The sequence below is a fragment of the Theropithecus gelada genome, chromosome 11, assembly GCF_003255815.1.
Source record: "Theropithecus gelada isolate Dixy chromosome 11, Tgel_1.0, whole genome shotgun sequence".
In the NCBI taxonomy this organism is placed as follows: Eukaryota; Metazoa; Chordata; class Mammalia; order Primates; family Cercopithecidae; genus Theropithecus; species Theropithecus gelada.
Genome location: NC_037679.1, coordinates 80,295,270 through 80,360,780, shown reverse-complemented (window position 1 = coordinate 80,360,780; position 65,511 = coordinate 80,295,270). Strand labels below are relative to the sequence as shown.

At 46.6% G+C, this 65,511-nt stretch overlaps 1 protein-coding gene across 2 annotated transcripts; it reads right to left on the bottom strand.

The window, feature by feature from the left end:
• Window positions 1–7,191: 7,191 nt before the first annotated feature.
• P2RX7 (purinergic receptor P2X 7) lies at window positions 7,192–57,202 on the bottom strand. 2 transcript variants are annotated; one of them, XM_025403443.1, is made up of 14 exons: window positions 56,941–57,094; window positions 37,823–37,991; window positions 37,402–37,540; window positions 36,636–36,704; window positions 31,794–31,866; window positions 30,266–30,362; window positions 27,450–27,530; window positions 26,678–26,807; window positions 25,232–25,368; window positions 16,867–16,957; window positions 14,791–14,856; window positions 14,557–14,706; window positions 11,414–11,515; window positions 7,192–8,955 (listed from the first exon to the last, which is right to left on the bottom strand). In XM_025403443.1, exons 4-14 carry the CDS (start codon window positions 36,684–36,686, stop codon window positions 8,458–8,460), a joined length of 1,476 nt encoding a protein of 491 aa, XP_025259228.1. In that variant the 5' UTR covers window positions 36,687–36,704; window positions 37,402–37,540; window positions 37,823–37,991; window positions 56,941–57,094; the 3' UTR covers window positions 7,192–8,457. The 2 variants fall into 2 exon arrangements, with proteins under 2 accessions (XP_025259228.1, XP_025259227.1); XM_025403442.1 differs by lacking the exon at window positions 37,402–37,540 and having other exon boundaries at window positions 8,182–8,955; window positions 56,941–57,202.
• Window positions 57,203–65,511: the final 8,309 nt, after the last annotated feature.

Genomic DNA, 65,511 nt, shown 5'->3' with positions numbered 1-65,511 from the left:
AACAGATGAGATTGGACAGAATGGGGAAGGAGAAGGGAGACATCAAGGTGTCTGTTGCAGGAAGTCAGGGACCCCGAATGCAGGGACCAGCTGAAGCTGTGGCAGAAGAACATAAATTGTGAAGATTTCATGGACATTTATCAGTTCCCCAAATTAATACTTTTATAATTTCTTACGCCTGTCTTTACTGCAGTCTCTGAATATAAATTGTGAAGACTTCCTGGACATTTGTCACTTCCCCAATCAATACTCTTATAATTTCCTATGCCTGTCTTTAATCTCTTAATCCCGTCATCTTTGTAAGCTGAGGGTGTGTGTCACCTCAGGACCCTGTGATGATTGCATTAACTGTACAAATTGTTTGTAAAATGTGTGTTTGAATGATATGAAATCAGGGCACCCTGAAAAAGAACAGAACAACAGCAATCTTCAGGGAACAAGGGAAGATAACCTTAAGGTCTCACTGCCTGTGGGGTTGGGCAGGATAGAGTCATATTTTCCTTCTTGCAGAAAGCAAATAGGAGAAATATTGCTGAATTCTTTTCCCAGCAAGGAATAACCCTGGGGAAGGAACGCATTCCCAGGGGTAGGCCTATAGACGACTGCTCTGGGAGTGCCTGTCTTATGCGGTTGAAGATAAGGGATGAAATACGCCCTGGTCTCCTGCAGTGCCCTCAGGCTTACCAGGATTGGGAAATTCCAGCCTGGTGAATTCTAGTCAGACCAGGTTATCTGCTCTCGAACCCTGTTTCCTGTTAAGATGTTTATCAAGACAATGCATGCCCAGTGGGACATGGAACCTCATCAGTAATTCTAATTTCGCTCTCTGCCTCTGCCTTGTGATCTTTTATTGCCCTCTGAAGCATGTGATCCCTGTGACCTACTCCCTATTCGTATACCCCTCCCCTTTTGAAATCCCTAATAAAAACTTGCTGGTTTTGCAGCTCAGGTAGGCATCCCAGAACCTGCCAATATGTGATGTCACCCCCGGAGGCCCAGCTGTAAAATTTCTCTCTTTGTACTCTTTCTCTATTTCTCAGACTGGCTGACACTTAGGGAAAATAGAAAAGAACGTACATTGAAATATTGGGGGCTCATTCCCCCAGTAGGTATCCTTTGAATTTCTGGTTTGGGAAGTTGAACTGATGGCAGGTGGTGCTACTGGCTGATCTTGGGAGCTCTGGGACTCATATGTGGGTGGGGTGAACTGAGATCATGATTTGTCTTTTGTACCTGTTTGAGTTCCCTCTAAACCATTTAAGTATATAATTTCTGGAGGTGATTTAATATATGGGCCTGGAGCTCAAGAGTGATGCTTGGGTACCATCCAAATAATAAGAATAGCTACCATGGCTAGACATGAGAAGCTGCCTGAAGCCGTGTATTAGTCTGTTCTCACGCTGCTAAGAAAGACACACCCAAGACCGGGTAATTTATAAAGGAAAGGTTTAATTGACTCACAGTTCCACAGGGCTGGGGAAGCCTCACAATCATGGCAAAGGCAAGGAGGAGCAAAGCCACGTCTTACACGGTGGCAGGCAAAACGAGAATGAGAGCCAAGCGAAAGGGGGAACCCCTTATAAAACCCTCAGATCTCGTGAGATGTATTCACCACCATGAGAACAGTATGGGGGAAACTGGCCCCATAATTCAATTATCGCCCACCGGGTCCCTCCCACAACACATGGGAATTATGAGAGCTACAATTCAAGATGAGATTTGGGTGGGGACACAGCCAAACCATATCAGGCCACTTGGCCAGTAAGTGACCAAGCCAGGATTTGAACCCAGGTGGTCTGTTTCCAGTGCCCACCATACCACTGGGCTGAGATAGGTGTGTAAGGGACAAAAACCAAGATGAGTTCCTTGCCTCTGAGGGTCTTATTGTTTTTGGGGGGAGATAAAACATAAATACTCATAACTTACCAGACTCGAAGGGCTTGCATAAGAGCCCTGTTACTTTCAGTTAACCCTTATCCAAGCTTAAGTGCGGTGATTATTTGGTTAAAATGGTAAGTCAGTGTCAGCCACTTCCTCTGATTCCTGAAGCCTTAGGATCATGTGACCATGATAATTCATTAAAGTTAGCTAAGGATGTTGGAAATGCAAAATCCTCTCCATAGATCATCATTTATTTTGGAAATATGATTCATAGCCCTCAGGAATGGAAAACAGGAAGCTGAAAAGTCACAATAAAAGTGAAAGAAGATAGGAATTTCTAATCTATTCAAAAAGGAAAAGTTGAGTCAGGGGATCCCTGAATGATGACTGCATGGGATTAGAACATGGGTTGAGAAACATACAAGCAGCAGAGGGCAAAACCTCACTCGGTGCATTCCAGTGGGTAATCCGAATAAATGGGAGTGGTGGTCATGGTTCTTTATTGCCTCTAGTAGGCAGGGCTTTGTGTAGACCATGACTTTGGGCAGAAGCCAAACCAAGATTAATTTTTTAGGGCTGCTGGTTGGCCTGGAATTAGGGATTTTTTTTTTTTTTTTTTTTTTTTTTGAGACGGAGTTTCGCTCTTGTTGTCCAGGCTGGAGAGCAGTGGTGCAATTGTGGGTCACCGCAACCTCAGCCTCTCGGGTTCAAGCAATTCTCCTGCCTCAGCCTCCCAAGCAGCTGAGATTACAGGTGCCTGCCACCGTACCTGACTAATTTTTTGTATTTTTAATAGAAACAGGGTTTCCCCATGTTGGCCAGGCTGGTCTCTAACTCCTGACCTCAGGTGATCCACCCGCCTCAGCCTCCCAAAGTGCTGGGATTATAGGCGTGAGCCACCGCACCCGGCTGAATTAGGGATGTTTTAATAATCTCCTCTTTACCTCAGTGGTGAGGGAGGGATTCCCAGTTCCCACCCCAGGGTAATGGGGGTGGCTGAACACATGACACCCAACACTGGGCAGATGAGATTGGCAGCAGTTTTTGGTCACACAGCTCAGGGAGGAAGACCCCACATGCCGTGCAGGGCCACACAGAAACAGAGTGAACAGCCAGGGCCAGTGGGGGGCAAGCGTTGTAGCACCAAGAGGGTGAGGAGGCCCTGGTTCCCTGGAGGATGTGACTGGCTCATTTGGACAATTCCAGGGGTTGGACAGAGACTCACACCTGCCGCTTAGGGATTAGCAGGAACTGCATCTGATCTGTTTGATAAGGAAGGCTGTTTCACTGGGCACCCTTTGCCAAGGGAGGACTGGGAGAGAAACTTGGGGTGAGGCTATTCCAGGCACTCCTGATTTCACTGATGTCAAGGCAGCACTTCATATTAGAGCTTGATTTTAGGCCTTACACCACAGGGTGGGTAGCCAGTGGGTCCTGCTGACTGCCCTTCGTCTCCTGATTTGGTGCACTCCTTCCTGTGATCTGTAGCTCAACATGCAGACTCATCCCTGCCAGCCTGGGACAGGAGCCATTCCAAAATTCAAGGCACACCACAGCTTTTCCTCCTTTTCTCTTGCTGCTGATTTTTTTTTCCTTTCTTTTTTTTTTTTGGTGACTTCCCAAGAGGAAGAGGAGGGGAGAAAAGAAAAACATTCGATGTGGCTGCATATGTGGGGCAAATGTTTCATGGAGTAGCGAAAGACTGAAACAAAAACTATATCCACCACCACTCCCAGCTCATTTTCCACACAGCGATCACAGTGATCTTTTAAACATTAATATGGTGGCTGGGCACGGTGGCTCACGCCTGTAATCCCAGCACTTTGGGAGGCCAAGGCCAGTGGATCACTTAAGGTCAGGCATTCAGGACCAGCCTGGCCAACATGGAGAAACTCCGTCTCTACTAAAAATATAAAAATTAGCCGGGCATGATGGCAGGTGCCTATAATCCTGGCTACTCAGGAGGCTGAGGCAGGAGAATTGATTGAACCCAGGAAGTAGAGGTTGCAGTGAGCTGAGATAGTGCCATTGCACTCCAGCCTGGGAAACAAGAGTGAAACTCCATCTCAAAATAGAATAGAATACAACAGAATAGAATAGAATAAAAAATAAGGCTGGGTATGGTGGCTCATGCTTGTAATCCCAGCATTGTGGGAGGCTGAGGCCAGCAGATCACTCGAGGTCAGGCATTCGAGACCAGCCTGGCCAACATGGTGAAACCCCATCTCTATTAAAAATACAAAAATTAGCTGGGCGTGGTGGCAGGCGCCTGTAATCCCAGACACTCAAGAGGCTGAGGCAGGAGAATCACTTGAACCCAGGAGGCAGAGGTTGCAGTGAGCTAAGGTTGAGCCACTGCACTCCAGCCTGGGCAACAGAGCAAGACTCCATCTCAAAAAAAATAAAATAAAATAAAATTAAAATAAATAAATAAAAATAAAAATTAAATGTGATCTTAACAGGCTCCTGATTAGAACCCTTACCTGGCTTAAGTCTTAGGATAAAGACAAACTCTACCATGGCCCACAGGCTCCTAGCCCCTGCCTGCTTGTCCAACTGTGACTCATGCTTTACTTCCCTGTACTGTTTATGGCACAGTCATATAGGTCTCCTTTAAGTTCTAAAAACCTGCTCTGCTTTTCCTGCCTCAGGACCTTTGCACATACTGTTCTCTCTGCTAGAATGCTCTTTCCTCCCCCACTCACTAGTTAAGTAGTACTCATCCTTCAGATTTTAGCTAAAACATTCCTTCCTCAGGTAGGCTGATCTTCCCAAATAGGCCAAATTCCCCTACTATAAGCTCTCATGCCATCATTTGCCTCTTCACCATGATACTCAGCACAAGTTGCAAGATTCCATTTGCTTGAATTATTTGATTAATTTCCGTCTCCTCATATCTCCATGAGACTGGCAACCTTATTTATCCTTAGTCTCTAGAGAGTGCCTCATTGAATAGTTGTTGAATGAATGCGTCCATGAATGAGTTAACTGTGATTTGGGGACCTTCTGAAAAGAAAGGAAAGATTTAAATAAACAAATTATACATTTTTTTTTTTTAATTATCAAAACAGTCACATTAAGGACACTTACATTGCCAGGCTAAAATCAGGAAGGGTTTAAAAAGTTATTCCCCTTTAGAAAGAGAAATGCAAGTCTATTACCAATACTATGTGAAATCAGCCAAGAGAAAGCAGATCCCTTCTCTTCTGACGCAGAGAGGAAGCCATGAATACTGGCAATTACCATAACAGAAGACTGTCTTTAAGTATAAGAAAACAGATCCTACAAAAACTCTCATTACCTTTGGTGATGCCATTATTTTCTACAGTAAACTAAAAATAAGAATACAAATATGACGCCTGTTATTGTAGGACGTGTCTGACATATTACACACAGTTGAAGTGACACATCACTGTCTTACCCAGAGCATCAGTGGGGAAGGTGATGGAAAACAGTAGATGGATCCAGTGATTATTTGTAATTTCACATTCTGACTCCGTCTGCGGCCTCATTAAGGTGATAGAAACATACTAGGAATAAGGCACCAAAGACAAAGGTACAAAGGCCCAGAGGCCATCAGAACGGAAAGATGTAACAGTAACATAGAATTCGTGGAGTAAAGAAATGTCAGCTCCAAAGAAATATTATGCATATTATGTAGGTATAATTATCCACTTTTTAAAATGTCTTTGAAAAGGTAGTAAAAATCAAAGTTCAATCTGGCATAATTAACTTGGTTCCTGAGTTTAAAGCCAGATAAAACCCTGTATCAAAAAACATTTTTATTCATGCTGTCTTACATGAATATAGTAGAAAGCTGCTGGTTTTTAAAAGGTATCAAAATGGTAACTCTTAGAATATGTATAAAAAAATTCACAGATCTTTGATCAGTCACAATATTTAATAGTGGTCTCTAAACTATTCGATAAAATGGCAGTTGTTTAGAAACAGATAAATAGCCAACTCTAGTGACCAAACCAGGAAAAGGAAAATCTGAAGCAGGATCCTAAAACCTGTCACTGCATTTTCATATTCTCGGCAGTTGATGTGTGGAAATGGTAAAGGTGTGGGTTGAAGTAGCTAGCACCCAGACTGCGTCAGTTCTGATTGGCTGCAAAGTGCAGGGTGTTAATGGCATAAAGGCAGCTTTTTAGTCACTTTCAGTCATGGAATTGTTTTGTTTTGTTTTGTTTTTTGTTTTCGAGACAGAGTCTTGCTCTGTCGTCCAGGCTGGAGCGCAGTGGCACTATCTTGGTTCATTGCAACCTCCACCTTCCAGGTTCAAGAGATTCTCCTGACTCAGCCTCCCAAGTAGCTGGGATTACAGGCGCCCACCACCACGCCCATCTAATTTTTGTATTCTTAGTAGAGACAGGGTTTCACCATGTTGGCCAGGCTGGTCTCGAACTCCTGACTTCAGGTGATCCACCCGCCTCGGCCTACCAAAGTGCTGGGATTACAGGCTTGAGCCACTGCATCCAGCCTTCAGTCATAGAATTGTGATGAGGATTGGAATGCATTGTGTAGCTCAGCAGTTAGATTTGATAGATTCCAAGGCTGGTCTGGTGAGTTACCTGATTTGGTCCATAGCCCTTCTAGAACTGTCCAGTGGAAACCTAAGTTCCTGAGAGTTCCAGGGTTAGTCTGGGCTCCCTAAGAACATTAGAACCAGGGAAGGTATGGGCTGAGTCTGTGTGCCCATTCGTCAGGCTTGCTCTCTGTTCCAGTTATCTGTTGCTGTGGAACAGACAAGCCCAAAACTTAGTGACTTAAGATAACAATTTGGTTTTCTGGATTTATGGGGCAGTTCTCATTTGGGATGTATCATGTGGCATCAGTCATATGTTAGTAGAATCACCTGAAGGCTTCTTCTCTCTCATGTTTGGTGACTGGGCTTCGATGGCTTGAAAGCTGGGGCTGGTCAGGCACTGTCCACATGGCTGCTTGGGCTTCCTCACAGCAGGGTGGTCTCAGGATAGGCAGACTTTTTTTTTTTTTTTCTTTTTTTTTTTTTTGAGACGGAGTCTCGCTCTGTAGCCCAGGCTGGAGTGCAGTGGCCGGATCTCAGCTCACTGCAAGCTCCGCCTCCCGGGTTCACGCCATTCTCCGGCCTCAGCCTCCCGAGTAGCTGGGACTACAGGCGCTGCCACCTCGCCCGGCTATTTTTTGTATTTCTTAGTAGAGATGGGGTTTCACCGTGTTAGCCAGGATGGTCTCGATCTCCTGACCTCGTGATCCGCCCATCTCGGCCTCCCAAAGTGCTGGGATTACAAGCTTGAGCCACCGCGCCCGGCCCAGACTTTTTTTTTTTTGAGATGGAGTCTCACTCTGTCACCCAACCTGGAGTGCAGTGGCACGATTTCAGCTCAATACAACTCCACCTCCCAGGTTCAAGTGTTTCTCCTGTCTCAGCCTCCTGATAGCTAGGACTACAGGTGCCCGCCACCATGCCCAGATAATTTTTGTATTTCTATTAGAGATATGGTTTCACCATGTTGGCGAGTCTGGTCTCGGACTCCTGACTTTAAGTGATCTGCCTGCCTTGGTCTCCCGAAGTGCTGGGATTACAGATGTAAGCCACCACGTCTGGCCAGGATAGGCAGACTTTTAAATGGAGTCTGGCTTCCCGGATAGCAAGAGTTCCAAGGGACAGGAAGTAGAAGCTGTCAGCTTCTTAAGACCAGGATCTGAAACTGACACAATGTCACTTCCACTTTTGGATAAAACAATCAGAGCCACCCATACTCAAGGGGAGGAGATAAACCCTTAAGTCTTGGGGGACTTGAGTGTCAAAGAATCTGTGGCCACCTTTAATCCTCTACATTCTCCAACCAGGACGAAAAGGGTTTGTTTTTAGTTGGACATTATCCTAGTCTGACCTCATAATGAAATGTTTTGCATTCACGTAGATCTTTACACATTAACAAGACAGTTAATGTGCAATGTCTGTCTCAATCTGTCCTCACAATATCTCTGAGATAGTAGTTGGGCAACGAGGAGACAGAGGCACAGAGGTGAGAGGCCTAGGGTCACACAACTTCCTAGGGACAGAGTTGAAACTGACATCTCAATCTGTTTGCTCTCAGTCTATGCAGAAGGATTCTGGTTTGTTTAACCAGGTCACTTTGCTGTCAGACACAGAGAGCTATAGAAGATGAAAGCACATTTCCCTTTGGCTAAAACTGGGGCCACAGAGCTTTGCAAGTGAAGTTCAAGTTGCTAGTAAAGGTCATGTTAATATGGCTACTGCAGCCCATGCTATCGGTAAGGACTCTTTTTTTTTTTTTTTTTTTTTTTTGAGACAGTTTGCTGTGCCTCCCAGGCTGGAGTGCAGTGGCACAATCTCGGCTCACTACAACCTCCGCCTCCCAGGTTCAAGTGATTCTCGTGCCTCAGCCTCCCGAGTAGCTGGGATTACAGGTGCACACCACTATGTCTGGCTGATTTTTGTATTTTTAGTACAAACGGGATTTTGCCTTGTTAGCCAGGCTGGTCTCCAACTCCCAACCTCGGGTGATCTGCCTGCCTCGGCCTCCAAAGGGCTGGGATTACAGACGTGAGCCATGGTGCCTGGCTTCAGTAAGGACTCTTGAAGCCACTGTACTGCCCTTCACTCTTGGGAAACTCTTTTCGGATCCTCCAGCGGCAGCAGCTGGGCAGGATGGCAAAGTCAGCCATGTCCTGGGAGCCGAAGCGCCAGGTGGCGTAGCACCTGTAGGCACAGTGCCGTAGCCGGCTGTTGGTGGAATCCACATCCAGCGCCAGCAAGGGCTCCTGGTAGAGCAGGAGGAACTGCAGGACGTGTCTGGACAGGACCAGCTTCCTGAACAGCTCTGAGGTGGTGATGCAGGCCCCTGGCTTTTTCCGGCAGCACAGCTCCTCCAGGCACCTGTGGCTCTTGGGGAGTTGGGACGGAAGGCAGCTTCCACACTGGCACCAGACGGGGCTGTCCCTGGATCTAGGAGTCGCCTCCTCTCTAAGCGGCTGCATCTCCCCTGGTTGTCCAGGAATTGGGGGTGGGTCATGGAGGGCCAGGGGCAGCTTGGACAAATCTGTGAAGTCCATCGCAGGTCTCTGAAAAAGCAAGTTTCCAAACCTATTAGCAATGACAAGCCCTCAGGTTCTAGGTTCTTTAATTTTATTAACTTATAAAGTTACATTTAATATTACATGAGTTATAGTAGCCGTCATTTATTAGGTGTAGAAATCAGGACCATGCATGTGTTCTGTAAGCATTGCCGCATTCAAGCCTTTGAAGATGCTTGTGAGGTAATGTATCCTTGTCTCTATTTTACAGATTTTTTTTTTTTTTTGAAAGAGGGTCTCACTCGCTTAGGCTGGAGCACAGTCATGTGACCTCTCAGCTCACTCTAACCTCCACCTCCCAGGTTCAGGCAATTTTCATGCCTTAGCCTCTTAAGTAGCTTGGATTACAGGTGTACGCCACCATGTCCAGCTAATTCTTTTGTATTTCTAGTAGAAATGGTATTTCAACATATTGGCCAGGCTGGTTTGGAACTCCTGACCTCAGGTGATTTGCCCTCCTCAGCCTCCCAAAGTGCTGGGATTACAGGCATGAGCCACTGCACCCGGCCTATTTTACAGATTTTGGAAAATGAAATTCAGAAAAGCTAGGCCTCTGTTGAGATGTCACCTCCTGTCCTGACTACCCTATCTAGCAGCTTTTCTCCCACGTGATTCCCTTATCACACTGTGGTATTCCACATTCTTCCCAGGACTTAGCACTATCGGAAATTTTTTTTTTTTTTTTTTTTTTTTTTTTTTTTTGAGACAGAGTCTTGCTCTGTCTCCCAGGCTGGAGTGCAGTGGCATGATCTTGGCTCAGTGCAACCTCCACCTCCCGGGTTCAAGCGATTCCTCTGCCTCAGCCTCCTGAGTAGCTGGGACTACAGGTGTGCACCACCACACCCAGCTAATTTTTATAGTTTTAGTAGAGACAGAGTTTCACCACATTGGCCAGGCTGGTGTTGAACTCCTGACCTCGAGTGATCCACCCACCTCAGCCTCCCAAAGTGCTGGGATTACAAGCGTGAGCCACCACACCCAGCCGTGACTTGGTTTTTAACAAAAATGTTTAAAAAGTAAAAATAAAAATAAAAAATGTTAAAAATAGAAAACAGTATATAGAATAAATACTCTTGTTGCCTAGGCTGGAGTGCAATGGTGCGATCTCAGCTCACCACAACATCTGCCTCCCAGGTTCAAGCAATTTTCCTGCCTCAGCCTCCCGAGCAGCTGGGATTACAGGCATGTGCTACCATGCCTGGCTAATTTTGGTATTTTTAGTAGAGATGGGGTTTCTCCATGTTGGTCAGGCTGGTCTCAAACTCCCGACCTCAGGTGATCTGCCCACCTCAGCCTCCCAAAGTGCTGGGATTACAGGCGTGAGCCACCAGCCATTTCTGTTCTTTAAGCCGCTTAGTGTATGGTAATTCAGCCCTAGGAAATTGAAGATGCCCAGCAGCCAGAACTGTTGGGGAGAGTGCGAATAAGAACAACCATTTTGTAGCACTGTTTGTTAGTATCCCCTAAAACTGAATATATGTCTGCCTTATGACTCAGCAATTCCACTCTTAGGTAACTGCCCAGTAGAGTACCGTATGTTGAGCATAGCAGCATTATTTGCATTAGCCCCAAACTGGACACTACCCAAATGTCCATCAACAGTAGGATGGCTGAGTAAGTTGGATGCTTATAAAACGGAATTATACAATGGGAATGAACTATACACAGCGTCATGAACGACTCTCGCAAAAATAATGTTAAGTAAAGGAAGCCAGACACTCAACCGAGTATGTACCACTTACACACTACATGATTCAACTTTTAGAAAATTCTAGCAGAAAGTAAAATTAATCTTTGAATACAGGATAATGACTACTTTTAAGAGAGGGCAGTTGGGTGGACTTGGTAGAGCCGAGGCGGGAGGATTGCTTGAGACCATCCTGGGCAACGTAGTGACACCTCACTTGTAATTTAAAAATATACATTTTTTTCTCTTTTTTTTTTGAGATGGAGTCTTGCTCTGTCACCCAGGCTGGAGTGCAGTGGCACAATCTCGGCTCACTGCAACCTCCACCTCCTGGGTTCAAGCGATTCTCCTGCCTCAGCCTCCTGAGTAGCTGAGATTACATGTACGCCACAACACCACCTGGCTGATTTTTGTATTTTTAGTAGAGACAGGGTTTCACCATGTTGGCCAGGTTGGTCTTGAACTCCTGACCTCAAGTGATCCACCTGCCTTGGCCTCCCAAAGTGCTGGGATTGCAGGTGTGAGCCACCATGCCCAGCCAAATTTTAAAAATTAAAAAAAACAGAAAGGGTAGTGATTGGAGCAGGGCATAAAAGGGACTCCTGCTAGTAATTTTCAGTTGTTTAATCTGAGTGCCGGTTACATGAGTATGTTTACTTTGTTCAAATCCATCAGTTTTGATTTGTACAAGTTTCTAGATGGGTTTATATTTAATAGTAAATTTTCTTTAAAAAATAAAGACAAAATGGTTTAACTTACTGGGACTTCTTGGCCCTTGACATGTTGCAGACTTCTCCCTAGTAGCTTCTGGTTCACCATCCTAATGTGGGATTCATCCACAAAGGACACATACTTTAATGTCTAGGAAAAGACGGTTTAAAAGTTTATCCATTTTTGTACAGAATTATCAAGAATTGCCTATCTAAAGGTGATTGTAATTCCTATTTGCCAAATGATAGACTATTGAACAAACTGGTTCAAAACTCTCATTGACCAAGAATAAATGATTTCTGAGTCTAAAAGTAAATCAGAAATGGAACCCCATGCTTTTTTTTTTCTTTTTTTGAGACAGAGTTTGCTCTTGTTGCCCAGGCTGGAGTGCAGTGGTGCGATCTTGGCTCACTGCAACCTCCGCCTCCCAGGTTCAAGTGATTATGCTGCCTCAGCCTCCTGAGTAGCTGGGATTACAGGCATGCACCTCCACGCCCAGTTAATTTTGTATTTTTAGTAGAGATGGGGTTTCTCCATGTTGGGCAGGCTGGTCTTGAACTCCCGACCTCAGGTGATCCCCCCCACTTTGGCCTCCCAAAGTGCTGGAATTACAGGCATGAGCCACCGCGCTGGGCAGAACCCCATGCATCTTAATTTGTAAATTCAACATAGCCACAGCTTACTGCTTAATGTTTTTACATTGGATTCCCCCAATTGCTGCGTACAATTTCTTTGTGGTATTATCTCAATTTCAGTAACTCTAGATTCAGTATCTCCAGAAAGTTGTACTATTGCAACTTAAATTATTTATATGTTTGTTAAATTTCATCTCATCTTGGGCCATTAAGTAGTGATTAGTTTTAGCTGTAAAGATGAACTTTTATTTCAAATTGTGAATGCATATACAATGGACAGTGAATTGTGCATTCAGCTACTGGAACAGGACAATCATGTTGCTGGCTCTTGTTGCCCAGGCTGGAGTGCAATGGCGCGATCCTAACTCACTGCAACCTCCACCTCCTGGGTTCAAGTGATTCTCCTGCCTCAGCCTCTGGAGAAGCTGGGATTACAGGCATGCACCACCACACCCCACTACTTTTTTGTATTTTTAGTAGAAACGGGGTTTCTCCATGTTGGCCAGGCTGGTTTTGAACTCTTGACCTCAGGTGATCCGCTCACCTCGGCCTCCCAAAGTGCTGGGATTACAGGCGTGAGCCACTGCGTCCAGCGAATCACCTTTGTTTTTAGGTACCAGAGATTTCTCTTTGGGGAAAATCATGGAGTTGAATGCAGAGGACCTGCTTAATAAAGTCCAATGGATTAATCAAATCAAAACAATACAGATGACGCTGAAATCTCTTTGACTACTCCTCCACCTAAGCTCCTTTCCAGAAGCAGCCACTGGTACAATTTTGTGTACATATATACAACCACACATATGTATATGTGTGTGTGTGTACACTTCTGTATATATAGAATATACATGCAGAAAATATATAGATTAGCTTCTGTGTCTAGTGGTTTTTTAATCCTATATATCATATAATATATATTGCTCTACAGTTTGCTTTTTTTTTCTTTTTTTTTAAAATTTATTTATTATTATTATTATACTTTAAGTTCTAGGGTACATGTGCATAACGTGCAGGTTTGTTACATATGTATACTTGTGCCATGTTGCTGTGCTGCACCCATCAACTCGTCAGCACCCATCAACTCGTCATTTACATCAGGTGTAACTCCCAGTGCAATCCCTCCCCCCTCCCCCCTCCCCATGATAGGCCCCGGCATGTGATGTTCCCCTTCCCGAGGCCAAGTGATTTTTTTTTTCTTTTAACAAATGTCTTGGAGATCTGCTCTTGTCAAGCCCTATAATTTTTTTTTTTTTTTTTTTTTTTTTTGAGACAGAGTTTCCCTCTGTCACCCAGGCTGGAGTGCAATGGTATAATCTTGGCTCACTGCAACCTCTGCCAACTAGGTTCAAGCAATTCTCCTGCCTCAGCCTCCCAAGCAGCTGAGACTTCAGGTGTGCACCACCATGCCTGGCTAATTTTTGTATTTTTAGTAGAGATGGGGTTTCACCATGTTGGCGAGGCTGGTCTCAAACTCTTGACCTCAAGTGATCTGCCTGCCTCAGCCTCCCAAAGTGTTGGGATTACAAGCATGAGCCACTGTGCCCAGCCTTGGGCCAATTATTTAACCTTCCTGTAGCTCAATTTCCTCATCCACAGAAAGAGATAATAGTAGCATCTGTCTACATCAGGTTGTTGTGAAGATTCAGTGAGTTAATGTATAAAGCATTTAGAAGTGCTGTGTAAGTGTTTGCCATTATTATTATCTATCTCATTTTTTTTAACTGGTGCCTGGTATTCCTTTCTATGAATTTACCATAGTTTCTTTCACCATTCACCTGTTGGATATTTGGTTAGATGCTATTTCTTCACTGTTAATAATCATATATGATTGATAATTTAATAAACAATCCTGCTTTGTACATCTTGCACTCGTGTATTGCTTGGGTACTCATGTGAGTATTTTTCTAGGGCAGGTATGGAGAACTGAAAATGCCAGGCTGTAAAGTATGTCCCATTTAAACATTAGTCACTGCCAAATTGTTCTCTAAAGTCGTTATTCTTTTCTCTTTTTTTTTGGCTATACCAATTTAATAAATGACAAAACAGACTGGGCTCAGTGGCTTACACTTGTAATCTCAGCACTGTGGCTGGCAGAGTGGGTGGATCATTTGAAGTCAGGAGTTTGAGACCAGCCTGGCCAACATAGCTAAACACTGTCTCTACTAAAAATATAAAAAGTAGCTGGGTGTGGTGGTGTGTACTTGTGGTCCCAGCTACTTGGGAGGTTGAGGCAGGAGAATCACTTAAACCTGGGAGGCACTCCAGCCTGGGTGATAGAGCAAGACTCCATCTGAAAATAAATAAATAAATAAATGACAAAATTGGCAAGTCCTGGATGTAAAAAATTGCCTTCCCTCTATCTTGCCCCTCCATTTTTTGTTTCTATTCTTCTCTAAGACCCAAGAATTTATCTGAGAGTTGGTTGATCGGGGTAGAGCCCAGAGATGTATCCACTACAGGATGAAGCCTGTGATTTGGGCCTAACTTTCGTTCATTGCTCAGTGATTTCACGGAATCTCTCCGTGTCTTGGTGTCCTGTGAACACAGGGGCCTCACCGGCTTTGGCTCCACAATGGACTCGCACTTCTTCCTGTAGTAGTATTCGTTGACCACACAGGGCTGACAGCACTTGCACCAGGGATAAACATGGGAGCGACAGTAGTTACTGGAGTAAGTGTTGATGAGGAAGTCAATGAACACAGTGGCCTGTGGAAAACGCAGACAAGCGCCACGTTAGTAACTTCCTTCTCTAAACCATTTTCCTAATGCGCGGAAAAGAGAATCTCTTACCAGACCGAAGTAGGAGAGGGTTGAGCCGATGTACACAACCAGCTGGATAATGTCAAATTTTCCTCCCTAAAAACAGAGTGGGAGAGTTTACTCAGGTGAAATTCAGAGCAGCGCTCTTTTGCTTCAGCGTGCAATGCTTGGTTCTATCAGGGAGCGGAGCCTCCTACTGTGACTTGGATAGACGCATTCAAGTGCTGGCAGAGGCAGAGACTACGCAGACTGAAACTGACTCTCAGGCATCCTGCTTCAGCCGTGCAGGGTGTGCTTAGACCCATAAAGGTTTTACATGAACAAGCACTGGGGCCCACACGTTAAAGAGAGACCCACCGAAGGGCTATCATTTCTTCATACAAGGTGAGGATTTCAGACAAGCTTCTTCTCCAAAAGGTTTGACATTACTTGAGAAACAGAGGGAAGGAATGTCTGGGTGGCCTCGTGATTTTTTTTTTTTTTTTTTGAGACAGAGTCTTGCACTATTGCCCTGGCTGGAGTGCAGTGGCGTGATCTCAGCTCACTGCAAGCTCCACCTCCTGGGTTCAAGTGATTCTCCTGCCTCAGCCTCCCAAGTAGCTGGGATGACAGGCACCCACTACCACACCCACCTAATTTTTTGCATTTTTAGTAGACAGGGTTTCACCATGTTGGCCAGGCTGGTCTTGAACTCCTGACCTCGTGATCCACCTGCCTCAGCCTTCCAAAGAGCTTGGATTACAGGCGTGAGCCACTGTGCCCGGCCCAGCCTCGTGGTTTTTATTCCCGGTGGTCTTTGCATTCTTTCAGCTATATGTCATTGCTTCTCGTCCTGCTTATCACCATCTTACATAGATAACATGCTCTTGGACACCATGTCGTGGGATATGTTGATTTTTGCATACCTGGCATCTTTTCCTTCTGTCTTCAGAGGGCAACACTCCAATTTTCTTTTCAGTCCATGTAGTGTGTGTGTGTGTGTGTGTGTGTGTGCGTGTGTGTGTGTTGAAGGGGCTGGGGTGTTGGCCTCTCCGCTGGCCCCTGAGCTGGGTTAGGGTTGGTTTGAGACCAACCATTGGGAGTATGGCATGACCCTGGTCACAGTGATTAGTTCAGGGGTGGGCATGTCATCCATAGTGGGCCAATCAGAGCCGATGACATTTGTCTGAGACCTTTGCTGAACCTTCTGGCAAAGAGGCATTTTCTTTTCACTGAGGTTGCTAAACCGGTCAGATCGAAGGTGCTGCTTGATACCTTCATAGAGAGATGGCTGGTCTGGGGATGATGCCAAGACCGAGCAGGACGTATATAAGACACAGAGGGTGGCCGGGCGCGGTGGCTCACGCCTGTAATCCCAGCACTTTGGGAGGCCGAGGCGGGCGGATCACAAGGTCAGAAGATCGAGACCACAGTGAAACCCCGTCTCTACTAAAAATACAAAAAATTAGCCGGGCGCGGTGGTGGGCGCCTGTAGTCCCAGCTACTCAGGAGGCTGAGGCAGGAGAATGGCGTGAACCCGGGAGGCGGAGCTTGCAGTGAGCCGAGATCGCGCCACTGCACTCCAGCCTGGGCGACAGCGCGAGACTCCGTCTCAAAAAAAAAAAAAAAAAAAAAAAAAAAAAAAAAAAAAAAAAAAAAAAGACACAGAGGGTGGCAAGTTCTTGATGATGATGTTGTTGTTTTAACACCTGGATTGATCCAACCATGCTTGTAGCTTAAAAATAACCCCTGGAATTTTTTCAGTTATGTGAACCCAAAAAAGCCCACTGAAAACATTTTTTTTTTTTCCCCTTAAGCCAATTTGAATTGGATTCTGTTCCTTACAAATTATTTTACAGGAGATTTCTTTCTCCCTCTTGTTAAGTGTCAGAGTATTTTTAAAGCCGAATGTTAGAATTGCTTTCCAGGCCCACTCCTGCACTCGTCAGATGACTCATTCAGGGACAGCACCCCGAGGACATCTTCTTCCTCTTTTATGCCATGTGCGAAATGCCCAGTGCTAGCTAATGGCTGTGACCAAAACCCTTTCCTCCATGGAGGCCCCACAGCAGTAATTAGGACACAGTCATAGGATGCCGGTACCCGGAGCTGGGAAAGGAGACTCACGGTGCCAAAAACCAGGATGTCAAAACGGATCCCAAAGACTTTTATCAGAGTCCGTTTCTCAACACTGTTTTCCTTGTAGTACTTGGCATATCTGTAGGAAGAAAAGGATCTGTATTTATAAGATCTCTTTGAAGGTGTTGGGCTTTGGGGGTTTTTTTTGAGACAGGGTCTCACTCTGTTGCCCAGGCTGGAGTGCAGCACCGGGATTACCGCTCACTGCAGCCTTGACTTCTTAGGCTCAGGAGATTCTCCCACCTCAGTCTCCCAGGCAGGTGGGACTACAGGCATGCAGCACCATGCTCGGCTAATTTTTTGTATTTTTTGTAGAGATGGGCTTTTGCCGTGTTGCCCAGGCTGGTCTTGAACCCCTGAGCTCAAGTGATTTGCCTGCCTCAGGTTCCCAAAGTGCTGGGGTTACAGGCATAAGCCACTGCATCTGGCAAAAAATGCTGGTATTTTATGGAAGGAAAAGCCAAAACAGTGGCCCATCTAGTCCTCCTGGTCTGTCCCCTGGCTCTGTGACAGGTGGCAGGGGAAGGAACACAATCCAAAGCCCTGGGTGACTCTCTCCAACCACCTGGAACCAAAGAGCATCCCCCTCCCCGTGTCACCGCCTGTACTTGCATCATCTCAGAGTGACGGAAAATCAGCTTGTCGCTTAAGATTAAAATGCACATCTTAAAACAATACAGGATTAACAACAAGCAGATAAATTAAAAAAAAAAATAACTTCAAGCAATATGACTATTCCTTAAGGGGGAAGAAGAGGTTTGGCATCTAGAACAAAGCGGGAGTGGATGGTGGTAAATCTTAGATACTAATTACTGGACTGGGGACAGGCACACCTCAGCAAACTGTATTTTCTTAGATTCTGTATATGTCTATTTGGCAATCATTAATCGCAGGGCCAAACTAAAGGCTGAAGTTGTGTTTTTTGTTTTGTTTGTTTGTTTTGAGGTGGGGTCTTGTTCTGTCACCCAGGTTGGAGAGCACTGGCATGATCAGATGATCAGAGCTCACTGCAGCCTCCATCTCCTGGGCCCAAGTGATACTCCCACTTCAGCCTCCCAAGTGGCTGGGTGGGACTACAAGCGTGCACCACCATACGTGGCTAATTTTTATTTTTAAAATTTTCAACCGGGCAAGGTGGCTTACATCTGTAATCCCAGCACTTTGGGAGGCCAAGGCGGGTGGATCACTTGAGGTCAGGAGTTCGAGACCAGCCTGGACATCATGGTGAAACCCCATCTCTACTAAAAATACAAAAATTAGCCAGGCATGGTGGCACATGCCTGTAATCCCAGCTACTCAGGATGCTGAGGCACAAGAATCACTTGAACCCAGGAGACGGAGGTTGCAGTGAGCCAGGATCGTACCACTGCACTTCAGCCTGGGTGACAGAACAAGACTGTTTCAAAAAAAAGAAAGAAAAAAGAAAAAAAATTTTTTCAAAAATGTTTTGTAGAGTCAGGATCTCATTCTTTCAACCAGGCTGGAGTGCAGTGTTGTGCTCATAGCTTGTTGCAGCCTTGAACTCCTGGCTTCAAGCCATCCTTTCATCTTGGCCTCCCAAGGCTGAAGTTGTTTACATCTCCCCTGCAATCCAGCTTTTGTGAGGGTGTGAAAATCATATTACAAACCCTCCAACCAATCCCTCAACCACTTCCTTTTCTAACTCTCCAGTATTTCTCCTTAGGGACAGGTAGGGTGAGGGCCAGACATTTAGAGACCATTCCTGTAACTCAGAACCCACTGGCATTATTCAAAGTAGTTCACCCTAAGCTGTTTCCCCAGTCCTGCCTTGCCCTTCCATTGGGAAATACAATAAAGCTCTGGACCATTCTTTCCCCTTTATTCTGCCTCTTGACTGAATCTGGTACTTCCTCCTGTGGCCCTGTCTAGTGTGGCATGGCCTGGTGTGGCCTGGCATAGTGTGGTGTGGCCCTATCTCTTGGGAATAGTATGTAATAAATTCTTCTTGGCCAGGTGCAATGGCTCACGTCTGTAATCCCAGCACTTTGGGAGGCCAAGGTAGGCAGATCACCTCAGGTCAGGACTTTGAGACCAGCCTGGCCAACATGGTGAAACCCTGTCTCTACTAAAAATACAAAAATTAGCTGGGTGTGGTGGCAGACATCTGTAATCCCAGCTACTCGGGAAGCTGAGGCAGGAGTATCACTTGAACCCAGGAGGCAGAGGTTGCAGTGAGCCAAGATCACGCCACTGCACTCCGCCCTGGGTGACAGAGTGAGACCCCATCTCAAAAAAAAAAAAAAAAAAAAAAAAGTTATTCTTTCAGTGGCATTGACCTTTCTCTGTCATCACCCAGTGCTAACTTTAAAAATTAAGCCCCAGGCACAACTCATCAGTCACCCGTAATACGCAACCCTCCCCAGTGCTGCGGTCAGGAAAAGTGGTGTGTTTTGTTTTTCAAGAATGACTAAAGAGGCTTAAAACAAATGCTTCATAAAACTTTTAAATCTGCCCCTTCTTCTCACCACATTTTGATGATTGCTTTTAGATAAGGTTACATATAGATATACGTTTTTTCTGAGTTATTAATTCACCATCTAGTTACAAGATGAGGGGAGAGAAGAAAGCAGATGGCAGATGTTCTGCCAAAAAATAGTAAGAAACATCTGAAACTGTTTTTAAAAAACCTCTCAAAACCTGACATTGAAATCGATCAGATATTCTCAGGCACTTTAGTGCCTCTTTCTGACTGGAGGGAATTAATTTCTTTGCATGTGACTATTTCAAGAGAGCTTTTTCTCCTGATGCTATATTGAGTGATTTATCTTTGTTGTTGTTCTTGTTGTTGTTTGTTTTTGTTTATTGAGACAGGATCTGGCTCTGTCACCCAGGCTGGAGTGCAGTGGCTCAAACACAGCTCACTGCAGCCTCCGCCTCTGGGGTTCAAGTCATCCTCCCACCTCAGCCTCCGGGCAGCTGGGACTACAGGTGCAAACCATTACACCCAACTAATTTTTAAAAATTGTTATAGAGATGAGGGTCTCACTGTGTTGCCCAGGCTGGCTTGAACTCCTGAGCTCAAGTGATGCACCCACCTCAGCCTCCCAAAGTGTTAGGATTATAGGTCTGAGCCAACGTGCCCAGCCAGTGATTTGTTTTTTAATACACAAGCAACCATGCGTCGCCACTGCCTGCCCTGGGCTTGGCATTATCTCCCTATGTGAGTTGGTTTGCCTGGGAAGGTTAACATTGTGTAGTAAGCGTGTGAATTTCTGCTTCCAGTGTCTTGTTATGGTGGCTGTTAAACTGAAGGCAAGAATCACTTAAGGTGACGGCCGGGCGCGGTGGCTCACGCCTGTAATCCCAGCACTTTGGGAGGCCGAGGCAGGTGATCACAAGGTCAGCAGATCGAGACCATCCTGGCTAACATGGTGAAACCCCATCTCTACTAAAAATACAAAAAATTAGCCAGGTGTGGTGGTAGGCGCCTGTAGTCCCAGCTACTGGGGAGGCTGAGGCAGGAGAATGGTGTGAACCTGAGAGGCGGAGCTTGCAGTGAACCAAGATCGTGCCACTACACTCTAGCCTGGGTGACAGAGCAAGACTCCGTCTCAAAAAAAAAAAAATAGGATCACTTGGAGTGAGTGTGTTCAAAGGCAGACTCCTAAGCCCCTCCCCCAAAGAGTGGTTGCAGAAGCTCTGAGATGTTTCTAGGAGTCTGTATTTCCAGTAAAGGTACCAAGTAATTATTCTGATGCAGGTAGTCAGTGGGCAATGCCCTGGGAAACATCGGGCCTTGAAGAAGAATGTGTTTTGCACACTGGAATGGGTTGAGCCCCCCAAATAAGATATGTTCAAGTATCTAGTCCCTAGTGGCTGTGATATGACCTTATTTAGAAATACAGTGTTTGCAGATAGATATAATTAAGTTAAACATCTCAAGATGAGATTATCCTGGATTTAGGGTAAGCCCGAAATCCAATGACTAGTATCTTTATAAGATAAAGGAGAGATCAAATTGCTTGAGCCCAGGAGGCAGAGGTTGCAGTGAGCCGAAATTATGCCATTGCACTTCAGTCTAGGAGACTAGAGTGAAACCCTGTCTCAAAAAACAAAACAAAACAAAACAAAAAAAAAAAAAAAAGGGAGAGATTAAAGACATAGAGACACAGGGGAGAAGGTCCTGTGAGGATGGAGGCAGAGATTTGAGTGATGCCGCCATAAAGTTATGAAAGGCCTGGAGCCACCATACGCTGGAAGAGGCAAGAACGGACCCTCCCGTAGAGCATCAGAGCAAGTGTGGCCCTGCTGATATCTTAATTCCAAACTTCTGGCTTCCAGAACTAGAAGAGGATTAATTTCTGTTGTTTGAAGCGGCCACATTTGTGGCAATTGGTCATAGCAGCCACAGGAAATTAACACAGACACGTACTCCTGCTGGGCCTGAGAAGCGCGTCGTGCGTTCTATGTGGCCTGATCCACTTCACACAGGTCGTGCATGAGCGGAATCACCTCTTCACTAAGTAAGGACATTTCGCCATGGATCGTTTTGTAAGGGACAGAATTCTGTAATGTGATCAACTTCTTCAGCTTCCTATGTTTTAGAAAGTTATATTTTCTGAAATACCTCCTATAACCTATAATTTCCTTCTCTTGTGTGTCTGCTGGAAAATAACTTGTCCACTTACTCAACAGACCTCAACAATTAATTTATTAATTAATTTATTTATTTAAGTTTTTTTTTTTTTTTGAGACAGAGTCTCGCTCTGTCGCCCAGGCTGGAGTGAAGTGGCATGACCCCGGCTCACTGCAACCTCCACCTTCCAGGTTCAAGCAGTTCTCCCTGCCTCAGCCTCCCAAGTAGCTGTATTATAGGCACCTGTCACCACGTCCAGCTAATTTTTGTATTTTTAGGAGAGACAGGGTTTCGCCATGTTGGCCAGGCTGGTCTCAAACTCCTGACCTCAGGTAATCCTCCAGCTTCGGCCTCCCAAAGTGTTGGGATTACAGGCATAAGCCACCGCTCCCGGCCCTCAACAATTTATTTTTGGCCAAAGATTTCTTCTGGTGCTCATTCCAGACAAGAAATGCTCTACCACTTTGTTCTAAAAGAATATTAACATCATAACTGGCTCAGGCCTTCAGAGGGCTCAGATCTCTCCAGGAGCAGATGTTCTTGGGCTCAACTCAGCCACTGGAAGGACATTTGCTGACACCTGATTGTTCACTGCCCCGCGTGCTTCTGCTGACAGCTAAAAAAATACCCTGGAACGGCAGTCAGGGGACCACTCATCCTGTCCTCTCTTCTTTTTTTTTTTTTTGAGACAAAATCTCGCTCTGTCGCCCAGGCTGGAGTGCAGTGGCCGGATCTCAGCTCACTGCAAGCTCCGCCTCCCGGGTTCACGCCATTCTCCTGCCTCAGCCTCCCGAGTAGCTGGGACTACAGGCGCCCGCCACCTCGCCCGGCTAGTTTTTTGTATTTTTTAGTGGAGACGGGGTTTCACCATGTTAGCCCATGTTGGGATGGTCTCGATCTCCTGACCTCGTGATCCGCCCGTCTCGGCCTCCCAAAGTGCTGGGATTACAGGCTTGAGCCACCGCGCCCGGCCTGTCCTCTCTTCTTAATAATGGCCATGGGCCTATTCAGCAGAGCAGCAGGGGATGATCAAAAAGTTATCTCAACTGGGAGCTGGTTTCAGTGCCCTGGATGAAATTCCATTGACCCAAAGGAAGCAAAAAGCATCAGCCCACCTTTATGTCAAGGGTTTCAAACTCAAATGCCTACAGGGGCCAGGCAGATGACAGAAACGAGGATGCGGGCCAGGTATAAGCACTAAGGAGTGGCAGTGACAGTGATGAACCAGAAAGCCCAGACCCTTTCTAAATAGGACCACTGATACTCAGCTCCAGCCCACAGCCACCATGTAAGATATGGACCTTGGGGTGTCAAATAGTTTCATTTTTCAAGAAAAGCAGGAAGTCCAAGGTTTTACATAGAATGTCTCAAATTTTATTTTTTATTTATTTATTTATTTTTGAGACAGGGTCTCACTGTGTCACCCAGGCTGGAGTGCAGTGGCACAGCCACGGCTCACTGCAGCCTCAACCTCCCAGGTACAAACAATCCTCCCGCCTCAGCCTCCTGAGCAGCTGGGACCAGAGGTGCATGTGCCCACACCTGGCTGATGTTTTAAAAATTATTATTTGTAGAGATGGGGGTCTCCCTATGTTGCCCAGGCTAGACTCAAACTCCTGGGTCTAAGTGATCCTCCCACCTTGGCCTCCCAATGTGCTGGGATTACAGGCATAAGCCACTGCAGCTGGCCTGTCTCAAGTTTTAAAACATCATGCAGGCCAAAAAACAAAACAAAACAGAAACAGAAACAGAAACAGAAACACATTTAAGGGGCTGCCTGCCAGTTTATGAGGCTGCTTTGAGTAATATATAAGGAATACCTCCATAACACACAGCACATGCAGAACTTTGCATAAGATCTTTTCTACTGAAGACAGTATTTCAAAGCCCATGAGGAGAACTCCCACTCAAGTTACTTTGGATAATAGATTGGTATGAAAGGAATGATATAATAGAATGGACAGAAGTAGTAGGATCCTTAAGGTAAGAATGGGACTCACTGGAACAATAATAGATGACTTTGAAAAAGAACCAAATAAAAATCCTAGAAATGAAAAGTATAAGCCAGGCGCAGTGGCTCACACCTACAATCCTAACACTTTAGGAGGCCGAGGCAGGTGGATTGCTTGAGCTAGGAGTTTGAGACCAGCCTGGGCAATATAATGAGACTCCGTCTCTACAAAAAAATTTTAAAAATTAGCTGGGCATGGTGGCGTGCACCTGTAGTCCTAGCTACTCAGGAGGCTGAGGTGGGAGGATCGCTTGAGCCTGGGAGGCAGAGGTTGCAGTGAGCTATAATCACACCAAGTCCACTCCAACCTGGGTGACAGAGTGAGACTCTGTCTCAAACAAAACAAAACGAAACATTATAACCATAGATATTTTTAAACATCTGAAAGCATATGATAAAATGTTCACAACCTTTGATTTAATAAGTCTAGAAATTTATCCTAAGGAAGTAACCTGGAATTCAAACAAAAGTTTATGTGCAAAGATGCACACTGTGGTTATTTGTAATAGAAAAACTGGAAGCAACTCAAATATTCAATCATGGAGGCATGGGCGAGAAAATCATGAGATGGGAAGGAAGGGATGGAGTGTGAGTGTGGGGTCAGAGTGACGAGGGTTAGAATTATGCAGCATGTATTATCAGCTGTGGGTCTTGGGCAAATCATCTTCCAGAAACAATAATATCTTTCTTCCAGGGTTGTTGGGAGATTTTAGGGATGGTGACAGGGAGTGCTTGGTATATGGAAAACCCTCCTTGGGCCAGGCACGGTGGCTCATGCCTGTAATCCTAGCACTTTGGGAAGCCGAGGCGGGCAGATGACTTGAGGTCAAGAGTTTGAGACCAGACTGGCCAACATAGTGAAACCCCGCCTCTACTGAATATACAAAAATTAGCCGGGTGTGGTGGCACATGCCTGTGGTCCCAGATACTTGGGAGGCGGGAGGATCGCTTGAACCCAGGAGGCAGAGGTTGCAGTAAGCTGAGATCGTGCTACTGCACTCCGGCCTGGGCAAACAGTGTGACTCCATCTAAAAAAACAAACAACAAAAACAAAAAACAAAAAAAGAAAAGAAAACACTCCCTGAATTGTAGCAGTTGTTATTTTGTTATTTGTTCACCTACAAAATGGAATGTTATGATCATTAATGTGATGGTTACAAAGAATTTTGAGTGACTGGGGTATGAAAAACCCCACAGAATACCACTATACATACATACATACATACATACATACATACATACATATGCATGCTATGATTTCATAGGAGCTATATGAAATAATTGGTGCAGATGAGGAAAATTCCCCTGAGGGTTATCATTGATTATTTCAGGGTAGGGGAATTATGGGTGATTTTGATCCCCCTCTATGCTTCTCTGTTTCCCAGTAGTTTGTTTTATAAAGAGTGTGCATCCGCCTGTAATCTCAGCTACTTGGGAGGCTGATGCAGGAGAGTCGCTTGAACCTGGGAGGTGGAAGTCTGCAGTGACCGAGATGGCGCCATTGCACTCCAGCCTGGGTGACAGAGCAAGACTTCATTTTAAAAAAAATAACTAAATAAAAAATAAACAGTGTGCATCTCTTTGAGAATTTTAAAAAATTATGGAAAAAATTCAGTTATCACCTAGTTCTTAGAGAAAGTCTTTTTTCATTCATCTTGTTGCCTTGGAAACCAAAATTAGTCTCACCAATTGCTGGGAATGAGATTTAGCCACTGGGTGAGTTTGACCTGGGGCCTTGGAGTTACCTGAAGTTGTAGCCAGGGTACAAGGACACGTTGGTAGTCTTGTCGTCAAGGCGACGGAAACTGTATTTGGGACGGCAGTGATGGAACCAACGGTCTAGGTTGCAGTCCCAGTAGATCTCAATGCCCATTATTCCGCCCTGAAGGATCAACAAGAGACAGTCTCTGTGGCTGCTGGGTGTGAGTTATGCAACCGCCAGACATCTCCCTGCATAGCTATGATTGCTTAAGATTTTTAGAGGAAAAATGCTGATTGAAGAACCATGTGTACAACCCCATCTAACTCGCACAAGTGTTATTGTGGCGGCCACAAATGCATCTCCTCACTCTCCCTACCCCCGTCTGGGACACACCACCGTTAAATTCAGTGTCCTAAAATACAAATTTCAACAGACCACTCCTGTACTCAGACACCTTTAATGCCCCCCACACCCCCATTAAAGATCGAGTCCAAACTTATTAGACTGGAATTCAGGGCACTCTATCAAATATATTTTCTGCTTTACCTCCTAGTACTCCCCTAGGGAAAGCTCTTTGCAGATGCGATTACATGAAGGATTTTTTTTTTTTTTTTTTTTTTTTGAGATGGAGTCTCGCTTTAGTCACCCAGGCTGGATGGCAATGGCATGATCTCAGCTCACTGCAACCTCCGCCTCCCAAGTTCAAGTGATTCTCCTGTCTCAACCTCCCGAGTAGCTGGGATTACAGGTGCCCACCACCATGCCTGGCTATTTTTTTTGTATCTTTAGTAGAGATGGGGTTTCACCATGTTGGCCAGGCTGGTGTTGAACTCCTGACCTCAGGTGATCTGCCCACCTCAGCCTCCCAAAGTGCTGGGATTACAGGCATGAGCCACCGCGCTCATCCTAAATGAAGGATCTTGAGATGGGAGGATCTGGATTATCCTGGATTATCCAGCTGGTCCTTAAATGCCCCCTCTTGTAAATGCTCCCTCTCTTTATAAGACAGAGGCAGAGAGAGATTGGACACAGGATAGGGAGTGAAAGTGGCCACTGAGGCAAGATTCCATGCTGCTGGTGTTGAAGAAATGCAAGGAATGCAGCTCCAGAAGGTGGAAAAGCCGAGGAACTGGATTCTCCCCTAAAGACCTGGGGGGAGCATGGCCCTGGCTCAGGGAAAATCGTCCCCAACTTCTGATCTCTGGTAACATAAGCAAATATGTGTTGTTTTAAGCCACTAAGCTTTGCTAACTTGTTATGTCAGCCACAGGAAAGTGAGAACCACACCAAGTAGCTCTCACTCATAAGATTGTTTTGGGATTTGATGAGGTAGTGTAGGTAAAGCCCTTAGCACAGAGGGTGAATTTACTAAATGCTCAGTAAATGTGAGCCACATTATGAAGACCCAGTGGCCCGGCCTCTTGGCCGTTTGACATCCTCCATCCCCAGACACATAGCCCCACATCCCAGTGTACAAAGCACCACCAACCTGAATTGCCACATCTGAAAAATTATCGCCTGTTTCTCGGAAGATGTCTCCTAGTCGGAAAATGGGACACTGTGGATTCTGAGTCTTGTGGAAGGTACAAGTGATGTTTAAACCAGGCAAGATGTTTCTCCTGTGCATAATTAAAAGCAAACAAACAAACATCTCCAGTGAAAACAGATCTGCCTCTTTCCCAGGAGTGAGCCAGTGTGGTGGAGAGGCTCCATGAAAGCCCCAAACGATCCCTGCCTCCTGGGACCCCTGGGCAGTGGCCTCTCACATTGGACCAGGGTTGATCTGTGTCACCAATGGCATATGGCAGAAGTGTCGCTCCCAAAGACTGTGGCTTCCATCTTGGTTATACTCCTGGTTCCTTCTTGGTTAGACTCTTGGTTACATCTCGGTTATACTCTCGGTTGCTTGCTCTATCTCTCTTGGGTCACTTGCTCTGGGAGAAGCCAGCCGCCGTATACCAAGGATACTCAAGTGGTCCTAGGGCGAGGAACTGAGCCCTCCCACCAGCAACTGTGTGAGAGCTTGGAAAAGGGTTCTCCAGCTCCAGTCAAGCCTAGAAATGACTGCAGCCCTGGTTGACAGCTTGGCTACAACCTGACAGACCTTGAGCGAGAACCACACAGCAAAGTCATTCCCAGATTCCTGACCCACAGAAACCATGGGAGACAATAGGCATTTCTTGTTTCAGGCTTCTGAGGTTTGGAATAATTTATTACGCAGCAGTAGATAACTAAGACAGCGAGGCAGCCTGGGCACTTACGTGGTGTAGTTGTGGCCGGGGAAGTCGATATTGTTTTTGATGAGCACGGTGAAGTTTTCCGCACTGTTCAAGAGAGCAGGCCTGGGAGAGAGACATGCAAAATGGCCATTAGTGACGGTGGGGACCGAGGGAGCCCATGGGCCAGTGGGACCAGAGGTTTCTGGTTTCTTGGTTTGGTCTTTGGGATGCGTGAAGAGAAATGGATACTGCAAACCTAGTGGGCAAAGCATTCTGAAACTCTCCACAAAGCCCGTCCAGCTCCTCCAAGAAGAGGTTCTCCCTTCTTGAGATCTGATATGGTTTTTCTCTGTGTCCCCACCCAAATCTCATCTCGAATTGTAATCCCCATGTGCCGGAGGAGGGGCCTGGTGGGAAGTGACTGAATCATGGGGCCGGACTTCCCCCTTGCTGTTTTCCTGATAGTGAGTGGATCTGAAGTGCGCGGCACATCCCCCGCGGCCCCCCTCCTGCTCCATCATGGTAAGATGTGTTTGCTTCCCTTTCGCCTTCTGCCATGATTGTGAGTCTCCTGAGGCTTCCTGTTAAGCCTGTGGAACTGTGAGTCAATTAAACTTCTTTTTTTCATAAAGTATTCGGTCTCTTACCGAAAAAAAAAGGTAGGTCTTTTTTTTTTTTTTTTTTTTTTTTTTTTGAGATGGAGTCTCACTCTGTCACCCAGGCTGGAGTGCAGTGGCACATCTTGGGTCACTGCAACCTCCACCTCCTGGGTTCAAGTGATTCTCCTGCCTCAGCCTTCTGAGTAGCCGGGATTACAGGTGTGTGCCACCACACCTGGCTAATTTCTGTATTTTTTAGTAGAGACAGGGTTTCACCATGTTGGCCAGGCTGGTATCGAACTCCTGACCTCAAGTGATCCGCCTGCCTTAACCTCCCAAAGTGCTGGGATTACAGGTGTGAGCCACCGCACCTGGCTAGGTAGTTCTTTGTGTGAGAATGGACTAATACAAGACCCAATGGCATTTACTGTGGCACCTCTCACACTGACATAATTACACATTCAGGTATGTACAGTGGTTGGGACTTGCTCTATATCTGGGACTTGTATTTTACCTAAACCTTAGCAAACTCTCTTATGCATAGTCACGTATGAGATAAATATCTAACACCTTACATGGTGATGGATGTGTTGAATGAATGATTAAATGAACCATCTTAGCTAATTCATATAATATATGAGAAACTGAAGTTCAGGGAGTTGCTTGCCCAGGTCACATCAAAATCCAGCCCAGCGGCAGGCACACTGGAGATGCAGTTTATTTAATGAGTGAGTTGATGGCGGAGCTGGAACTGAAACCACAGTCAGTCAAGGGCCACTTGTCTTGAACCAAGGACTACCTGAGTGGAGGCTGCTGTATCTCCCAGAACTGGGTGATTCCTTCTGTGACAAAGAAATGCCCCTGACCTAGAAATGAACCTGAGTGGAGCTACTGGCGATTGAGAACCATAAGGGGTGATGCGCTGAGCGCACCCCCTGTCCCGGCATTGGGAAACCTTCGCCTGAGCCTTCTATGAGCCAGCTTGGGGCAGTTTTCTCTTTGCTCCACGATGCTGCGGGAATGATCCTGAATCATGTTGGTCTAGAACTGCGCTGTCCAATATGGTAGCCACTAGACATGTGTGGCGATTTAAATTTAAATTAAATGAAAAACTCAGGCTGGGAGCAATGGCTCACACCTGTAATCCCAAAACTTTGGGAGGCCAAGGCAGGAGGAGGATTGCTTGAGCCCAGGAGTTCAAAACCAGCCTGGGCAACATAGCAAGACTCTATCTATCTATTATCTATCTATCTATCATCTATCATCTATCTATCTTTCAAAAATTCAGTAGTCACACTTCATGTACTCAATAGCCACATGTACCTAGCAGCTGCCCTATTGGACAGCACAGATATAGAACATTTCCATCACTGCATAAAGTTCTATTGGACAGTGCTAGTCTAGAACCACCACACTTTCAGGGGCAGATTTTGTGTGTGTGTGTGTGTGTATGTATGTGTAAGCCAGGTTTGGGGCTTACCTTACAATAACTGTACAAGTATCATCTCATTTAGTCCTTACAACAGCCCTATGAGGTTGGTGAAATTATTATTTTGCTTTTACAGGTGAGGACACTGAAACTCAGAGAGGTTAAGCCACTTGCCCAAGGACACACAGCAAAAAGTGTTAGAGCTAGGAATTGAATCCAGGTCTTTCTTTCTCTGCTGAAATACATCAGCCCTTGTGGCTTCTGAGATTTAACATCATGATTTTGTGTATTGAAGCGAAGCATCAATACAAGGGACCACCAAATCTGTATGTCATTGTGAGCATTTAATTTGAGAAAACTTGCTTTCCCTCCCCTCTTTTACCCTCCCTCTTCTCCTTTTTCCTCCCCTTCCTCTTCTCTTTCCTTGCTTCATCCTTCCCTTCCATCTCACTCCTTCCTTCCTATCCTTAATCACTTAGTATGGACACTGACAAGTCAGAAGGGATCCTGCTGTGGCACTAGAGGAGGGGGTCTGGGGGTACCCTGGAAGATCTGGGGGAGGGAAGGGGGCCAGGGACACCCAAGGATGCTCAGGGTAGTAGCTATTTACCAGTTGGTACAGAATTGTTACAATAGTTTACCAACCACCAGGGCCCTCCCAGAGACACTAGTTTGTGCCAAGCAGTGCATCCAGAGTGCAGGGGTCCTCAAGCCAGTAGGACCCAGGACTTTGCAGGGCTGTGCTGAGAGGGGAAGGCCCAAGCAGCCTCGGCAAGGCCTCATCTGGTCGCTACTGAGGGCCACTGTGTCTGTCTCCCCATGCGACTCACCGGGGGGCCTCTCCCACTGCCTCGATGGGGCACCAGGCAGAGACTTCACAGGTCTTCCGGTTCCCTTCATACACTACACACCTTCCGGTCTGAATTCCTATAGGGGCCAAAGCATCGTAGAACCACAGATGTGAAAGAACTGCGGAGAGAAAGTTCTCCAGGAGGGACATCATTAACTCAACCCAGGCAAAAGACTAGGCTTTGACCAGGCTTTCCAACCCACGCAGCTTCAGCTTCCATCAAGCCCGTCCTAACCACAACGAACACAAGGAAAGGCAAACGAGCAAAACATAATAGAGATCAGACAGAACCAGAAAGACTGTGGATTCTGCTGGCTCTTTTGTTTCTTTACAAGAAAAGGTGCCCATGAGGGGAGCGGAACAGGTGTATGCTCTCACTTAGTATAAATGGACTAGAACATGGCCTCTCCAAAGGGCACAAGTCCCTCAAGGGGTACACAGCCTGTCCAGGATGCGCCAAGCCATGAAATAAGCATGGCGCATCTTCCTGGGGTGTCAGGATGATTAACCAGTTTCCAAGGGAGAATTAATTAAATAGTGAGCAATGTTAAAATAATCTTTATACCAACTCGAATACACATATAGTATGGAGTAGAATGCAGTAATGGCCATGTGCCTTTTTGTGTGCATTTGCGTCATAACCACTGATTTTTTTTTGTTGTTTTTGCAGTATTTAAAAAATTGCCCTGTGCTTTTTTTTTTTTTTTTTTTTAACAGAGTCTAGCTTTGTCACCCATGCTGGAGTGCAGTGGCACGATCTTGGCTCACTGCAACCTCCGCCTTCCAGGTTCAAGTGATTCTCATGTCTCAGCCTCCCAAGTAGCTGGGATTATAAGCACGCGCCACCATGCCTGGCTAATTTTTGTATTTTTAGTAGAGATGGGGTTTCACCATGTTTTCCAGGCTAGTCTCGAACCCCTGACCTCAAGCATCCGTCTGCCTCACCCTCCCAAAGTGCTGGGATTACAGGCATGAGCCTCTGCACCCGGTGCCCTGTGCCTTTCTAAGTTAAAACATGAGATAAAGAAATTCTGCAGATATCACAATAGCACTGTTCTTAGATATAAATAAAATCAAAAGTAAAATAAAACAGTACAAAAAATTTTTGAAAAGTAAAAATTAAAATAAAATTAAAAATTTGCAGGTTAATATGGGTATAACTGCCAGGTTCCCTGGGGGTATAAGTTCATGGTCCTTAACCTTTGATTCAGGGGGAAGTTTAGAATATTCAGATGATACTACAGGCCATGTGATTTTTCTACCGATTAGAACCTGAACCTGCTAGATTTTTAGGAGCTTCTCTCACTGGAAAACTGGAGTCATGTTTACAGTCAGCAGCTGGTCTGCTGGGGACAGAGCCGAAGCATGGGCAGACTCGCCTATGGCTTGGTGATGGTGGAAGAGGACAGCTGAGAGCAGAGGCTGAAGACCTGAACTGGGCATCACAAATGTCACCAAGATGCCTGACCATCCAACCCTAGGGTCTCGGGAAAAGAAACAGAAGGTACCTTTGCTCTGTGGGTCCATCCATCCCTTTTTACAACCCCGGTCAGAGGAACAGAGCGTCCTGCGGGTGGGATACTGCAGATAGAAGGATGAGAGAGTGGGGAGTAAGTGACGTGTGTTACTAAGACGTGGAGAAGAGATTCGATATCCACCAGGATGTGCACACGAATGCTTAGAGCAGCACTACTCAGAATTACCAAAAAGTGGAAACCACGCAAGTGTCCACTGACAGATGAATGGACAAATAAAATATGGTACATTCATACACAGAATCTTATTTAGCCATAAGAAGGATGAAGTGTTGACGCAGTGTACAACATGGATGGACCTTGAGAACATGATGCTGAGTGAAAGAAGCCAGACACAAAAGGCCACACCATGTACGATTCTTTTTATAGGAAATGTCCAGAATAGGCATCTATAGAGACAGAAAGCAGATTGGTGGTGGCCAGGGACCAGGGGAAGGGGAGAATGGGGAGTGATTGCTAATGGATTTGGGGTTTCCTTTGTGGGTGATGAAAATGTTCTGGAGGCTGGGTGCCATGGCTCATCAAGCCTGTAATCCCAGCACTTTAGGAGGTCAATCACCTGAGGTCAGGAGTCTGAGACCAGCCTGCCCAATGTGGTGAAACCCCATCTCTACTAAAAATACAAAAATTATCAGGCATGGTGGTGTGTGCCTGTAATCCCAGCTACTAGGGAGGCTGAGGCAGGAGAATCGCTTGAACCCAGGAGGCGGAGGTTGCAGTGAGCTGAGATGGTGTCACTGCACTCCAGCCTGGGTGACAAGAGCAAAACTCCACAAGGAAGGAAGGAAGGAAAGAAGGAAGGAAGGAAGGAAGGAGGGAGGGAGGAGGGAAGGGAGGGAAGGAAGGAAGGAAGGAAAAAAAAGAAAAGAAAAGAAAATGTTCTGGAATTAGATGGTGGTGATGGTTGCACAACTCTGTGAATATACTAAAAACCACTGAATTGTACGCTTTAAAATAGTGGGGTTTATGGTATGTGAATTATATCCCAATAAAAATGAATAAAAATGGGTAAAGCAGAGGTCTGGGCAGCTAGGAATCACTTTCAGGGATGCTGGCTGGGGTGGAGGACAGGTGGTTTGGTCCAAGTGGCCCTGTGGCTGAAAGGACTAAGCAGGGCAAACAGGTGCGGAGACTCAGCAGGACACATGGAACTGAGAGACATTGGCCAGGACACTCGCCTGGCCTAAGAAAACGAGACCAGCTGGGTCTCAGGGCTGAAAGACAGAACGTGGAAGAGAGAAATGAGCTGCCCTGGTTTATGCATATTTCTCTTCCTGTTTTCTGGGGAGCAGGCTTCATGGCCAGTCTTGAGGAAGCCAGAATATGACATAGGTGTGAAAATAGCCTCTGCTCCTTGTCATCTGTGTAATTTGTGGCTTCTACAGTGATTCAGGCCAAGGACCTAGGTCTTGGCCCCAGGTATACCTGGTTCAGCAGTAGCTGCACCATTTTCTAGCTGAGAGACCTCAGCCAACTCACTCACTTCTCTGAGCCTCAGTTTCCTCATCTGTAAAAGCAGGGTGAACAGATTTGCCTTTTTTTTTTTTTTTGAGACAGTCTTGCTCTGTTGACCAGGTTAGAGTGCAGTGGTGTGATCTTGGCTCACTGTAACCTCCACCTCCTGGGTTCAAGCAATTCTCCTGCCTCAGCCTCCCAAGTAGCTGGGATTACAGGCACACACCACCATGTCTGGCTAATTTTTGTATTTTTAGTAGAGATGATGTTTTACCATCTTGGCCAGGCTGGTCTTGAACTCCTGACCTCGTGATCCGCCTGCCTCGGCCTCCCAAAGTGCTGGGATTACAGGCATGAGCCACCGTGTCCAGCCAACAGATTTGTCTTGCATGGTTGTTGTGAAGATTAAATGAGTTATGAAAAGAAAGGGTTTAGCACATAGTACATGCTCAATGAATGTTTCTTGTAGTTTTCAAATTCTCTCATGATCTCTTTATTTCCCAGGCTGCCTTAGTCACATGGCATGCCGTTGGTCTCCTCCCCTTGTGACTCCCCAGATTAGACTATGAACCCTTTGAATACAGAGCAAAGGTCATATCTTTGTAGCCCAAGTGCCTGGCAAATAGTAGGTCTTGATAGTCATGGAAGGAATGAATGTGTGATCATTCACTGTGGCTCATGGAAAGTTACATTTTCATTATCAACTGGAGATGAATCTCAGGAGAGAATAGAAATCAATTTTATTTTGCTCTCCAAAAGGAATTCTAAAATTAAAAAAAAAAACAACAGCATTAGTTTTGTTGTAATCTTCTCTTTTGTGATTGTTGCATGGATTAAAGATGGCCACAAATTCTTGGTCACTTTCCCCATTGAGAGGTGGAGTGTTTCCTCTACTTTCTGAAGCTGAACCTGTGCTGTGACTGCAAAACCAATAGAAGCAGCAGAAGGAATGCTGTTGCCAGTTCCAGGCCTAAGCCTTAAGAAGGCCAGGAAGCTTCTATTTTTTTGTTTTGTTTTGTTTGAGGAACCTGAGCCACTATTGGAAAGTTTGACTACCCTGCTGGAGAGACAATGCAGAGAGACCTTGAAGAGAGGGAAACTTTTAGGGAGAGGAAGAGATGTCTAGCTATCCCTGGGTGCCAATTGAAGCTCCAAGGGATGCCAACCCCAGCTGCCATCCGACTGCAGCTCCTTGAGAGATCCCTAGTGACACCAGTAGAAGAACCACCCAGCTGAACTCAGTCAACCACTGAACTGTGAAAGTTAATAAAATGCTTGTGTTAAGCCCACCATGATCAGGGTAGTTTGTTTTGAAGCCACAGGTAACTGGAGCAAATATCTATTCAGGTTGGTGTGTAACTGGAACTTGGTCATATTTACCGAGACAACCAGAGATAGAAGGGTGTTGATGGGCAGAGAGGAGGTGAATGTCCAATTAGACCAGCCCAAACCAGCCTGGAGCACAAGTTAAAATCCCAAAGAGTCACATGTGCTCTCTGGGCTGGCAGTGCCTCCATGGAGCCTGTTGGGTTCCAGCCACTCTGAGTGACATCCCATCTGAGGAGTAACATGTCATTTGAATCATAACAGCTGACATTCACTAAGTGCTTATAAGGTACCATGCCTTGTTTTAAGCATGTCACAGGTATTCACTCATTTGTTTCAATGATCTGAACAGCTAGGTTTTGTTCTCAGCCCCATTTTTTAGATGCACACAACTTGGCACAGAGAGGTGAAGAGTCACCTGCCTGAGGTCACAGAGCTAAGAATTTTAAGTTTTGAACCTTTAGCAGTCTAGCTTCTGAGCCCAGGCTCTTAATCTCTGGGCTATCCTAACTCTCTTTCTTCCAAGTCTCAATAACTCCAAAAGTGTCTTTATGTGTATACGGGGGTGGAGTGTGGTATAGAGATGACCAAAGGATGGGACAAAAGAGAACCAGGGCCCCCAAACTGGATTGGAGACAGAACACTGCTGGGAAGGGAGACAGAAGGGAGGGCTTGGCTGGCCTGGCTGTCAGAGATTTCACCTGAATGGCAGGGAGAGTTAAGGGGCGATGAGGACAAAACAAACAAAGAAAGCTCTCCTTTTAGGGGGAGTGTTATCAAGATAGACACCAAGGGAATGTTATGCTGGTTCTGAGTTTGGGTACAAATGATGGCAAAGACTGTACTCTAAGACAGCACTTTTGCCCAGAGTTCCTGGACACTCAGGAAGCTAGACCTTGTTGCCAGAGTGGGCCCGTGAGCAAAACCCCACCGGCAGGGCTGGGCCTACTCATCAGTGGAGGATCTGGCTGGGTACCACCAGCGCTGCTGCAATTGTCAGTGCTGGGAATGGTCCTTGGTACAGCACAGTTACGTTACCTGAGAGGGGAGGCTGGGAGGTTGGGAGTTACCGGTAATGCCTAGCAGTAACACGCTGGTATAGATAAACTTAGAAGAATAGCTGGTTTTCATCTTGAAGAGCAGAGAGCAGGATGGTGAGGTACAGAATAGGACAAATACAGTTTTTGTTTTGTTTTGTTTTTAGAGACAAGGTCTCACTATGTTGCCCAGGCTGGTCTTGAACTCCTGGGCTCCAGTGATCCTCCTGCCTTGGGCTCCCAAAGTGCTGGGATTATAGGTGTGAGCCACCGTGCCTGGCCCAGAATAAAACAAATATGATTTGATAGGGAAGAAGCTCTTCCAGAAAGAGGCAGCATTGTGGAGAGGGCAGAGCCAAGTTGGGAAAGATTGTCTGGGTTGGTGGCAGGGAACTATGGGGGCCCATGCACCTGATGGAGAGGCTGAGACTCTAAGAAGTGGGTGAATGAGCAAGAGAGCTGTGTGCCAGGGTTTTCCAAAACTGGCCCTGCAGACAGTTCACTGTGAACCATGGTAAGAGAAGCTGTGAGTGAGGACACTCAGGTCCTAACCCTGGCTGTGCCTGCAGCAAGCTGTGTGACCCTGGGGAAGTCACAACCTCTCTGAATCTGTGTTCTGGTTTGTAAAATGCCATTTTTCTCCTAAAGTCATTGTGAGCCTCAAATCAAATGTGAAATGTTGTGCAAATGCCAAGAATCACCATTGTCATAAGCTGCGAAGAGAGCCAGAGATAGAAAGAGCAGGGTTGACGTCTGCACGGGTCCCTAGTGCTAGAACTGGAGACTGAGGCAGACAGACAAAGATCCGGTGGCCATGGAGAGACACTGCCATGTGTTCTCTCCCTTCCTCCACTCAGCCCAGCCCTACCCCAGAAAAGAGGCAGGTAAATATTTGTGGGCTGAAATACACCCAGGGTCCTAATTTCTGCTTCTTCTGACGTGCATCTCCCCCAGGAACTCTTACGACCTGACCCACCACTCCAGGTCCCCTCCTTACCTCGGGACATAACCGCTGCTCTTGGCCTTCTGTTTTGAGAAAGTTTGTCATCACGAAGAAAGAGTTCCCCTGTGGAGAAGGAGAGGCTAAAGAAATGCAAAGCCTTTGAAAAGAGAACTACTTAATTATAATAGTCCAGCTTGCTGGGCGAACCTCTCCACTTTTCTAAGCTTCTAGAAATCAGGGTCTGTGGGCAACTTGGAATATGCCGAGGGCTTAATATCAAAGCTGGACGGGCAGCCCTGCTGAGCTGAGGGAGAGTGAAGGAGCATTTGCATGGGTTGAGGAGTCATTTACCACTGCAGTTTCAAAAGCAGCCTTTTCGTGTTTTTTTTTTTTTTTTTTAACACAGTAAAATCTCATTAAATTGAAACTCAAGAGACCTGAGGAGGCGAGGGTAGGGGAGCAGGCTTCACTGGAACGCTGTTCAGATTTTCCCGGACTTTAATGAAAGGCACTAGGGCATCCCACCACCCGAGCAATCACAGGATTTTAATGACCGGCTGTTAGAAACAAATAGATAGCAACTTGGGCTTTATAGGGTTTTGCAAAGCATTTTAGCTCCCCAGGCCACAAACTTGCCCCTTCGTCCCTCCCGCCCCCTTCTCTGTTTTTTGGCCTCCTCAACCCTACTTTAATTTCTCCTTTTTGGCAATTCTGCTTTCATTTTCCCTGCTTGCAAATTTAGAAGTCACACGCCTTCTCTCAGTGACCGATGCCTTTCTTCTTTTTGTCATTTACATCCTTTCTTGGTGGAAAAATGTACCCAAGAATGGTCTCCTGGAGTCGTTTTTGTTGATAAAACGCCACACAATCTAGAAGGGCTGGTACTCTTCGGTAGAAAGTTCTCTGTCCTTCTAAATCTAGGCAGACCTTGCTGGCTTGGTGGCTGTGCCTCTAAAAAGCTGCATATACATCAAGTGTGAGTGAATCAAATCCTGTTTTCAATGTACCAGGACATGCGGCTATTTTGAGAAACCCTGTAGGACTTGATAAAGCAAAGGATCATCTCCTGGATCTCACCCAGTTTTGCAATTTTTAGGTTTTCTCAGTTGAGATGTTCATAGAGCTTTTAAAATAGGGCCAACGTTTTTTCTGGAGTGAGGCTCTAGATCCTAGGGGGAGGGAGCAAGGCCCTGGCGATGGTGACCAGTGATGAGCCTGAGAGAATGCTACGAGGTGCTTACCTGCAAAGGGAAGGTGTAGTCTGCAGTGTCAAAGACACTGTGCACCAACTTCTTCACTCCATTCTCCACGATCTCCTCTTTCACCTCTGCTATCCCCTTCACCTTGGTGTGCACAGAACTGATGACAGGCTCTTTCCGCTGGTACAACTTGTCACTCACCAGAGCAAAGCTAAATGGCAGACATGGGAAAGCTTCAATGGGAGGCATAGCACAGCGGGTTGGGATGCAGGTGCTGGAGGATGCAGGCACTTCCGTTCCAATCCTAGCTCTGCTGCATGACTTGCTTCCATGTGACTTGTTTTCCCTCTCTGGACGATGGGAAGAATAGTCATACCTGCCTCATGGATTGCGAGGGTGAAATGAGAGATGTCTGCAAACTCCTTTGCCCAGTATCTGGCATCTAGTGAGTACTTGCCACAGGAAAGCTACTGCCCCCAATACTACTCTTTCATATTCTCTAACATGGATCCTCATCGATAGGACAGCTTCTCAAGTCAGAAAGTCCCGCCCTGGTAGGTTCGCCAGCTTTGTCTGGAGGTTCAGTAACACATCAGCACCTTCCAGTCCAAGACAGTGTCTGGTGCATTTTCAGAAACACCTACCTGCTTTATCAATAACATTAAACATGGCAACTACTCTCTCTCTCTCTTTTTTTTTTTTTTTTGAGACAGAGTTTTGCTCTTGTTGCCCAGACTGGAGTGCAATGGTAGGATCTCGGCTCACTGCAACTTCTACCTCCCAGGTTCAAGTAATTCTCCTGCCTCAGCCTCCCAAATAGCTGGGATTACAGGTGTGAGACACTGCGCCCAGCCTCTCTTTTTTTTTATTCCAGAGAAAGGGCCTTGCTCTGTCACCCAGGCTGGCGTGCAGTGGCGTGGAGCTCACTGCAGCCTCCAACTCCCGAGCTCAAGTTGATCCTCCCACCTCAGCCTCCTGAGTAGCTGGAACTACAGGTATGTACCACTACATTCAGCTAGTTTTTATTATTTTTTATAGAGACGGGCGGCGGGGGGGGGGGGGGGGGTCTCTTTATGTTGCCCAGGCTGGTCTCGAACTCTTGGCCTCAAGTAATTCACCTGCCTCAGCCTCCCAACACGTTGTGGTTACAGGTGTGGGCCACTGCACCAGGCTGCAGGAGCTGCTCTTTCTTGAGCACTTCATAAGTGCCAAGTGCTCTACATGCACCATCTCCTTTAACTCTCACAACAGTAGGAGATAGTTACTGGGATTACCGGCATTCGCCACCGCACCCAGCCTAAAGGGTTTGTTTTATTGTTTTTTTGAGATGGAGTCTTGCTCTGTAGCCCAGGCTGGAGTGCAAGCTCACTGCAACCTCTGCCTCCCAGGCTCAAGTGATTCTCCTGCCTCAGCCTCCTGAGTAGCTGGGATTACAGGCGCATACCACCACACTTGGCTAATTTTTGTATTTTTAGTAGAGACAAGGTTTTGCCATGTTGGTCAGGCTGGTCTTGAACGCCCAACCTCAAGTAATCCACCCACCTCAGCCTCCCAAAGTGCTGGGATTACAGGTGTGAACCACCACGTCTGGCTAATTTTTCTATTTTTAGTAGAGACAAGGTTTCACCATGTTGGTCAGGCTGGTCTTGAATGTCTAACCTCAAGTGATACACCCGCCTTGGCCTCCCAAAGTGCTGGGATTACAGGCATGAGCCACCGCACCCAGCCCTAAAGGGTTCGTTTTAAATGTTTTGTTTACTCATTCAGACTTTACTTATTTAGTCCCTTCTCTCTGCCCAGCTGCTGAGTGATATTAGCAAGTCTAAGATAAGCTGACCTTGGGAAGCTGAGACAGAGTGGGCCAAGACTCAGTCCCAGCTGTTCTCCACCTTGGCTGTGTAACCACCCAGGGAGCTTTCAAAATTGCAGGTCCCCAGTCCCATCCCTGGAGATTATGATTCCATGGGTCAGGGGAGTTATCCAGATACCCACATATTTTTTAAAAGTTCCCAAGTGATTCTAATGCATAGCCAGGGCTGAGAACCACTAGTAGGCTCCTGAAAAGACAGCTCAGGTTTGACAATAGCAAGTACATTTGAAGAAGAGCATTCCCCATGACCCAGCAATACAACTCTCATGTATGTGCCCTAGGGAAACTCTTGTACAGTGCCGGAGGAGCTATGGGCCAGAATGTTTCTGCAGCATTGCTTGTAAGAGGGAAAGCAGGAAATAACCTAAATGTACTCAAACAACGAATGGATAAATAAATTGTTGGATTCATACAATGAGATGCTTTGGGCCAGGCACAGTGGCTCACGCCGGTAATCCCAGAACTTTGGGAGGCCGAGGTGGGTGGATCACCTGAGGTCAGGAGTTCGAGGCCATCCTGGCCAATATGGTGAAAACTCGTCTCTACTAAAAATAAAAATTAGCTGGGTACGGTGGCGTGAGCCTGTAATCCCACCTACTCGGGAGGCTGAGGCAGGAGAATCGCTTGAACCTGGGAGATGGAGGTTCCAGTGAGCTGAGATCATGCCACTGCACTCCAGCCTGGGCGACAAGAGCAAAGCTCCGTCTCAAAAAACAAAACAAAACAAAACAAAAAACAAAGAACAAAAATTTGCTGGGTGTGGTGGCACAAATATCAAATTCAGGATTTCTTTTAGGCTGGGCATGGTGGCTCATGCCTATAATCCCAGCACTTTGGGAGGCGGAGGCAGGTGGATCATCTGAGACCCTGGGTTCGAAACCAACCTGGCCAACATGGCAAAACCCCATCTCTACTAAAAATACAAAAATTAGTCAGTTGTGGTGGCATGTGCCTGTAGTCCCAGCTACTCCGGAGGCTGAGGCAGGAACCCGGGAGATGGAGGTTGCAGTGAGCCGAGATAGCACCACTGCACTCCAGCCTGGGTGATAGAGTGAGACTCCGTCTCAAAAAGAAAAAAAAAAAAAAGGATTTTGTTTAGAGATGGAGTCTTGCTATGTTACCTATGCTGGAACACAGTGGCCATTTCACAGGTGCAGTTAGCACACTACAGCCACAAACTCCTGGGCTCAAGTGATCCTCCCAGTAGGATGTTTATAAAACAAAAGGAAAGAGAATGGGATGAAGGATGAGTTTGCAGGGAGCAAAACTGGATTAGTAATGCTTTATTTCTTAACTTGGATGGTGGTATGTGGGTGTTATATTATTCACAGTATATTTTAGTATTTCTATAACATTTATTTATTACTTATTTGAGACGGAGTCTCACTCTGTTGCCCAGGCTGGAGTGCAATGGTGCAATCTCGGCTCACTGCAACCTCCGCTTCCCAGGTTCAAGCGATTCTCCTGCCTCAGCCTCCCAAGTATCTGGGATCACAGGCACCCACCATCATGCCCAGTAATTTTTGTATTTTTAGTAGAGACAGGGTTTCCCCATGTTGGTCAGGGTGGTCTTGAACTCCTGACCTCAGGTGATCCACCCACCTTGGCCTCCCAAAGTGTTGGGATTACAGGTATGAGCCACTGCACACGGCCAACACTTATTTAAAAAGAAGGATTTTCAAGAAAGATGTTGGGGTAAGAGATCCAGATTTGAGACCTAATCAGCACATATGAGATAGAGCTATTAAATAGAATTCCATAGACAAATATGATAACACTTGCTCAATAACACATTTCAGCCCAGCATCCCAACACACACATGGTGTGTGCAGCGCTCTCATACTGGATGTTGCAGTGTTCTCCTGGAACAACACTCGGTCATGTGACCCACCATTTGGGAAGCTCAATTCTGGTCTCTCATGTTCATTCCAGAACAGGCAACATATGATCGATCATCCTTAATGGAATCAGGCCCTCTCCTAAACAGAAAACCTGTCTCTGTGTCATAATGAACATGTAAATTTTAAGAATTAAAATACTTCAGAGCTGCATCAAAGGGAATGAAAGTGAATTTGCACACTTTACCTGTCGGGGGGATACCGTGATCATGAAAGTGAGTTTGTGGTGTCCTCCTTTTGGAAAGAAAGTGCTAATGACCATCCCAGAAATACTCTCCCAAGCTTGCTTGGTGACTAAGGCAAGCCATGTCACCCCTCCCGGTGGTTGGTTTAATCTCTGAATGAAGAGAGAACTCCCAGCCTCCCCAATCCCCATGACCTTTTTGCTCTAAGAGGCTATAATGTTATTCATTCTGTAGCAGGCAAAGCCGCTGGTGCCTGGAGCTAACAGGAGTGTGAAGAACCTAGGGATTTCACTGGGCTGGGGAGGATGGGTAAGTTGTGGGGTGGGGGGTGGTGGTGTGCGCACATAGTCGCAGCTACTTGTTAGACCAAGGTAGGAGGATCCCTTGAGCCCGGGAGCTCAAGACAAACCTAGGCAACACAGTGAGACTTCAGTCTCTAAAAAAGAAGACGAAGAACAAAGCTGGAAAGATCCTGGGAAGTAGAAGAGAGCTAATGGGAGGGAAGCCAGGGCCATTGGCTGGCTCTGGTTTGGCTGTGTCCCCACCCAAATCTCATCTTGAATTGTAGCTCCCATAATTTCCATGTGTTGTGGGAGGGGCCTGGTGGGAGATCACTGAATCATGGGGCGGTTTCCCCCATACTGTTCTCATGGTAGTTAATAAATCTCATGGGATCCGATGGTTTTATAAGAGGTTTCTTCTTTTGCTTGGCTCTCATTCGCTTTTTGCCTGCCACAATGTAAGACATGCCTTTTGCCCTCTGCCATGATTGTGAGGCCTCCCCAGCCATGTGGAACTGTGGGCCCATTAAACCTCTTTTCTTTATAAATTACCCGGTCTTGGGTATGTCTTTATTGGCAGCATGAGAACAAACTAATACAGCCATCAAGGAGCATTCACAGGCACGTCTGGCTGAGGAGGAGCCCTGGAGTGGCAGGGAAATAAGGATGGAGGGTGAGGTTGGGCCCATGGGACCCTCAGGCTGCTTGCTCTGGACCCACCAAATGGAGATGAAGGTGCCTATCATAAAGTCGTTCTTCAGAGCCTCAGTCCACATGCTCTGAACATGAGTGACTGTCACAGACTTACACTGGCATCGTAGGTGGGATGGGCCCCATGCCAGCACAGATAGATTGTTCTTCAAGCTCTGCAGGGACGACCTGCCTTTCAGCAAAGTTCCTCTCCGCCTGACAGCCCCTGGGCTTCCAGAGCAAAGGTAACATCAGAGGGCTGAGCCCCTAAAGTGTATCCTTTTGTATCTCTTAGTTCATGCCTGTAATCCCAGCATTCGGGAGGCTGAGGCAGGAGAATCGCTTGAAACCAGGAGGCAGAGGTTGCAGTGAGCCGAGATCGCGCCATGCCCTCCAGCCTGGGCGACAGAGTGAGACTCCATCTCAAAAAGAAAAAAAAAAAAAGAGGGGCTTGACAAATAAGAGGACTGTCATGTGAACTTGGCTGGGACAGTAGAGGGTCTGGTAGCCAGGCTGGGAGCACATGGCCCATAGGATGGGGGCTGTGAGTTTGAAGAAGAGGAGAGACACAGTAGCAGTGTGCAGCCATTTGAAGAGTAGAAGAGGGACGCAAGGCAGAACTCTAACCAAAGGCGAAAGTTACAGGGAGCTAGACTATGGTTCAGTATAAGGAAGAAATGTCTAACAGGGCAGTCCCAGAGCAGAACAAGCTTTCCTTGTGGTTGCTGCTGGTGATGGTGAGGAAGATGATGAAGATAATTTTCATTTACCCCATCAATTTCCCTTTCTCTCCTGTCCCATTTCCATCTGCATTTAAACATCATTTCTCCTCTTAAAAATGCCTCCCCTCCCCAGCTTAATCCCTCCTACCACCACTCCATGCCTCCTTTCTTTATAGCCAAGTCCCTTGAAAGAATGAGTCACCAGGCCGGGTGCGGTGACTCACACCTGTAATCCCAGCACTTTGGGAGGCTGAGGCAGGTGGATCACGAGGTCAGGAGTTTGAGACCAGCCTGGCCAACATGGTGAAACCCCGTCTCTACTAAAAATACAAAAAATTAGCTGGTGTGGTGGCACATGCCTGTAATCCCAGTTACTTGGAGGGCTGAGGCAGGAGAATCGCTTGAACCCGGGAGGCGGAGGTTGCGGTGAGTGGAGGTCACACCATTGCACTCCAGCCTGGGCAACAGAGAAAGACTGCGTCTCAAATAACTTTAAAAAAAAAGAAAAGAAAAAGAAAGGGTGAGTCATCACATCCACTTCCGCATCTCAATTCACTCACTCCTCTACCCATTCCAGTCTGGCTCCCACCCCCATCCCTTCTCTAAAGCCTCTCTTGCCAAGTAAACAACAACGTCATTGTCACTAAATCCAATAGATACACGACGGACCTGATTGTGCTGGAATTCTCAGCAGCAGTTGACACTGACTGTGACCATGCCCCACTTCCCTCACCTCCTTCCCTTAGCTTGCAGGAATCCACTTGTGCCTGACTTTCATTGGATCTCTGTGGCTACCCTTCTTAGAATCTTTTGGGGATTTCTGTGCTCCCACCCCTTAAAGGTTAGCACTCCTCGGGGGCGTGTTCTAGGCCCTTTTGCTTTCTCATCTACGTCTCTTGCTGGTCGGTTGCAGCTTCTTCCAGGGTTCTGGTTGCCATCTATATGCTGGTGATATAGAAACCTACATCTCAGCTCCAGATTTATATATCCAACCACCCATTCAACATCTCCATTTGTACATTCCATAGACACCTCAAACTCAATGCCTTCAGTTCTGACCTCATCTTCCACACCAAATTGGCTGTTTCTCCTGCATTTCCTACCCCAGCAAGCTATTCCAGCACCCATCAGTTGCCCAAGCCAGAAGCATGGCACATTCCTTGACTCCTCCTCTCCCTCTTGTCCACCCACCCGTTCAGTTGCCAAATCCTACTGTTTCACTTCCTAATATTGCTCAAATTCATCTACTTCTCTCTTCTGCCTCTATCACCTCCTCAGTCCAGGTCACCATCAGCTCTCAGATCTGGACATCCCAATAGTCACCTAAATGGCCTCCGTTCCTCCAGTCTCACCCTGTCCCCTCCACTCTCCACACTGCAATACTTTAGTGAGAGCATGACTCTGGAGTGAGGTTCAATTTCAGCTCTACCGTTTACTGGCTACACGACCTTGGGCAAGTGACTTAACCTTTCTGAGTCATTGTTTCTTCTTCTGTAATAAGAGGATATTAGGGCTGGGTGCAGTGGCTCACGCCTGTAATCCCAGAACTTTGGGAGGCCAAGGCGGGTGGCTCATTGGAGGTCAGGAGTTCAAAACCAGCTTGGCCAACATGGTGAGATCCCATCTCTACTGAAAGTACAAAAATTAGCCAGGTGTGTTGGTGCACATCTGTAATCCCAGCTACTCAGGAAGCTGAGGTAGGAGAATCGCTTGAATCTGGGAGGTGGAGGTTGAAGTGAGGTGTGATCATACCACTGCACTCCAGCCTGGGCGACAGAGCGAGACTCCGTCTCACCCGCGAAACAAGAGGATATTAGTATTCTATTGGGCAGGGTTTCTAGTTCTAAACAACAGAATTCACTCTGCTGAGTTTAAGAAGAAAGATTGTCCAGAAAAGATAAATCTCCAGAGACAGAGAGTAGATTCATGGTTACCTGGGTTGAGCAATCACGGTGGGGAGTGACTGTTAATGGGTGTGAGGACTCTTACTGGGCTGATGAAATGTTCTGAAACTGGATTGTGATGATGGTTGCACAACTTGGTAAATTTACTAAAAGTCATTGAAATGTATATTTAAAACAGGCGATTTTATGATATGTAAGTTATACCTCAAAAAAGTTGTAAAAAGAGACTTTTTTTTTTTTTTTTTGAGATGGAGCCTCGCTCTGCCACCAGGCTGGAGTGCAATGGCGTGACCTCGGCTCACTGCAACCTCCGCCTCCTGAGTTCAAGCAATTCTCCTGCCTCAGCCTCCCGAGTAGCTGGGATTACAGGTGCCCCCACCATACCCAGCTAATTTTTGTATTTTTAGTAGAGACGGGGTTTCACCATGTTGGTCAGGCTGGTCTCAAACTCCTGACCTCACTCAGGTGATCCTCCCACCTCGGTCTCCCAGAGTTCTGGGATTACAGATGTGAGCCACTGTGCCTGACCGATATTATTATTTTTTGAGATAGGGTCTCACTCTGTCACCCAGGCTGGACTACAGTGGCACAAACACAGCTCACTGCAGCCTCACCCTCCCAGGATCAAGCAATCCCTCCACCTCAGCCTTCCCAGTAGCTGGGACTACAGGCATGCAGCACCATGCCTGGCTAATTTTTTTTTTTTGAGACAGAGTTTCACCTGTCGCCCAGGCTGGAGTGCAGCAGAGTGATCTCAGCTCACTGCACCCTCCGCCTCCCAGGTTTAAGTGATTCTCCTGCCTCGGCCTGCCAAGTAGCTGGGATTACAGGCACCTGCCACCACGTCTGGGTAATTTTTTTTTTTTAGTAGAGATAGACTTTCACCATGTTGGCCAGGCTGGTCTCGAATGAACTCCTGACCCCAAGTGATCTGCCCACCTGGGCCTCCCAAAGTGCTGGGATTACAGGTGTGAGCCACCGTGCCCAGCCATCTTTTTTTTTTTTTTTTTTTGAGATGAAGTCTCGCTCTGTCCCCCAGGCTGGAGTGCAGTGGCATAATCTTGGCTCACTGCACTCTCTGCCTCCCAGGTTCTAGCGATTCTTTTGCCTCAGCCTCCTGAGTAGCTGGGACTACAGGCACGTGCCCAGCTAACTTTTGTATTTTTAGTAGAGATAGGGTTTCACCATGCTGGCCAGGCTGGTCTCAAACTTCTGACCTCAAGTGATCTGCCTGCCTCAGCCTCCCAAAGTGCTGAGATTACAGGCATGAGCCACTGCACCCGGCCAAAGTTAACGATTTTGAGATGGTGAGAGGACCTCGTGTCATCCAGGTACGCCCTAAATGGCATTACACACGTCCTTATAAGAGACAGGCAGAAGGAGATTTGACACATACAAAGAGGAGAAGGCCATATGAAAACAGGGCAGAGAGGTCTGAAGATGCTGGCCTTGGCTGGGCACAGCAGCTCCCGCCTGTAATCCCAGCACTTTGGGAGGCTGAGCCAGGAGGATCACGTGAGCCCTGGTGTTCAAGACCAGCCTGGGCAAGATGGCGAGCCTCCATGATATGGTAGAGTTGACCTGACCCAATCACATGAGCCCCTTAAAACCAGAGAGTATTCTACTTGTCCCAGGAGAGAAGTCAGAGCTTTGAAGCATGAGAACAATGCATTGTGTCATAGTAGGCTTGGAGGCAGAGGGGACCACGTGGCGGGGAATATGGGAGGACTTCAGAATCTGAGAGTGGCCCCAGGCTGACAGCCAGCGAGGAGCAGAGCCCAGTCCTGCAGCCTCAAGGCATTGAATTTTGCCAACAACAAAAATGGGGTTGGAAGTGAATTTTCCCCAGAGTCTCCAGACGGGAACTCAGCCCGCTGGCACCTTGGTTTAGGCTTGTGGGACTATGTTAGTTTCCACTGCTGTGTAACAAATAGAAACTAATCCAGCCTCAGACACCCCTCATTCCATAGGGCAGCTCACAGTGTGCAGTGGGAGTGGGGCCCTCTAAGGCAGGGTCCAAGGAAGGGGATCCCCTATTGTATGGGTCAAAGAGCGGTACTTCTCTCCATTCCTGAATTTGAAATCTGCGCACGCCCAGCATCCTGTGTTATTCCTTGTGTATCAAAATGTTGCCTGGGGCACATGTTTGGAAAGCTTGGGTCTCCTGTTGTGTCCCAGCCGCAAGGGAAGCTGGGACATTCAGCTGTGACATGGATTGGGGGGGTGGAACTCATAACTCAGAGCATTCCCTAAACATGGTTAGGCTGTTCAGGTCATGATCACCCACTCCCACAACCAATCTTCCAGGATTATGTAGGAGGATCAAATAGGCCAATACATTTCACATGCTAAGAACAGACCCAGCACATGCTAAGTCCTCAGCAGTACTCAGTAGGTGTTATATTTCAAGCAGAATGATCTCTCTAAAATGAAAATATGAGCATAAAACCCTTCCTGTTTTCTGTATGTTTGGATATTTTCTAATAAGATGCTGGGGGCTGGGGGGACAGCTCTCCATGCTTTCTAGTGCCTGTGGGATGCAGCTCAAGGCGCTCCATGATCCGGCCCCTGCTGGCTTCCCCAGCCCTGCTTTCTCTGCCACTGCATCGGCCAGCTGTGGGCCTGTGAAAAAGCCAGACAAACTGTTCCTTCCTCTTCCCAACACTGTGCTACCCACGCAGAGGGGCTGGGAGGCTCCAGTCCAGGGTGGGAGGCTGGGCTGGGGTGGCATCCCCAGAGGCCTGTGGGTGCAGGAGAGAAGCCTCCATCATTACCCCTCGAAACAAGAAAATCAGACATGGCGGCAGCTTTTTGTAAGGCTACAGTCATTCATTTGAAAGAACCATGCTTATCTTTTGAGATGATGTGCTTCCAGCTATTTTGGTGTTTTGGTGTTAGACATGAAAAAAAGGATGTGGATAGATGGTAGTAGGCAGGTGTTTTAATTGCTTGTCTGATATCCTTTATTTATTTATTTATTTATTTTTGAGATAGGGTCTTGCTCTGTTGCCCAGGTGGCAGTGCAGTGGTGCGATTTAGGCTCACTGCAACCTCTGCCTGCCGGGTTCAAGTAATTCTCCTGCCTCAGCCTCCCAAGTAGCTGGGATTACAGGCGTGTGCCACCATGCCTGGCTAATTTTTTTTTTTTTTTGAGACGGAGTCTCGCTCTGTCGCCCAGGCTGGAGTGCTGTGGTGCGATCTCGGCTCACTGCAAGCTCCGCCTCCTGGGTTCACGCCATTCTCCTTCCTCAGCCTCCCGAGTATAGCTGGGACTACAGGCCCCTGCCACCATGACCGACTAATTTTTTTGTATTTTTAGTAGAGATGGGGTTTCACCGTGTTAGCCAGGATGGTCTCGATCTCCTGACCTCGTGATCCGCCCACCTTGGCCTCCCAAAGTGCCGGGATTACAAGTGTGAGCCACCGCGCCCGGCCATGCCTGGCTAATTTTTGTATTTTTAGTAGAGACAGGATTTCACCATGTTGGCCAGACTGGTCTGGAACTTCGAACCTCAGATGATCCGCCTGCCTCAGCCTCTCAAAGTGTTGGGATTACAGGCTTGAGCCACCGCGCCTGGTCCTTTATTTATTATTATTTTTTATTACATAAATATTTTAAGACAGGGTCTGTCTGTCACCGAGCCACAGCTCACGGCAGTCTCCACCTTTGCCTGGCCTCCTTCACAGCGCCATGTTAGTCCTCAAGCCTCTCCTTGGTCTTCTTCAAGTTGGTAAAAGGCATCATCGTACCTCAGGAACCCAGAGTCATCTTTCACCTCCTAGCAAATCTGTCGGTTCTGCCTCCGAAATACATCCCGGCTTTGTCCACCTGTCTCCAGCTCTGCCATCCCATTTTAGCCCAAGCCTCCGTCTCCTCACATCTGGTCACTCCAGGTACCTTCTCACTGGTCCCTCGCCATCATTCTTGTCCCACCACACTCTATGCTCTGCATAGTGACCCATAAGGCTTCTGGAAACATGAGTCAGATGCTTTCACTTCTCTGCATAACACTTTTCAGTGGCTTCCCATGGCACTGAAAATCAAATTGCAACTCTTCAGCCGACCTGCCCTCAGCTCCGGCTGCTCCCTCCTCTCTCCCCAGGTTCAGGGACATGCCGTCCTTGCTGTTCCTCTTGTGTTTCCAGATCTTTGCATTTACTGTTCTCGTCATACTGTGTGTCACGTGGTTGGATTCTTCTCCTCCTACGGGGTCACTTCCTGAACTGGGTTATCTCTGACCCTCCCCCTCAAGCTCTAGCACATCACCCAGGTGTCAGGGTTTGGATGAGAATGTGGCAGACCTCCTGCTTCTACTTCTCTGAAGACGGTCAAGGGCAGGCCGGGCAAGGGTAGGCTCACACCTGTAATCTCAGCATTTTGGGAAGCCAAGGCGGGAGGCTCACTTGAGGCCAGGAGTTCAAGACCAGCCTAGCCAACATGGCAGAACCCCATCTCACTAAAAATACAAAAATTATCTGGGTGTGATGGCATGTGCTTATAGTCCCTATTAGGGAGGCTGAGGCAGGAGAATTGCTTGAACTCAGGAGGTGGGGGTTGCAAAGAGCCAAGATTGTGCCACTGCACTCCAGTCTGGGTGACAGAGGGAGACTCTTGTCTCAAAAAAAAAAAAAAAAAAAAAAAAAAAGATGGTCAGAGGAGCCATGCTTGGGATGGATTTGGATTTGCTCCTCCTGGCGTCTGGTGCCTCCCTGGCCTCTGTGCTGGGCTCACTTCGACTCAGCTGGAGGAGGCCCAGACTCACAGGTTTGTGGCCACTCGCTGGGAAACAGGTGTTCAGCCAGGAGCTCCATTTTAACAGCCACAAACTAGCATAGCAGCACCATCTCCATGGCGACAGCCAGCCTAGGACCAGGAATGACAGCACAGGCTCAATGTTGGCGCCAGTGGAGGCTGACTGGGCAGTGGAGAAGCAGCAGCTCTGAGTGGAATTGTTTTCTGTGCCTCTCTCAATCTTCCTTAGTCTTCTGTGGCCATTGGAAAAGCTTCTGTGAGGACTGGTCTCCAGGGAAGAGGGAAATCCTCCAAAGAGAATGCAACCATCGTTTATTCCTTTGCTTGAAGTCTTCCCATGGCTTCTCAACCCACTCAGAATAAAATCGAAAGAATTCTCCAGCCGGGTGCGGTAGCTCATGCCTGTAATTTCAGCACTTTGAGAGGCCAAGATGGGCAGATCACCTGAGGTCAGGAGTTCGAGATCAGCCTGGCCCACATGTTGAAACCCCATCTCTACTAAAAATACAAAATTAGCTGGGTGTAGTGGCATGCACCCATAGTCCCAGCTACTGGGGAGACTGAGGTGGGAAAATCACCTGAGCCCGGGAGGTCGAGGCTGCAGTGAGCCAAGATCATACCACTGCATTCCAGTCTCAGTAAACAGTGATAACCTGTCTCAAAAAATAAAAAATAAAAATAAAAAAGAATTCTCCAAGGTGGTGCCATCATAGGCGGCTTGGTTTAAGCAACAGCTTGGTGGTCAAAGAAACCAAATAGTAGTAAAGTACCAAGGTGAGCTGGCAGCCTCTGTAGGCCAAGCAGCACGTCCGAGATGAGGAGCAGGGCTCCTGGTGGGACTGAGGAAGGGGCCGACGTAAGAATAGGAGCTCAGCAATTGCCCAGATAGAGTCTCCACAGCCCAGCTGCAGGGCTGAGACAAGCCAGGACTACAGAAGTAGATTTCAGAAATCCCTAATTTCTGGTTTTTGGAAAGACCTTGTAATGAATCACTGATTTTTGTCTGCCTACCCTTCCCACTTCCTTTTCCCATTTTGTCTGGTAACAGAATCTTCCTTCCTAAGGAAAATCCACTGGATGTGGTTCAGGTAGGGCTCACACGGCTCCCTTGTCTTCTACCTACTTCCTGCCACGGGAGCCAGCACGTGACCCAGGCCGGCCAATCGGATGACACCTTGGCCATGGCCACAGTGATTGATTCAGGGATGGATGTGTAACTCACATCTGATCAATCAGAGTCTTTCCTGGGACTTTCCTAGCAGAGCTATCAAGAAAGACTTGTTTACTCCTCTAAGGTTGTTAAAAGAAGAGAATGTGAGGATATCTTGCTACATAGAGAGCTGTTCAAGAAGGAAGCCAAATAGAAGCAAATGGAGCCAGGATGTAGGGAGAGGGATCCTCCCTGATGACATAGTTTTCCGCCCTGATGACACAGTTTGAACTCTTATCTTCATTCATGTTCGAGGATAGCACCATCTCTTCAACTGCCCAGTTACATGATCCAATAAATTCCCCTTTGAGGCTTTGTGGTTAACATAAGTTGGGTTTCTGTCACTTACTGCCCGAACGATCCTGGCCGACACAGACCTGCTTAGCATGCTATCTACACAGACCTCCAACACAAACTCCTCTTGTAGCTGCATCCCTGCCTTTGACTCCAGATCTGAACTTGGTTGTGAGAATAAGAGAAGCTGAACAGCCTCTCGGTTAATTTCCCCCATAACCAGTCCCTGCTTTGTATCCTATTTTCAATAACTGAGGCCCTGTCTCCTTATCCTGGCTCTTAGTCCTTCCAGCCCCAGTAGGAACACCTGGTCAGAACATGTCACTTGCTGCTGTGTCCTGAACATTGCTCGAGCCTGTCTGGATTTCCACCTATGGTCCACACCAGTCCTGCTTGATGCAAACTACATTCCCCAATTCCTATGCCCCATGGGTCTACCCATTTCACAGATGGCTAAGTCATGGTTACATGAAGTTAAGGCTTCACAGTGCAACTTAAGGCAGCATTTCCCAAACTGTACTGTGAGACTCCATTTGGCCATTTAGTGAGATGTTAATAGATAGTCCATTAACCAAGAGGGAAAAAGCAAAGCTGGTGATAGTTTTTTCTTCCATTTTATATTTTAAAATACAAACAGTAGTTTATGTGAAGGTTATCTTCTTTTTTTTTTTTTTTTTTTTTTTTTTTTGAGACGGAGTCTCACTCAGTCGCCCAGGCTGGAGTGCAGTGGCGTGATCTCGGCTCACTGCAAGCTCTGCCTCCCGGGTTCACGCCATTCTCCTGCCTCAGCCTCCCGAGTAGCTGGGACTACAGGCGCCCGCCACCATGCCCGGCTAATTTTTTGTATTTTTAGTAGAGACGGGGTTTCACCGTGTTAGCCAGGATGGTCTCGATCTCCTGACCTCGTGATCTGCCCGCCTCGGCCTCCTAAAGTGCTGGGATTACAGGCGTGAGCCACCACACCTGGCCGGTGAAGGTTATCTTCTAAAGTTGGCACTTAAGATGAAAATCATGGCTCATCCAAATGGCCTTTTAAACCCTTAAATTGTCCACAAAGCATAGCAAATGCCTCCCACTTCCCAGTGGGTCCGCTGGAGCCAATTTTGCCTCCAGCCCTAGAACAAGTTGCTGTTTTGACAGTTTCGCTCCAGGTGAAGATGAAGGAGTTGACTTATTTTAGGGGTCACATGGCTGAAAAATACGTACCCAGATTAATAAGTAGAGCAGCAAGATGCTCGCTAAAAAGCATGTGGGAACAGAGATTGATGGACGGAACCCCAGATGCCAGTATCCCGTCTCACACCTACTCCAGGGAACCTGGTTGCTGAATCATTGCATTATTTATATTGTTCTCTCTCTCCATGTCCCCATGGAACATGTATCACTGAATCTGAGGGAGTCAAATACATGTAAGTTATGATTTCACCATGTGAAAGAAAAATATTTATCATTACAAGGTGTTCACATAGTAATCTGTTTTTAGAAAATTTCTTATTATACAATAATCTACTTTTAAGAAATTGAAGGCTGCGCATGGTGGCTCACACCTGTAATCCCAGCACTTTAGGAGGCCAAGGCGGGTGGATTGCTTGAGCTCAGGAGTTCATGACCAGCCTGGACAACTATGGTGAAACTCTCTCTACCAAAAATACAAAAAATTAGCTGGGCGTGGTGGTGTACACCTGTAGTCCCAGCTACTCGAGAGGCTGAGGTGGGAGGATTGCTTGGGCCTGGGAGGCGTAGATTGCAGTGAGCTGAGATCATACCACTGCACTACAGCCTAGGTGACAGAGTGAGACCTCATCTCAAAAAAAAAAGGAAAAAGGAATTGCTGGCCCGACACAGTGGCTCATGCCTATAATCCCAGCACTTTGGGAGGCCAAAGCAGGAGGATCACTTGAGGCCAGGAGTTTGAGACCAGCCTGAGCAACATACGGAGACCCCCATCTCTACAAAACAGATAAAAAATTAGACATCATGGCGTGTGCCTACGGTTCCCGCTACTTGGGAGGATGAGGCGGGAGGTCACTTGAGCCTGAGAAGTTGAGGCTGTGGTGAGCTGTGATCATGCCACTGCACTCCAGCCTAGGGCGACACAATGAGACCCTGTCTCTAAAAGAGAAAGAAATAAAAAGACTGTATGCTGAGCCCAAGAATGTCAGGAAGTCCCATCACCTGCTACATGAAAGTGTGACATGCAATCTATGTATTAATGCAGAAGGGGGCATTTACTAATTATGCTCTTTACCATTGGTCATATGATAGCTGGTTTAAGTAATATGTCTTATTTTAGATTTCAGCACATATATATATATAAAAATATATAAAAATATAAATAAATATATAACTATATATAAATATATAAGTAAATATATAACTATATATAAATATATATTAAAAATATATATAATTAGTAGAAATGGCAAAATCCTGTTTCCACTAAAAATACTATTTTTATATATATTACATATATATTTTTTGAGACAGAGTCTTGCTCTGTGGCTCAGGTTAGAGTGCAGTGGTGCAATCTCAGCTCATTGCAACCTCCGCTTCCTGGGTTCAAGTGATTATCCTGCCTCAGTCTCCCAAGTAGCTGGGATTACAGGCGCCCACCACCATGCCTGGCTAATTTTTGTATTTTTAATACAGATGGGGTTTCCACCACGTTGGCCAGGCTGGTCTCAAACTCCTGACCTCAAGTGACCTGTCCGCCTTGGCCTCCCCAAGTGCTGGAATTACAGGCATGGGCCACCGTGCCCAACCCAGCATATATGTTTACCATTCAATATTTGTTGAACGGTAAACATATGAATCAAATAATAATAATCCTAATAATAGCATTATTAATAGTAAGAACTAACACTTAATCAGGGATTGCTAAATGCCTTATATTTCTCAAACAGCTTTGCATTTATTAGTTCATTTAATATTCCTATCAACAATGCTCCCTGTTTTACAGATGATGAAACCAAGGCTCAAAGAAGTGAAGGATTTTTGAATCCACATTTCCAGATCTCAAATGCTGAACTTGGACGTGATTACTTTGAGGGTCAGAGCAGAGGATGTATATAAAAATATATACGTGTATTTTATATACATATATATTATATAATCAAAAAGATTATTATTATTATTATTATTACTTTGAGATGGAGTCTTGCTCTGTCACCCACACTGGAGTGCAGTGGCTCGACCTCGGCTCACTTCAACCTCCGCCTCCGGGTTCAAGCGATTCTCCTGCCTCAGCTTCCCGAGTAACTGGGATTACAGGTGCCCGCTACCATGCCCCGCTAATTTTTGTATTTTTAGTAGAGTCGGGGTTTCACCATATTGGCCAGGCTGGTCTCAAACTCCTGACTTCATGATCCATCCGCCTCAGCCTCCCAAAGTGCTGGGATTACAGGTGTGAGCCACCGCGCCCGGACTCAGAAAGATTATTTTTAAAAATAGATACCAGCTGTTATCCTATGTCAGTCATCATGATAAGGGCTGCTCATGCCTTTTTTTTTTTTTTTTTGGTTGTCACAACCCTACGACCAGATGCAGAAACTGAGGCTCAGAGAAATTAATGACTTGGCCCAGAAGACATAGCCAGTACTATGAAAAAAGTTACCCTAACTCTTAGTAAACTACACTGCCACTGTCTATAGATAAAAGTTGCCTCCATCATCATTATCAATCAGCACAGGAAATAAGAGGCACTCACCATCAGGGAAATTCAAATCACAACCACAGTGAACTACCACTTCACACCCACTAGCATGGCTATAATAAAAAAGACAGACAACTGGCCAGGCGTGGTGGCTCACGCCTGTAATCCTAGCACTTTGGGAGGCCAAGGTGGGCGGATCACTTGAGGTCAGGAGTTCAAGACCAGCCTGGCCAACATGGCGAAACCACGTCTCTACTAAAAATACAAAAATTAGCCAGGAGTGGTGACGCACACCTGTAATCCCAGCTACTTGGGAGGGTGAGGCAGGAGAATCACTTGAACCGGGGAGGTGGAGGTTGCAGTGAGCTGAGATTGCGCCACTACACTCCAGCCTGGGCAACAGAGCAAGACTTCATTTCAAAAACAAAAACAAAACAACAGCAACAAAACCCAAAAAGACAGATGATAACAAGCATTGGTGAGGATGTGGAGAAACTGGACCTCTCATACTCTGCTGATGGGGATGTAAAAAACTGCAGCTGCTGTGAAATTCAGCTCCACATTTCCCCCAAAGGTGAAGCATAGTTAACATATGACCCAGCAATTTTATTCTTAGGTACATAATCAAGAGAAAGGAGAATATATGTGTAAAACCTTGTACACAAATGTTCACGTGGCATTATTCATAATAGCCAAAAAAGGACACAACCCCAATGTCCATCAGTGGATGAATGGATAGATAAAAGTGGTCTATCCATGCAATGGAATATTACTCAGCCATAAAAAGGAATGAAGTATCAGCCAGGTGCAATGGCTCACGCCTGTAATCCTGACACTTTGGGAGGCCGAGGCAGGCAGATCACTTGAGTCCAGGAGTTTGAGGCCAGCCTAGACCACATAGTGAGACCCCGTCTCTTAAAAAAAAAATTGAATGAAGTATCAACACAGGCTACAACATAGATGAGCATTGAAAACATGCGACGTGCAAACAGCTAGGCACAAAGACTGTGTGATTCCCTTTATATGAAATGTCCAGAATCGGCAAATCCATACAGGCAGAAAGTAAACTGATGGGTGGGAAGGAGGAGGAACAGTGTTGGAAATTATGGCCAAGGAGTGTGGGATTCCTTTTGAGTCAATGAAAATTGATTGTGGGGATGGTTGCACAACTCTGTGAATAATCTGAAAATCATCAAATGGTACGCTTTAAATGGGTAAATTGTATGGTGTATAAATTATATCTCAGTAAGTTTCTTTTAGAAAAAACAAAAACCAAAAATTAGGGCCTTCCTGACATTGGTGAAGACCTAAAGTTATAATACATTTTCAAGCCTGGTGCTATTCCTCCCAAGCACGGTGACTCAGATGCCAGCATGATCACCAGGTGTGCCCTGAGATCCTCGCCTCCTCCCTGGGGATCCAGGGTGTTGCCTTGCGCTTTCCCACCTTCCCCAGGCGTGCCCTGCCCTGCTCGCCCTGGCAGGCCTGGAGTAGAGCAGACAGGAATCCTGCCCGTCCCGTGGCTTCCTTCTGCTGCAGCCTGGCACCGTTTCCTCTTGCCTGCTGCTGCTGCTTCCTCCCTCCCGCCCAGCTTGCTGAGAGCACGTCTCAGATTCGAAAACCATATGAGATTCAGACTGTGCACCTGAAGCTGCCCCCTGGGGCTTTCTGTGCTGTCGGCCCTCCTCACATCCCACTTACCTAACGTAGGAAAAGACGATCACGTGGAAGAACCACTTAATGGTGCCATAATTCATGCTCTGGATCCGAGTGACTTTGGTCGTCTCATACTGGAAAACATCACTGCAGCTGCAGCAGGCCGGCATGGTGACAGGCTCCGTCCCTGCGCGGAGCTGGACCAGAGCGCTACTCTTCCTGATGGGGCCACAGCAAGCCCCCTCCCAGTAACTGCAAAATGAAACGTACTGATTTTTAGCAGGAGCCTTCAACTTCAAGCTCCTCCAATGACTGCAGAGTTGGGGCGGGCCCTGGCAGTTGCCCCAGATGCGGCTGCGATAAACAAGAAGAGCCAAGTCCTACGGGCCTGGCTGGCAGATGACCTCGCCCCAGCTGGCCTCCCCCAGATGCCTACACAAAGATGGTGTTCAGAGGACGGGCATTTTTAGAATTCTCTCTTTCCCCCCTTTCCTTTCACTTTTTTGGTTTCATTTCTGTTGGAAGAAAGGGGTAGCCGTGCAAATGTCACAAGACCCGGAGCTTCCATTGTGCCTCAGAAAAGGGCTGAGATCTTTCCATTGCCTGAAGCCCCACTCAGAGATTGATTCATTCATTTCTACAACCCTTTATTCAGCCCCTGATGTATAGGAGCTCTGAGTAAATGAAGATCTCCCTCTCTTCTTCCGCCGCCCCTTATAATACTCTGGTCTGCAGTTGGTGGGGGACATCAGATTTGCAGGGGTAGGCGTGGTGGGGGTGGAGGGGCGTTATTTTTCTGCCAGATCTTTTGTGCTTGACCCTCTGAGTTACTCTCCACCCTGCTCTGCACCCCGGAAGGTCAACCCATGACCTAGACCTGAATCAGCTGAAGATCACCAGGGACACAGTGGCAGTCCAACAAAGTTAGGTTTATTGACCTATTCCGTGAGGGACACCACCCACCAGAAGAGCTACAGCACATCAGCAAACAAAGGGAGACAGCGATTTATTATAGGATTCCGAGGAAAGTGGAGTTTAGATAAAATCTAAATGAAGCCATGTTTTGATAGACTACGAGCACAACAGGTTTGTACAAAGCAGTCAACGTCAAGTCTGGATTGCAAAGAGGACCCAGGGCCCTGCTTCCTAGGAAGCAACATAGCTAAGATAAATGTCAAATGTGTCCAGAAACTCTTTATCTGAAGCTCTGCTCCTGAGTTGTAAATTGAGGCTGCTTCCCTGTGTCAAGATGACTTAGATCCTCCAGGCAAAATTGGAATATTTCAGTCTTGGTCTTGTAATTTCAAACAGCAAAGTTTCTGAAGGTCTCTGATTTTAAAGGACAATGTTTCAGCAGTCACTCAAAGATGCTGGGTTGTATTATCACTTGACAGCTACAGAGAAATATTGTTCCCTGTTGTCTTTACAGCTGGCTTGATCCATTTCTGTTATTCCAGCCTGCTAAGTGGCCGGGTAGATTTTTAGTTTTTCAGTCTAAACTAATTGTACTTTCCCACCCATACAAACTGCATCAGGGTTCCCCTCACCCTCTGGCTTCCAGTTCAGGAGACTGGAGAGCAGTGAGGATAGACATGACTCCCTGGCCCTGCCCTTCTCAGTTGCATATAGGCGGGGCTTCTGGGCACCACTCCCTCCTTTAGTCCTGAGAGTGGTAAGGGCTCCCCACTCTTGCCAGCCCCAGGCAGCTCACTATCCCCTATTGCTTTTTCTTAACTCTGTCCACACTTTTGTAGATGGTTCCATCATTAGTTACCCCACCTGAGTATGCCATTGCTTTCCCGCCGGGAATCTGAGTGATACAGCCATCTTCATCTGTAAAAAGAGAGGATTCGCAGGTAAAGCCTGATGCTTAGAACGTAGGCTCTAGGGGACTAATGGCCTGGCTTCCAATCCTGGCTTCACATTTTACCAGCTCTGTGACCTTGGACAGCTCTGTTTATGCTATTCATTCACTCATTCATTCACTTATTCCCAAGAGCACCAGGAATAGTAGATATAGCAGTGAACAGGCAGACAAGTCAAATGTCCATCCACTGATGGATGGATACACAAAAGGACAAAAGTCCATACAAGCGAATATTATTCAGTCATGAAAAGGAATGAAACACTGACCCATGCTCCAATATGGATGAACCTTGAAAACATTACGCTAAGTGAAAGAAGCCAGACACTAAAGGATACATCTTTTATGACTCCATTTATGGGAAATGTCCAGAATAGGCAAATCACTTCAGTGTTGCTCTTGCTACCACTCAAAGACATCTATTTTCTTGTCTTTCTTCTTTTTTTCTTTTTCTTTTCTTTTCTTTCTTTTTTTTTTTTTGAGATGGAGTATCCCTCTGTTGCTCAGGTTGTAGTGCAGTGGCAAGATTTTGGGTCACTGCAACCCCTGCCTCCTGGGTTCAAGCGATTCTTGTGCCTCAGCCTCCTGAGTTTCTGCAATTACAGCCATGCACCACCACACTCGGCTAATTTTTGTGTTTTTAGTAGAGATGGGGTTTCACCATGTTGGCTAGGTTGGTCTTGAACTCCTGGTCACAAGCGATCTGCCTGCCTTAGCCTACCAAAGTGTTGGGATTACAGGCGTGAGCCACTACACCCGGCCTGTTTTCTTGTCTTTCTGCTGCACTCTTGCACTGTTCCCTCATGCTCTCCCCTCTCCACTCCTTCAGCCCTTGTCCGCTATTTCACCACTGCCACCTCCACCACTCCACGGATTCTGTTCTCAACGAGGTTACCAAAGACTTCTCAGTTGCCAGACTCGGTGGATATATTTTATTCCTTATTTTACTTGATCTCTTGGATGCATTCAACATCACTGGCCACTTTCTGCATCTTGGACTAGTTTTTTTCCCCTTGGTTTCCATGACTTTCCTGGGTCCCATGTCCAGCAAATTGTTTCTCAGCACTTTTTATGATTCTATTACGATAGGACAGGTTATGCTGCAATAACAAAGCACTCTCAGTATCTCATGGCTTATAGCAGTGATGAATTAATTCTCACTCACACTCTATGTCCATCATGGGTCTCCCAGAAGGCTCTGCTCTCTGTAATCACTCAGAGATCGAGGCTAAGGGAACAGCCACTGTCTTGAACTCTTTAATGAGAACTCTGGAGAGTCTCACAGCAGCAATGAAATGTTCTGACCTCGTGATGGAAACAATGTAAAGTTACCAAAAAAAAAAAAAAAAAAAAAAAAAAAATTGGGGATTGAATGGTGGATTTCTTAGTTGTGTGACTGTGTGGGTGTGTTTACAATTTACAGAAAATCAAGTGACATTCTTCAGCAGGAAAGGGAGGCCTTTTTTTTTTTTTTTTTTTTTTTTTTTTTGAGGAAACACTTATCTGACAGACTGCCAGTGCAGGAAATGTGCCCAACCTTATGAGAACCTATTAATAGAATCAGAAACTAAACCGTCCTGTGCCGGGGTTGCTCTTTCAGTTTGTCTGAAGCCCGCCTCTCTTTGTCTCTCTGTGTGCCCATTGCGAGTCTCTAAACATCGACTTCCTCTGTTTCTCCCAGGGCACGTGGTTCCGCAATGCTCTCCAAGTTAAGTTCCGCAGTTCAAATGCAAGCCCAGACCCCCTGCCCAGCCAGTTCCAGAACTCAAGGACTCAAGAGAAATGACTCTGATTGGCCTAATTGTTTATCCCTGGTCCAATCAGCTATAGCTGTGGGTGGGGCTATAATCAAATATGGCGTCAAGGGCCAGCGTCCATGAGGGGAGAAGGGAGGGAGGAAAAAAAGGAAGGTGATTGGGAGAGAGAGAGAGAGAGGAGAGTGGTGGGGAGAGAGAGAGGGAGGAGAGAGAGAGAGAGAATGTGACTCTCAGAGAATAGAGGCTCCAAGGCTGAGGGACTGCTGGTTAAATACCCCAATTCCTCCCCAAGGTGGGACAACTCTGACACACGTCTAGGCCGTCTCCAGAGGGCCTGAGGGGGACTGAGCCCAGACGCCCACAGCCGGCTCTTTAATTAATTTATTAATTTTATTTATTTTTTTGAGATAGAGGCTTGCTCTGTGGCCCAGGCTGGGGTGCAGTGGTGCAATCATGGCTCACTGCAACCTCTGCCTCCTGGGTTCAAGTGCTTCTCTTGCCTCAGCCTCCCGAGTAGCAGGGACTACAGGCAAGTGCCACCACTCCCGGCTAATTTTTGTATTTTTAGTAGAGCTGGGGTTTCACTATGTTGCCCAGGCTGGTCTAGAACTGCCGACCTCAGGTGATCCACCCGCCTCAGGCTCCCAAAGTGCCGGGATTACAGTCGTGAGCCACTGCGTCCAGCCTGCTGACCTGCTCTTTAATGCTTCCTCTGTTGGCTGCCTTCCCTTCCGGGTCTCACTTCCCCACTCCTCTTCCTGGCTCAACTCAGAAACAAACTACTTGCACCTGAATCTCGCCCAGCCTTATGTGCTGGTGTTAAGGAGTCTGTCTGGAATTTACTCTGAGAACAATAGGTGGGTTTATAAACGGGGTGTGGCATGATCTCATTTGCAGCTCAGTCAGAGCACTCTGGCGGCACCATGGAAAATGGGCGGAAGGGGCAAGAGTGGAGCCAGGGATCTGCCCAGGGAGAGGGCACAGTGATATGGAGGGGGACCGAAGACAGATCCCTGAAGAACACCAACACAAAGGAGACCAAGCTGAGGCAGAGTGAGGAGAGGAAAGCCGGGAGACAGTGAGTCCCCAGAGGCCACAGGATGAACACTTCACAAATAAGCCGGTGGCCAAGGAGATATTAAGAGCGATGATAAAGCTGTGTAATTAAAGCAGCTCTAGTAAGGGAACTGACAGATACATTATTGGAACAGAGTGGAGTCAAGTATTAAACACAAAGATAGGTGCAGGCCGGGTGCGATGGCTCACACCTGTAGTCTCAGCACTTTGGGAGGCCAAGGCAGGAGGATTGCTTGAGCCCAGAAGTTCAGGACCAGCCTGGGCAACGTGGCAAAACCCTGTCTCTACAAAAAATAAAAAAATTAGCCAGTTGTGGGAGTGTACAACTGTAGTTCCGGCTTGTCGAAAGGCTGAAGTGGGAAAATCGCTTCACCCCGGAAGGTCAAGGCTGCATTGAGCCAAGATTGTTACTGTACTCCAGCCTGGGCCACAGAGTGAGACTCTGTATGCAATAATGGAAAAAAAGAAAAAAAAAAAGAGAGTAGGAACTTAGTGTGTAATAAAAGCATTTAAATCAGGGGAGAAAGAAATTTCTCCAAATAGGATCTTTAAACAATTGGCTGCTCGTTCAGGGGAGGTCAGAGGAGACAGGAAAATGTACTCAAACTTTACAGATTTACAAAGGTGTGTAACTATTTAAAATGTGATAGAGGCCGGGCGCGGTGGCTCACGCCTGTAATCCCAGCACTTTGGGAGGCCGAGGCGGGCGGATCACGAGGTCAGGAGATCGAGACCATCCTGGCTAACATGGTGAAACCCCGTCTCTACTAAAAATGCAAAAAATTAGCCGGGCGAAGCGGCGGGCGCCTGTAGTCCCAGCTACTCGGGGGGCTGAGGCAGGAGAATGGCGTGAACCCGGGAGGCGGAGCTTGCAGTGAGCCGAGATCGCGCCACTGCACTCCAGCCTGGGCGACTAAGCGAGACTCTGTCTCAAAAAAAAAAAAAAAAAAAAAAAAAAAAAAAAAAAAAAAAAAAAAAATGTGATAGAACTGTCATGGGTAAACTGACTCCTTTCCCTACTTTGTATCAGTTGCAAAGAAAGAACACACAAATTGGGGGGCGGGCGGGGGGAAACCAAGCGGGATTTATTCTTTGGCCAGAGAAGGAGAAGGAATGACCACTTGCTCCAGGGACACCTCCTCCTCCCCAAGTTGGGGGTAGCTGGGGAATTTTAAGGAGTTAGATATGGGGCGGGGAGGTTTGTATGTTTGTGCAGGGAGGAACTTTAGATGTGCAAATCATAAACAGGTCTCTTCACCGGATGCATGTTTAGAAAATGACAATTTTCTACAAAGATTAGCCAGGTGTGGCAGCACACACCTGTAATCCCAGCTACTCGGGAGGCTGAGACAGGAGAATCACTTGAACCCAGAAGGTGGAGGTTGCAGTGAGCCAAGATTGCACCACTGCACTCCAGCCTGGGCAACAGAGTGAGACTGTCTCAAAAAAAGAAAAAAAAAAAAGAAAAAAGAAAATAGCAATTTTCTTCTATGGGTGGGAATTTTAGTATTATAATGACATATTAGTGGTCTAAAGATAACAAGGAGTCCCTGATTCTGGTTTGCTCTGGTTTCCAGCAGCCTTTACCTTCCTCTGATAATTGGCGAAAGGTTCTGAAGCCCCCAGGCCATCTGGAGTCCTTGTAAGCAAGCATACCTACAGGTAAAGAGACTGAAAGAAACTGTTTAAGAAACGAAAGGGAGCTTTTGCAGCTATCTACTGCTTAAGAAAATAATGAGTGTTCAGCTGGTTTGCTCCCTCAGCTATTTCTCCAGGACTGCCCCAGCAACAAAGTCTCCAAAAGTGAGCAAAATCAGCCACACAAAATGGGACCTGCAAGTTACCAATCTGTTTGTGTGGCATACATTTTGCATGAAAGGTAGAAAATGCAAACAAGGATAACTGGATGCCCTTTGAAGTTACTCAACTGATGATGACACCTCACTGTCTTCTCTACCTGGCTGGTGTTCCATTTTTCCTCCCACAGAGGCTGTGAGGATGTCAGTATCAGTGGGACTTGGCAGCCATGATACAAGGCTTTTCTTGTCTGTCAGGTGTACAGAGCCATGTACCACCATGGAACCAATGTTCCAGCCGTGGTTCACTGTATGGTTTCTTTCTTCATAACCGCCACAACTAAAACAACATGCCAAAGCAATATTTTTTTCCTCTCTATTTCTCCAGGGCAATTTCTCAGTGAATGTGCCTTTTTAAATTTTTTTTTCCTTTTTTTTTTTGAGATGGAGTCTCACTCTGTCATCTGGACTGGAGTGTAATGGCATGATCTCTGCTCACTGCAACCTCCGCCTCCTGGGTTCAAGCGATTCTGCTTCAGCCTCCCGAGTAGCTGGGATTACAGGCGTACGCCACCACGCCCAGCTAATTTTTTCTTTTGGTATTTTTAGTAGGGATGAGGTTTCACCATGTTGGCCAGGCTGATCTTGAACTCCTGACTTCGTGATTCGCTTGCCTCAGCCTCCCAAAGTGCTGGGATTACAGGCGTGAGCCACTGCACCCTGCTGAATGTACTTTTTTTTTTTTTTTTAACTCTCTCTTAATTCCTTCTCATCACCTAATTCAGAATTCCTGTAATGGTTGGTCAATAGCCTATTGCCTAGTGATGTCAGAGGGTTAGCAGAAACCCCAGTGCCTTGGTATCCACAAATGTTTTCTTTTAGTTATGCTAAACTGGTGCTGCCTAATAGGGCAGCCACTCACACCTACTTCAATTTAAATTAATTAAAATGAAGTAAAATTTAAAATTCACGTTTTCAGCTGTACAAGCCATATTTTGATAGCCACATGTAGCTAGTGGCTACCATATTGAACAGCAAAGATATACAGAACTTGCCCAGCAGTATAGAAAGCTCAACTGGACAGTGCTACAACAGTTGTGGGTAAGCAAGGAAGGTAAGGATAGTCCCAATCAGATAGATGGCATCTATTTTGTGTGAAGCCTTGTGTGGTGGCTCACACCTGTAGTCTCAGCTACTTGGGAAGCTGAGGTGGGAGGATCACTTGAGGTCAGGAGTCTGAGACCAGCCTGGGCAACATAATGAAATGAAAATTTAAAAAAAATTTTTCTGTGTGAAATAGGAGGCAGTGTAGTCCCAGCTACTTGGGAGGCTAAGGAGGGAGGATCACCTGAGCCCAGGAGGTCAAGGCTGCAGTAAGCCATGATTGCACCACTGCACCCCAATCTGGAGAAAGAAAGGAAAGAAAGAGAGAGAAAAAGCAATAGGAGGCAGAGTTGCCCGAGAGTGAGAGGGAAGGCAGGTGGGTGGGATGGTGGGATGAGTGTAGAGAAGATTCGAAGGAAAGAAGGAAGGAAAGAAGGAAGGAAAGAAGGAAGGAAGGAGGGAGGGAGGGAGGGAAGAAGGGAAGGAGGAAGGAAAGAGAGAGAAAGAGGGAGAGAGAGAAAGAAGAAAGAAAGAAAAAGAGAGAGGGAGGGAGGGAGGCAGGCAGGAAGGGGAGGCAGGGGTGCCTGAGAGTGCGAGGGAAGGCAGGCAGGTGGGAGGTGGGATGAGTGTCGAGAAGATTCAAAATAGTTGCTATGGTGAATGGGAGGAGAGAGCCAACAGGGAAAACAGGAATTCCAGGGTAGTGGTAAGAATTAGAGACCATGAATGTGTTATTGCCAACAGTCTAGGTGACTGAGATTATGCTAGGGGCCTGGGGCCTTCCCACCAACAGGAACCACCTCCCGCCTCCACACTCAGCAACCCACCAGGACTTGCCAACTGGTTCACATAGTTTTAAGATGTGTCATCATTGGTATCTACTATGTTTGTTATGGTGTCGACATGTGTTACTGGGACAGTAACTAGCCAGGCCCAAGATACAGGAGCAGAAGACTGATTCTATTGCTCTCCCATAGGTCACCCTTCCCTGGGGCTTGCACCCCTGCCAGGCCACAAC

Excerpts from the sequence above, each read along its gene's own strand:
- P2RX7 (XM_025403442.1), bottom strand. The coding sequence starts at position 57,065 with ATGCCGGCCTGCTGCAGCTGCAGTGATGTTTTCCAGTATGAGACGACC. Across the intron at positions 27,531-30,265 it reads GCAGTGGGAGAGGCCCCCCG|GCCTGCTCTCTTGAACAGTG; the intron begins GTGAGTCGCATG and ends TCTCTCTCCCAG. Across the intron at positions 16,958-25,231 it reads TACCCTGGCTACAACTTCAG|ATATGCCAAGTACTACAAGG; the intron begins GTAACTCCAAGG and ends TTCTTCCTACAG.